The 72089-nt window shown below is 41.5% G+C and overlaps 1 long non-coding RNA gene across 1 annotated transcript; it reads right to left on the reverse strand.

The window, feature by feature from the left end:
- Positions 1 to 31453: 31453 nt before the first annotated feature.
- On the reverse strand, positions 31454 to 32783 carry LOC121066651. The gene is made up of 2 exons (XR_005817906.1): positions 32406 to 32783; positions 31454 to 31849 (listed from the first exon to the last, which is right to left on the reverse strand). It is a non-coding gene; the product is annotated as an uncharacterized LOC121066651 (long non-coding RNA).
- Positions 32784 to 72089: the final 39306 nt, after the last annotated feature.

Raw genomic sequence — 72089 nt, forward strand, 5'->3', positions numbered from 1 at the left:
CTCCTTTCCCTTGTGCTTTCTGTGTGGACAGGTATGTCTTACAGATCTGTCTTCCATCTGATCTTTAAACCACCTACTATGCCACTGAAACTCCAGTAGTATAAAAGAGACTAAGGCTGGCTTAGTAGGCTTGTGAGGGCTATCACCCCGTAGCCACTAGCACAGTAAAGAATTTGGCAAGAGTAGTGCAGTCAAAATGCTGAGCCCTCTTCTCCTGTTGTGCATCCAAAGTTGAAGAAGGAGTCATTAGCTGAGAGCACAATCCCACATCTCTCTCTTCAATATGTATGTCCCAAAGTATCACAGAAAATATGTCCCCCTGCTACCTGTAAAGCCAAGAATAAATGTCTGTATTTTGTGTTACAGAGCTCTGCAAAGAACACAGCATCCAGTTAGGATATGGGGCCAGGACCGAAGCAGAACTTCCTGGGTGCTGTTATTGCTTCCTTGGTCATGGCTGCTACTTCTTCTTCGCTCTGAATTAACAGTTGCATGGAAGGTGGCAAATAGAGGTGCAAAGAGCTCTTGGATGAGCTTTGCCCCGTGCCTCTGCATTTGGAACCACGAGTGCCTGATTGTCCATCTTTCAGTCCTCCTACTTTAATTCTGAAATAAATAAATAAGTGAAAAGCGACCTCCATTTGTCCCTGCTTGTCCACTATTCAAACAAATGAGCTTAACAATTACAGAACATCTTGTTATAGCTACCAAAATGTTCCTGAATGATATAGCCCACACACCCAAGTGGAAGACTGCCAAGCATATCATAGGTATTTTTCTCCTTAAGTATATAAAGCTGAAGGTCATATTCAAGTTAGTTGCTGGATTTGTGCATTTGGGGCACTTTCTTTAGGTCATGTGAAAAGCAAAGGAAACCTTTTCCTGACTTATAGCTGCAAAGAGTGGAACAGAGGCTTAAGGTGAACTTGTGAGTTTGAGATGCTGTTTGCTGGCATGGGAAGGTGGTGTCGTGATGTGATAAAGGAGATTAATTTTAGAGGAAGTCCAACTTTCTACATGGACTTGGAGCTCTTGGACTGTATTTAAAGCCTGATTACTGAGTTTCTGTGTGACCAGTTTGTCTGTGGACCAGCTATCTACTGGGAATAACATTTTACAACCTGCTTTGGAAGTCTCTTAAAAGTTTTTACCTCCAAATCTAAAACTGCAAAGAGTTTTTTATGATCATTAATAAAATGCTGAAAACTGCATTATTTTGAGATTTTCCTGTTAATATAAACCCAGAACAGACCCACATTTTACTGGCCATTTGCCAGTCTGAAACAACCTTTTTCAGAAACACTGATGAACCTTTGGCAGAAAAACAGTTTTCTTGCTGTATAATCCCTGCATACACTATAGGATATAGATTACTGCAGCTCTTTTCTTGCATAAATAAACAGCTGTGGGCAAAATATTACACAGAAATTGATGAAATTCACAGAAGCTATAAGCACACATTACGACTAATGGTGGCTTTTCCCGAGGAAAGGCAACAGAAGTATCATACTGGCAAATCTATCACATCATTGGACTATGAAAGTTGTAAGACATATTCGAGGATACACCAATATATTAAAAGAGGAGGCCTGTGGCAATTGTAGAGACTACAAGAGCTTGTAGCCTAAGGCTTACTCTGATTGCAAGGAAAAATGATCTTGTCTTCAATTTCTCAAGATACAAACCAAATGTCTTACAAATTGGTCACATTTCATTTAACTCATATTAATCTACATCATGTTGCCTGGGGGGTCAAAAGCATGTTTTTTGTTGTATTTTTCTTTTTCCCTCTAGACTAGATCTCTTCTTTTGGCTGTAAAATATGCTGAAAGTTGTACAAGAGACATTTCGAAACATGCTTTTCATTACCAGTGTACTGTGTACAGTAATGCCTATACAATCATGCTAATGTAGTTTGCTTCAAGTTCATGTAAATCAGGCTTGTGGCTTAGCACATTTCAGCTGTACTAGCACTGTAAGAGCTTTGGTCTAGAGAAGAGATGATATTGGACATGCTGGCATTGCTTTTTCTCACTCAAAAGGTATAAAGATCCCTTAAATATAACAACCAACTCAATAAATGCCATGCTTATCAGGAATTTCCAGGCATCCTAATGCAGATCATGCACAGTACTGTAATTCAGCCTCCAAGGAACAGCTGTTAGGACTGGAAGGTAACCACTTTTACTCTAACTAGTTTCCCTGTGAAGCACTGCAAAACATTCACTGAAAGCTGAATTAGATGTTGCAGACTGATAAAAAAGGGTTTACACCATTTTAGGATTAAATTGTCCATATTTTGTATGGTTGGGGAAAAAAAAACTTGCTCTACTTCACGCCATGAAAAATAGAGAGAACCTCCTAAATTTCTCTTTTGACCTCTAAATATTTGAGAGAAAGAGATCACTTCCTTATGCCTGTACTGAGGAAAAATGTATGGATTCAGCACACCTTCGCCCTCTTTTGCAAATGCCAGCTTGACCAAGTCCTTGGCCAGCTCCCTACTCACTGGAGCAGGGTGGGGGAGAACAGGGCTCGGCCCCCTGATGTGACAAGGCGTATTTGCCTTTAACCCAGGCAAAGGTTTCACCTGCTCCCACTGCTTCTTGATAAAACAGTCAGCGCATGAAACCATCATCACCACAGATACGAACAGATGCGGAGAGTAAAACGGGAACAACAGCAAACATTATGTTCCTCCCAGAGCGGTGCTCCTGTCACTGCCCGTGCCACATCTGTGTTTTTGAAGGGAAATGTCATAACACTGCTAATCAATAAGGAGAGTGACAGGACCATTTGTCACGAGCAAGCCCAGCACTGCAGCTGTTGTTGTAGCCATCCCCTCGCTGGGCTGTGCAATGAGGGGCTGAGGGAAGGACCCGATTATTTGCACCCAGCGCACGCGGGCTGGAGGGCAGCTCCAGCCAGCTTGCCAATGCGCTGCCCGAGCCGTGCAGCAGTTGGGCTGAAGGCACGGGCAAAAAGCCCTAGCAGGAAGTATAGGGTTTTGAACAATGGGATGTAAAAGACACCAGACACCCTGCGAGGGAGAGAGGGTCCTGGGTGTTGGAGGAGCCCGTTGACCTTTAATCCCCAGGGCGCTCTTGCATATGCATCATGTTTGAACTGCAGATGTTCCCTCGCTGCTCCGACGGCCAGGCCAGGGAGACAAGCTGCTGATCTTATGGAGGAGGAGGCAGGGCTCGGGGAGAAATTAATGAAGACTTTAAGCCATGGGTTGCAATTAAAATGGCCCGGCGGTGTGAGCGTGGGGGGAGGAGGGGTTGCTAAGCTGCTGCAGCTGCTCTGCCTGCAGTAATGGCTGAGAGCTAATGTCCTCCACAAAGAGGGCAGTCGTGCATGCCGGGGGGCTCCTGGCAGGGGTGACAAAACTGAGCTGCCCTTTCCCACCCCATCAAAATAATTCTTAAATTAGGAAATTTATCTTAATCTGATGGCCTATCTGGAGGTCGCATTGCCACAGATAATGCCTCACCACTTTCCCCTAGCCTGCTGACCAGTAAATCAAAAATGAATAAATATCGATGTGGCCAGGCACAGGGAAACATCCCTTCTTTTGCAGACCACGACCTGCTTTTTCACAGGCAGTTTGGCCCTCAGAGTGGTCCCCACAAGGAAAGAAAACTGCATCCAGCAAAACAGAGATCTGCCTCTCCGTACCTTAAAACAGCCAATTAAAATAAAATCCACACATCGCTTACGGCATTTGTATCCAACTGACAGAATGCCTGCAGTCTTAAAATGATATCGGTTCAAGCTTGGATTAGACTTCTGAAATACCTCCACCGAGACACAAATATAATATTGATTTCTTGAGAGGCTCTTGAGTTCAACAGCAAGTTGTCGCTTCGTTAATTAACTGCGAGGACCAGGATCCTCGCCCGGTGTCACCTTAGCTGCACTCGATCCCACCTGAATGCCGTGTCCTGAAAGTCAGGTTCAGATCCTATTGCTCAAGCTCAGCAAAGTACAGCCATGCTCTATTTTGCAACCTAGGTTTCTTCTCAGTGAAAAGTGACTTTTTTCTCTTATTAACCATGTTTTAAAAAAAAAAAAAAAAAAAAAAAAAAGAATTGTCAGTTCTGGCAGTATTTCATTTCCAGAACTTCTTGTCCCAAAACAAAGCATTCCCATAAGGTTGAAGTGGCCCACATGAGTATTTCTGGAATGGAATATTTTCAGTTTTCATTTAGAAATGACTTTTCCCACATGCAATTCATTGTTATTATTTTCACACAAAAGCACATCAACAAGTTTTCAAAGGGCAAACTTGGACCAAAATGCTTTGATTTCATAACAGCAGAAAGTTTTGACTGACCCAAAGTAACATTTTATCGAACCTCCATCTTCCACAGAATTTCACTTGCACACAAATGTTTCCACTTTTTTCAGGAACTGGAAAAACATTTTCCCCCATGGAAAGGTCTGGTTTGCCTTGATCTTATGAGTCCACCCCCAGAGGTGATTCTCCACCTTGCAGACAAGGCTCCAGCACTGCCCACCTCTACAGCCTTCACCTGACTGCGAAACCTTCACCCCTGCAAAACCATGGGTACTGGGTTGCTGGGCCTCACACACCACCACCAAGGTTAAATCCATTAATAGTGGGAGGTCTAATCAGAATGCATGATGTGCTACACAAATGGCCAGGCTTGAATAATTTGTCAACGTATTTGTCATTTCTCGTCTTTTTAAACACGCTGCAGATTCAGGCATTTGAGTTCTAGCCTGGTGGTCCAAGAAGTGGTCATATATAAGAGATGAAATTTTGAAGAAAAGAGGTAGGTCAAGAAGGTTGAATTCATTTTAAGGAATAATATAGTTTCCACAACAATATATCTCCTGTAATTTACTGTCTCGATTCCCATAATGCTCCCGTATCCCTTTTTCTTTCTGCGGTTCCAGTTCACTGAAGAATTCAAACACATGCTTTGATTGACAGCACAAATGGTAATATTTTTTTGCCTTCATTGTAAACCTATTATTTAATTTATCTGTTAGAGTTTTATTCTTTTTTTTTAACAGAGTACTAGTGACTATAAAGTTTAATTGACCTTTTCGCCAATAAATACATCATTGCTGGTTTCAGTGGGGATTCTACTTTTATCTGCCAATAAAAATCTGAAGGAAACCTTTTAACTACACTCCTTCCTCTTCCCTTTCCTCATCTCTTAAACCTCTCCTCATGAACCAGGATCCTGGAAGAAAAAAAACCATCCAGAGCTGGAATGAGCTCTTCTATGAGTGTGTAAATCAGGGTTTACATCAGGGAAAAAAAATGGGATTACATTGGTTTAAATTAGCCACGTGGTAAGTTCTGCCTTTCAAAGTAGTGATGTAAGTGGAATTTTGGAATTTTATCCTTGGGCTTGGTTGCCATCTCAATTGCACCGGGCTTTGAAACTTCAGGGACTTTGATGGCATGCTCATGCTTCAAGCAGTTGGAGAAGACAGCAGAATCAGGCTGAATATCTTTGAAAATGGGAAACGTAAATCAAAAAAACATCAATCATGAAAAATCAATGATTTTCATGATCATCAATTGATCTTTTTATTGAAATGATAAAAAGAGAGTATGCTTTGCAGATTTACTTTTTTTCTTTTTTTTTTTTTTTTTAAACTAGGGATACATGATTAACACAGACATTAGAGTCCAGCAGAGTATTAGTGAGATTTTCGAAGGGCCAGCCAGCTGCACTTAACCAGAACAGGCTGATGTGGCTCCTGACTGTTTTTGGACAGCTTGTGTCCTCTTTGCTTTCTTGCCTCCCTGATTTAAGACTATCACCTGGCAGATTTTTATTTTCCCTCCAAGCACTTGAGGCCAAAACCATTAGAGAGCAAGAAAACAAAACTTGGTTTGGATATCTCAGCTTTTCTGTTTATCTGGCTCTGGAAGTAACTCCCTCTGACCAGAGAAAAAGATAAGTCTCTTTTTCAAGCCCAGGAGTTTGTTAAGGAAACTCACATGCAAGAAAGTTGGTGAAGCTGAACTATATGTAAATTTTGCTGTCTGAGAAAGATTTTCTTATGCAGTCATAAATATCTACAGCTAAGACACTGGATTTTCATTTGAGTTTCTTTTTTCTTTTTTTAATTTTATTTTTTGTTTTATCTGACTTAACTAGCCCACTCAGGTTTTCTAAGGGCTTGTATTCAGGAAAGGAAATTTGTGTGGTAACTGAGTAGGTAGGAGAAGTAACCAACAGCCTCTGAACAGGCATACACAGTATGTGTCATGCCACCATAAAATCGTGTGCCCTTCTGGGTAGAATTCATAAGCGTTTTGCTCTGCCATGTGTCTGGCATAGTTCTGATTGCTTGATAAGCAGCAAACTAACATATATATTACATTATATATTACATATGCAGACCAAATGCATGAGAAAAGCCAAACTGGACAGTGGATTTTCCCTTCTTTTTGGCAATGGTTGCCATTCCAAACAAGCATGGAGTAGAACCATCACTTCCCCTTTTCTTCTTTAATTTTTTCTTTCTTTAATTGCTTCTTGTGAGTAGAAGCAATGAAAATAAAGAGCAACTTGCCTGAAGGTGAACCTGGTGGTGGGCTGACCTCAATGAAGGGCGCCTAGTCTGGTTATTAATAAACTTCTGTGTACAGTAATCAGAACAACACATCTTTTATGCACCGTGGAATTGTTACCCCATGTGAGATGGGCTTCTTCTAAAGTGGTGTTTTGGGGAGCTGGAATAGAGTTCCCAATGCTCCAAACCTTGGCTGTAACAGTGACTGCTTGTTCAGAAACCCCTGGCTTTTCACCAGCCAGCCAGAGAATACTCCTTAACAGTACAGTCCCAAAGAGAGACATGTTAATATGACAAGCCCTTCCAGAGCAGAGGACAGAGGTAATAACTGTTTTGCACTGGAGCTGTGATGCAGTTTCAGAGAGTGCTGGTATCAGCCTCAGGCAAACAGGCAGGCATTGTAGATACACTGGTTTTACTGGAGAAGCCCAGCTGCAATGGGCACTGTGGAGACAGGGAGGATGGACACATAACCCACTTAGACCTGCACAAAGTGACTCTGCTCCTGTGACGGATTTCATGCCATGTTTTACCGTCAAGTTAATGGTGTAGTGGAAATCAAACATGGGCAGTAATGAACTGACTGCCTGGGGATGGGTTAGAGTCTCTTTTCATCTAAGGGAAAATACAGTAGTATATCTTCAAAATGCTTTTCTGTGTTATTGCAATATTTTTTCTCCATCTTTCCTATGGGCTGGGAATAATTAATCCTAAATGTGTCTATAATCTAATTAAGCAGGCTTGCGTAAGTATGGGAACCCCTTTCCTGTATGTTGTACTGCAGAGTAAGTAACCAATCTTAGCCTATTTGTGGAAAATTTTATATGCCCTTTTCCCTTGTCTACAAACTTAAGTGATACCAGTCTGGTTTCTTTTCTGTTGATCTGGCAGGCCTCTTGCTCTTGCAAACCAAAAATAATAAATTTTTTTCTCTTCCAGAAGTGACTCATTGACTAATGTGCCTTAACACAGACATGTTATATTCTTTTACAGCTAGAGTCCGGGTGGAGGTGGCTGTGGCTCTCTTCAGATTAAGCCTGTCTCCTTTCATCATATTAGCTTTAATGCACTGAGGTGTTCCTAGGACAACTTGTCTCTTCTTTAGCATCATATTAGCCATGAAAAGAAGCTCTGCTAAGCAGTGATGACAACCTATGAGAGCTTTTTCTGATGCTAGGGGAGCCAAATTAGAGGAGGAAACTGCTTCAAGATCGTTCAGCAAGGTGTGGGACTCTCTGGCCTTGATCCACAAAGGCAGAAGTGCAATTGCTTTAACTTCAAGCACACAAGCATTTGATTTCAGTAGGATTATACAGGCCTGTAACATATATGAGTATGTGAAGATTTTCTGGTTCTCACAACTTGTTAAAAAAAAGAAATCCTCAGTGATTTCCTTTTCTTTCAGGCTACCTACCAAAATCTCAGTTCATTAAACAACTCCTTGCTGTTCTGGCGAGTGATATGATGTACAGCTTGAGCCCCAGAGTCTTGAATCTGTGTCTGACTTGGAAGTATTTCTATTTTCATGCTCAGCTCCAGTTCACCTCCGGAGATTCATTCTTTTTGTTTCCTTTTTTTTTTTTTTTCTTTTGGTTCTGTGCTTCTCCTTTTTTAGAAGCAGCTCTGAGACTTGCAGCAACAATGCACAAAACCAGTGGAGTTCCTGTAAAATTCAGGTGTTCCACTTTTCCATAGCAGAGCATTTTGTAAAATAGGCTACAAAAAATATATATATTAAAGCTTTTGATTTTATTTTACAGTAATAGGAAGGAGGGATAAAGACATTCAAAGACCAAGCAGCTTCTAGGAGCAGCCTATTCTGACAAGTCTGCTGGTTTGGAAGTAATGTGACTGGTGACCTCGTGCCATTAACTTCATTGAGATTGTGCCTGAATCTACCACTTCATCTCATTAATGTTGCACTAAAATGCACGCAACATTTTACCATCCTCATATCTGCCTTTCACAGATTAGTATAACTGTTTTACATGTCTGAGGAGCAGCTCGGTATCTTGCTGCCACAAGATGGCAAATATTGCTCTGGATAAACAGAGATGGCCAGAGGATAATTGCAAAAACTTCCATTTGTCCCACTGATGTGACTGGACAATCTTTAGGACAACACTGATTTTCTTTCTGTGTTCAGAACCTTACCTTGTGAAGCTTTCCTATGTCAACTAGAATTACTTGAAAACAATACAACATCTTTTCCAGTTTTCTCTGAATAGTGGTGGCAGCCAGTCTCTGTAGGCAAGTTGTGGCTTTGTGCCTGTCTCCCAAATGTTTCTGCACCAGGCAGGCATGTAGTGAGCTACTGGAGTGCTTATGAAATGCTTATGTCAGCGCGGGCTTTCTGTGGGATGGTAATGTTGTGGACAAGTTACTCGAAGAAGAGGACTGAGATAATTGCATTTAAAATTAAACACACGCGAAAACATGAGCCACAGTATTTTCAGTCTTGTTACAGAGGGAATAAAGCCTTAAATCAGAACTATGGGGATTCATGAGCACCAGTGCAGGACACTTCCTGTGGGTGTGAACTCTGGTTTCTGAGCTCTTTAATGCTCACTTACTGCTTAATCTGTGCCAGCTGAAACAGGGAAATCTCTAGTGACAGACACAGTGAACACATTAGTACCTGCCACCTGCGGTCCTTCCACTATTACCCTGCTTGGCAGGGATGCCTTCTCCTGTCTTGCAGTGAGCCCTGCAGTGAGCTCATCTTCTGCCTCTTCAGACAGTCTCAGAGAGATGCTAACTCTGCATCTACACATGTGCAAGTAGAAGAGTAGAGAAAGATGCAGTAAGTAAAAATATTCACAGCAAATAGAAATATCAAAGTATTTCTTTGATGTTGGTAACTCTTTCCATGACCTCCGATGCACGTAACTCTCAACAACTGAAGTGACAAGATGCTTGACAGTTAATGTAGGCAAATTCAAGGCTAAATTTAACGGGTATTATCAGTCTATCACAGAGGAAAATGGACAGTGGTACCAGCCCATAGTCACAGAGCACATTACCTGGCATCTATCTACTCTATCTTGCCATTCTTGGTACTTTTAACAGAAGTAAGTGGTTGAAAGAAGAATAGAAGAATAAAAGAATTTTGCAGCAGTTTGCTAACTTTAGCTACCAGCAGGATTTGCCATATCTGTATCCCTTTCATAATCTAGATATTTACATCTCTGTCATTTACTAGGCAGCATCTAGGAGTGAAGTCTACTCAAGGACAGGCCCTCTGGGTATTCAAAGCCTGGAGCTGTGGATACCCACAAGAGCCTAAGACATCCAGATGGGTGAGGGGAGCTCCTCGGCCCACCCTACAGGGAAATAGGGTGCTCCCAAGGGCAGCATACTCTCCCATCTCTCTGGAAGAGTAACTGATGTGCCTTGATGTTACTTCATCCTTTGGCAGATGCTGCTGAAGAAAGCTGCAGGGGCCAAACGAGGCTGTGAGGACTGGGAAAAACATCCCTAGGATCAGAGAAGGGCTGCCAGGGGACAGGTTGAATTGTAGGCACACAGGGACCCCTTGCAGTCATGGCAGCGGGCATTGGCATCTCCATAACAATATTCCTCATCATAGTATAATCTAACAACTGAGATCAGGCCCACCATTTTGGCATTTTTTTGACAAGCTGCTTCCGATTAACTTTCTTGCCCTCCCTCTCTAGAAGATCTCTCAGACGAAACAGCCTAATATTCTCAGTTAACATGAGAGCAACTTTTTCAGTTTCTCTACACTCCTAAGAGCACTATAATATTGCTACAAAGCTCAGAAAAATATCCCTCAAGGTTTCTGAAGTGGATTTCAGGATAAATAATTTGCTCAAACTGTCTTCCCCTTTTTCTGGCAGACTCAGCTCAACCATGAGTCCAAACAGAGATATTAGACTAATCACCAGCTCCTGGGAACAGAAACTTTCTCCCTCTTCCAAATACACCAATCCCTATTTGCCTACCAGCCCTTTTCCTTACATAGGAATCTCAGCTGGAAATAATTGGCAGCCTGCACAGCTTCTGCTTGCTGCAGCTTTTAACCCTCAGCTTTCCTGATCAGACTTTGGGAAGTATTCTCACTCTCATTCCAAGTAGTGTTTAAAATCAGCAAATGAATGCTTTAATTCCAGAGAAAGGCAAGGGTTTGGGTTCTAGATTTTTATTTTTCTGCTGTAGATCCTTCTGCATGTTCAGAGTTATGTGAAGCCAGGATGACCTGATCATGAGCTTCTTTAGGAGAGATATTAGAAGCCTGAGGCTCCAGCAGGCTTTGATCAATACACTTTACAAAGGACTAATCCAATCAGGCACCACAGTAGAGAACATGCAGGAATATATACTGTCAGTGAACAGGACAGAAAGACTGTAACATTCATCCTGGTAGTAGAAGTATTGCCAACGTTGCTGATAGGGAAGAAAATCAATATAGGATAATGCATGGGCACTATATTACTCCTGCTTTACGTAGTAGCTGTGTCACTGAGTTATCTCTTCCCCATGAGGAGTGAATGTTAAAAGGGCAAGGAGGGAAGGAGAGAAACATGTTAGGAGGACTTGAGTGTGTCTGTCTTCTGCTTGCTATGTTTGCAGGTCTACTCTCACCAGACCCAGCCTATGCTGGTATAGTCATAGGCACCTTGCTGATAATCCGGCTTTTGGCGCAAGTTTTTCGAGTCTAGAGAAACAGGTTCAGTTATTCCACTCCACCATACTATCTCAAGCTGGGCTTTCAGCTAATGAATTATTTCTTCTTTGAATGTAAACGTCTCAAGGTTGTACTCTATTTGGCTTGTAAATGATCACTGAAGGTACAAATTCATAAACTAATAACAGTGTTTTGTCCTCTGTCTTGATATTTCTCCTTATACTTGCACATCAGCATGTATGGCTAATAGTCCACATTGGATTGATGAGGTGAGTATCATATTAAGATATATTTGACTTTTCAACTTGACTAACTAGGTGCCTCTTTAGAGCTGGATCAAGTGGGAGTGACTGCCAAGAGAAGCCCTAAGCAAATCTCAAGTTGGTATGTCTGCAACTATAGCAAAATATCTCTGTCACCTTATGCCCCAAAGATTAAAGTAAATAGGAAATTTGGATTGTACAAAACACCCAGCCCAAAACTTCTTGTGACTCACCTACCTCTACGAATGCCCAGATCTCCTGTGTAACCATTTGGTTTCAGAGTTTGCCCTGGCAGTAACTATTTGCACAGAAATGTTCCAGAATCAAGTACTCTACAGATACATAGAAAACCAACAGATAGTAAAAGGGAGACAGGTTTATGAGGTTATCTGTCTATACATAAAGACCTGTTTTGCAGAGCGCTCCTGTGCTAACAGTCACCCAGCAGAAATGGGGCCAGATGCTGCTGTTTTAGAGTAATTAACATTACCATGGGGCCTTGCAGCACTAGTTGCATTTCTTGCTTTTTTGACATTGCAGGCAGCTCATATGCAGGACTTATATGCTATCCTTACACCTTCCTATGGCTTGGACCCAAAGGTGGGGCAGGTACTAGCTCAGAGGTTCAGGGAGGTGAGGTTTACTCTAGCATCAGGCGAGGGGGCTCAGGGTGTATATGCCTTTAGGGAGAGACACCTGGGAGGCAGGTTGCACCAAGAGTCCTGGGGTTTAGCCACAATCACGTCTATCTGTTGGAACAGCTAAGAGCAGTGCCTCCCAGTGTAGCACTGCCTCCGTACAACCTAGGAGACAAGAACCACAGACTTCTACTGGTGGGCACTTATGGACAGGACCATCCCATCCCGCTGTTCAGGCTTGTTCTCATCCCACTCATGAAATCACAGAGACACCCATGGCAATGCAAGGACCTCATCAGTGAGCCCCTGGTTTTGACTTCAGGGGAATTTGGAGCACTAGCCAGAAGAGAACAATTTCCTATCGCATTCTGGCAATGAAATTTACTCATCATTTTGTGCCCTTCTGCTAATTAAAAGTCAACTGTATGCACTTTCATTTATATTTTCAGAAGTTTTCCTGTTAGAGACCTGATGTATTTAGTTTGCCTCATCATTATCATCACTGCTATTATTCTTATAGCCCTGAGTTGCTAATGGAAACAGCCCTTTCCCCCTTGTATTCTCACACCTGAGTTGTTTAGGGAAACAAAACCTTATGTTTGAAAATAGGCTGTGCACTTCTGAAATGTAGTGGTATAATTAATCCAAAAATTAAAGAAAAAAAAGTGATAAAACAGTAGTAAGTCAAAAAGTCTGCAGAGCAGAGATAGTGCTATCACTTACTTAAATTAGAAAAGAATTCCTTAGGTCCAATAGGAAAAAAATAGTAGACGAAAAAAAGCTTCAAGTTTTTACATATGTATTTCACAAATTGTGCTTTCGTTCCTAAATTTTCTCACTAAAGTTTGAGAGCACAGCTCTGATGAACTGCTTTATGTTCCCACAAGGCAGATTTTTTTTCCCTTTAGGACAAAAAGTCAACAGAAGACACTATTGAACCATTAGATCAGTGCCCACATCTAGCCAGGCTTTGAAAAAGGAAAGTATGCAGCAACACTAGCCTTTAAAAACCCATGCTTAAAAATTTCAGATATAACAGGGTAAGGAGAAAGGTAATCGTCTGAAAGTATTTCAATAGAGAGAAAAGACTTAAAATGTCTGATAACAAAATGCTGATGAAAATAATCACAGAAAGGTGATTAGGATACTGCAAAAAAAAGTGACACGGCATTTTGAAAAGGAAAAGCAATTCTAATTCTATTAGATCAGGCTTTTACAATATTTCACTGCTAGATTTGCAGAAATATACAGCAGTACACTGCTGGTATGCATTGTCTTCAGTGCTTGATAAAAATTGAAAATACTATATAGACCTAAGAATAGGGTTGATTGCATGTCATTTCCTATTTTTTGTTTCACTTTATGTTGGTGAATTGTATAATCAGGATATTTCATCTAATTATTTTGTCCCAGTCTGTACAATACGTACATTTCAAACCAAGTTTGGTATTCACTTCCTGATTTTTTTTGGAGGTCATTCAAAGACAATATCTACATTGTCATCTCATTTCATTCTTTGAGGAGAATCTATTTTGTTTGTGCCAGCAGAGATCTCCCACTAAGGTACAATAGAGAAGAACATTGTCCTACTGTGATTAAAGCTGTATTCGGGGCAGCAGTTCCATTTGGCAAAGGATTTTGAGACTTTGACCTTTGTCTTCCGCTCAGATTGCAATTGCCTCCTCCCCCGCCCCCAAATGCGTGAGTTGTCTTTGAAATAAGAGAAAAGCAAAACAAAACAATGTTTTCAGGCAGGTCAATAATCTTTTTTCCTTTTTTTTTCCCCTTTTTTTTTTCTTTTTTTTTTTTTTTTCTTTTAAACAGCCTTGAAACAGTTAATGCTAGATGAGATATTTGTGGAGCGGACAAATGTTCATAAGGAAAAAACTCAACGTGAAGATGCTCGGTGAAAGCAAGCTATTTCCCAGACAGGTGTCACTGGGAGAGGACCTCTGCTATGGGCTGGTTTCCCACCAGTTTGTTGGCTTGGCTGACAGGACACTGAAGCTTCAGAGAACTGCACAGTTTCTGCAATATACATCTCCTTTCAAAGCAGGACAGGAACCCTGAGGGGGTTTGTGCTCCTTGGAAGCCCTGGGAGTTTTAGAAACCCCTGGGAAGTTTGGTTCAGCCCTGCAGCTGAGTGTCTGGACACTGTTAAGTCCTTGGCTTGTGCTAGAGTTATCAGGGCTCCCAGGGTCTCTGCATGAAAGTTTCCTCTAGACAGAGGTGAGAGGGAACCAGGCGCCTGCAAGCCCTGGGAGTGAGTGAGTGAATCAGCTGCCTCTGGGAATACACTCTCTGGAGTGTATGCACTCTGAATATGTGTGACAAAATGATTAAATTATATCTAAATGAGACCCTGTCTGACTCTCCCTACTAAATTGAATGACTGTATCCTTCATGCTGAAAGAGATTCCCTTCTCACCCCGAAGTGGCTGTATTTATCATGGATCAGACGTCCTGAATTTTGAATAGTGATACTTACAAAATTCATATTGAAAAGAAAACTTTTTTTTTTTTCAAATTGAGACATCAAAAACTCATGTAAAATGTTGAAAACGTAGTATAAAAAATATTTCCTGTTTCTCTTCCAAAACCTTATTTTTGCCAACTCAGATGAGTTTTATGAAACATTTCATATTTGATGAAATTGCATATCTTGAGGGAGTGATAGCCTGCCAAAGTTTTGGGGTCCAGCTCTAACTGCATCTCTGTCAGCTACAGCCATGCTGGGACTTAAGAAGGGCTTAGCTGGGCAAAATGCCATGGTTGGAAAATCCCATAGATTTCTGTTTCTTCCATGGGATTCATCTGGCTGGTGAGAGGAAAATGGAGCTCACTTTGTATCCAAGCCTGGAGGTTTGATTTACCTCTGCAGAACCCTTGCAAATATATTTGGTGCCGTGTGGGTTTAAGTCAGTCTGGCAAGACACACCTCGTGCTGGCCCTTGCCCAGGAAAGTATTTAAGCACATGCTTTAAGGAAAGCATGCGATTAGTCCCATTGAGGGCAGCTGGATGGGACATTTCTGCAGCGCCTGGTCCTGGGGCGCACATCTGGGGAACACATTCGGCCGCGTGAGCTGTTACAAGCGGCGCAGGTAGGGCGGCCGAGCAGTCTCAGTTGGGGTTATCTCTAATGATGTACATGTATATCATCTAGCATAATGGGGCCACGACCTAGCCTAATAGCTACACACGCACATACGGAGCAGGCATAAGAAGAACGTTGTTTGAGCCACGGTGCAGAAGTGCGCAGGGATGACTGGTGGTGCACCCGAGCTGAAGTTACTTAATCCCCTGCCAGAGGGCAGAGGACATGCAGTGTAATGGGGTAATTTATCTTTAGCCAGGGCAAATGAGGCGCTAATACTGGGAGTCAGCCCGCCTTGAGGAAGCTGAGCAAGGGTTTTCTTTGCCCTTTTATCCTAAGTGAGCGAGAACATTAAGCCATTTGTGAATTACGCCACGTTTTGTCCAGAAGAATGTCAAATAAGTGAATGTATTACATAATATGCTCTATTTACTGTACCACTTATAGGCTTTTTCAACCTCAGATTACTAGGTAGACACAGACTGCAGCTGGCAATGTCCCTTTCTCTTTGAAATTCTGGTCTTTTAACAATAAAACTGCAGCGTTACTTTATCCCCAGCAGCAGCACATGGGCAACACAGATACAACCAAAGATCAAGTCAGTTATATTCAGACCTAAAATTACTGAACACCAACTTCACAACTCTTTCTTCATCCAAAGATTCTTTGGAATGAAAGTTTATTTTAATGTCACAGTGATATCCCTCGTGTCCCTGAAGCACCAAGAACTCAGTCATGGTCCCACGGGTCCTCCTTGCTCTGAACTGTCAGACGGGCCAATGCACATGCACGTGCAGAGAGGAAGGGTCTGGTGTCTGCAGTGCTCTTGCAGCAAGTACCCTCTGCACCTCTTTGGATGCAAAAGAGAGCTTGGAGGAAGCCAGAGAGGAGGGCTTAGAAAGCTTTTCCTAACCATGCCTGAGGAGGTAGCCTCTAGAGAAAGTGTGCTGTCCTTGAAACACGCACTTACCCAGTGCACCTGTGGTAAAAACCAAACGCAGGTAGCTGCTCTCAGCAGTCAATGTGTGGCACAGGCACCTCACAGGCTGCAGGTCTCAGTCCAGGTGAATCTCACTGAGACTTCCTCTCTCCACAAAATCCCCCCTTGGGAAAACTGCTCTTCCAGTTCAGCCCCAGCTAACTACTTGTAATATGGCAAGATGAATTTTGATGAAAGTGCTTGTCTGAAAAATGAATGATTATCCAGTAGGTACTAATGCCAGGAGCTGACTGGAAGCACGTGATGACTTGTGGATGCCAATCCAAAATATGGCCACAACCTGCTTAGGTAGGAGAGTCATCTGATTCATAAAACCCAAACAATCAAATAATGCTAGTTATCTTTCAGAGATGCCCTCACTGTTCATAAATATATACAGCCCAACCCTTCAACCCCTCACACTGTGTAGAGTCTTCTGTTTGGTACAAAAAAGCAACCTGAAATGTCACTAAACCAGAATGACATGTCATGCTTCTTGCAGTGTTATAAGGGCATTGCAATGTATGGGCATGGTCATCCAGCATGACTTTTTACAGAGAATGGAGACCTCTTAAACAGCTACAGTGACAAAAATTGCACTCTCAGCACATACAGCTGTTAAGCAACAACCTGGAGCCTCCTTAGTAGTAAAGCTGTGATGTTGGAAACAGCATAAAAGTGATAACATGATAACAGGATTAAATATTTGGTACTTCTTCATGGCTTGACTTCAACAGGAGACACGTGCCCCCTCACTCTCCCAGGATGCAGCCCATTTTGTTTTAGTATTCAGTATAAGGCTTGTTGAGTTAGGGATGTCATATTGGCTGTTAAAAAGAAATGTCAACAGAGTCTGTGAGAAATGCCATGTTAGCTCACTGTGTCCCAGACCCAGCTGCTTGGAATTGGCTGGAGACATCTCTAGCTTTTGAAATTAATAATTTGAAAATGATGCTCTGCCTGGTGGTAATGACTCCATTCTGTCTTCAGAAGTAAAAGAAACTGTTCAAAACAGCAGTTGCTACATCAAAGTAGGTCTCATTATGTGATATTGTAATGCACAAGCATAGGTACTAGTGTCACGGATGCTATTTTATAACTGCTTAACTGCAGAAGTAATGATACAACAGAAGGTGGGAGTGAACATTAGCAGTGATCTTTATTCTGCTTGATGTTCTCAGGGTATATCAAATTTTGTCTTTCTTTTACATATGCTGCAACATGCTATATTAAATCTCAAGAGCAAAAATTAAGAGCAGCTATTCTCACATGCATAAAACGTGGAATAGATTTTTTTTTTTTTTTTGACAAGGACAGGTTTCTGAAAAGAATGTTATGCCATACCTATGAAAATCTTGCAAACTCTCAAACCAGATTCAAACCAATTTCTTCAGTAAAGCCTTTGTTCAGGGAAAGACTAGAGGTGGCTGTGGGGTGTTTTGTTTGTTTGTTTATTTTGTTTTTAATTGCCTTAAATTAGGAGGTAGTGTTGAAAAGTGTTTCACATTTAACTTTTATTTTTCTGCAGATACAGTAAATCCTTACCAATGCACTGTATTAAAGACATCATTTTATAAAGAGATGTGTGCAAGAGAAGAAGCAAAGGGAAAGATATTCACAGAGGTTATGGGAAGAAGACCTGAAAGACTCACATGGAATTTCAGATCCACATCAAACACTGCGAGCAATAGAAAGTCCTCTATGCATATTTCCCCAACAGCCAGTAGCTCCAGTTTTCCAGCGCCCTGGGTTACATTTTAATCCAAAGGCATAACACTCTCACTGTTTAAATAGATGATCAATCAGAAAGGCCATTCTTGGGTTCACTTACACTCCACATAGCCATGGTCAACCATTCAGTACCTTTGACCTGACCTTTGAACAGAAAAATGCGAAGACAGCAGCAGCCGGGTTTAGAAAGAAAAGCACCTAACAAAAAGGCAATGAAACATTTTCATAACAATAGGAACTGTTTCATAAAATGCTGACTCCAAGCTAGACGTAGAAATCTGCCTGCTATAAGATGAAACTGCTCACAGGGTTAGTCAAATTCAAGGAAAGTTTTAATACGTAGCAGCTGCTGAAAGCAAAATCTTGCAGGGGTTAACTTACAACCATGAAAAAATTATGAGGTTAATGACTCTGGCATGTAATAGAAACTGTCTTTCTGCTGTGATTATGCTAGGATATTGCCTTTGCCATTTTTAAACGCAATGCTCCTGATCTGAAATTGAAAATCCTACGTACAGGCAGCACAGAAATATGGTGGTAATTCAGTCGGTCACATACAGGCCAGCTTTTCTTAAATCAGTGCTTTGAAATGAATGTGTCCTTCAGATCTGGCATGTGTTTGTTATTTGTGGGGGTTTCTAGAGGTATTGTGATTAAAATACCTATTTGCCAATTGCCTCATTTGTCTTGGTTTATCAGATTACAAGATTAAATTACAGTCTTCCCAGCTTTAAGGGAGTTTAGATGTAATTCACTTTTTTCCTCTCCCTCTCTCTCACTGAGATTACATTAATTTCTAATTCTGTGAATAAACTTTAAATTTATTTCATGGAAAAGTAACCAAAGTGCTGTCCTCATATGAAGTATATAGGAAATTTTACAGTGGATCTTTTCAGTCATGTGGCTCTGAATTTAGAAATAAGTGTATTTTTATGTATTTATTAATTCTACAAACAACTAAACTAACATTTTTTATTATTTTTTTTAAACTAGGGTCCAAAATTGCATCTATACTGTAAGAAGGAAATTTGGCAAAAAGTTCAATAGAACACATTGCTTGCAATGCTGAAACATTCATTCGTATTTCTTAACCCAATTCCTGTGAAACACATGATGGTACACTTGTGACTATATGTAAGTGGCTTGTACAGCCGGAACCTCCGCCCAAAAAGGAAACGGAGTGAAAAACACACAAATGCTGCACGTAGTAATTTAAGATTTAATGCTATGGCATTTAAAGACCATGGTGAAAAAAGTAGCTTAAGATAAATCTTCCGAAAGTCATCTTCAGTGAGCACTCAGCTGTGTGTTTTACATATTGTTGCATTTTGGAAGGGATTATTTACTTCTTGCAACATATGGACTCTACTTTTATCTCTAACAGAATTGTTATATGTATGGATATCTATGCTTTACAAACTATATTCTGGGAACTAATCTGCACTTTCTTCAGTTTACACCCATAATGAGATATCGCAGTCATTTTACCATCAGCCTCCCTGGGGCGAGTCCATTGGTAAATACAAGTTCATGCAAATACACGTGCCTATGCACATGTGGTGGGGCAATCACCTCTAGAAGCCACTTCTGAATATTCATTCCTTTCCCTTGAATAAGCAGATAAATCAGCAGCAGAGATGCAATATATTTTAACTCCTCTCTGTCTGCTCAGTTTTCTTCCTGCCTGCATCTTGGCTCAGCCTTTGGCCCCTCTCTGGGTGCCATAGGGGCAGCAAGGTGGCAGGGAGCTGCTGCATCACTGGTGCCTCGTGCACAGGGACATTTTCCTGGGTATCCTGATGAGGACAGAGTGGGGATAGAGACATGCAACCCACGTCCCCGTTCACTTCACTCTCTAGCACCCTGTTGAGGATGTGGCTGGCCAGAGGAACTCCCCAGGTGGTGGCCTGCTGCAGTGCCTCTTTATAAGGCTGCACGGCTTGACAGCTCCAATTTTACAGCTGCTTCCCCGCAGCCAACATACAGGGCATGTTTCAAAGTGCTGAGTGGCCCGAGTGCTTCCTCCCAGGGGGGAGGAAGCCAGTTTTCCCCATCAGCTCCCCTTTCCCCAGGCTGTCCCTCACCCCTTCCTGTGCCATCAGGAGCTGCCAGTGTGGGGGTGACAAATGGCCCAGGCACCTGAGCATCCCTGGGAGCACACCGCGAGGCACAGGGTGCCAGCCTGGGCACAGGACCAGGAGCAATACCCTGGCACCCCCGGCGAGCAACATGACAGCACGCCTTTGCTTCATGGCCTGCGTGCTCGCAAAGTCTCTGACAGTCCTGTCCAAACAATCCCGTTGGACAAAAATGCAAACAACTTTACACACAGGAGGTCTTCTTAAAAATGCCTTTCATTTCTAGAAGGGGAGAGATTTGGGGTCTGGGCTGCGGTGAATTAACATGCTGACCTTTTATCTTGAGAGGCCACTGATGTTTGAAGACAGCCCAGTTCTTGAATGAAATTGCTTTGGGTGGTCTTGGTCTGCTTAGGAAAGACATTTTTTGTTGTGCTGAAAATAAGGGCATAAGAGTACACAGGCATAAACAGTGAATTCAATCTCTCCGCAAAGCAGGGGAGGGGGCCTTAGGCCAAAACAGAGGTGCATTAACGAGCTTACATCAACCAAAAGAAATGACTAAGTACCTGTGAGTTATATTGGTATTAACTGCAATTGTCATGTATGGCTCTATTGATTTAATGTAATAGAAAATGCACAGTGTGATAAAATAAGGTATTAATATCCTTTTATCAGCCAAAAGTAATTTTCAAGCATGAATATATTGTGAGTGTATGAAATTGAAACTCACTGACGAATTCTGAGAGAATTACTCTCATTATCGGCAATTTCAAGTAAAAACAGGAATAATGATGTGGTTTATGTCTATGTTTGCACAGCTCTCCCACCCCCTAAAAACTTTTTCATATCACATGTTTGTACCAGGTAGAAAACAGAGAAACTCCATAGAAAATCTATGGCCTTCCTTTTCTCATAGCCAGCTCTACAGAAAAGAAAAAAAAAAAAAAAAAAAAAAAGCATTTAGGAAATAGGAACTTTTGGTACATGGTGCAGATCTCTGCATGACCCAGACTCTCTTTCCCTATTGCCAGGTTTTGGGGATCTTTGTGTTTCTGTGCCCCCTCTTGCCATGATGTATATGCAGAGCAGTATCTGCTGATCACATTACTTTCTGTTACCATATGCCACTCGAAAAACAAATTTTAGAAATCCTGAGCAGTACAGCAAGCCTGCTGGCTTCCCAACCTGCCTTGACATATGCAGGAGAAGATTTAAAGCTGTCAGGTTGTTGGATGGTTGCCATGGGATTTCAAAAGGGGAGAGAGAAATCCCCCAGCAAGGCGCAGATGGACAGCTTGCTGCAGTGGCTGGCCTGACCTTTTTCTCCGGGTACCCCTCTGAGAAAGCACCCCTGAAGATCTTGGTTAATATTATTACCTTTAAGCCTGATTCACCTTGACATTTTGGGCAACCTAGATGGGGAACTCAGCATATGATATTAGTCTAAGTCAATGCACAGACAAACACCTGAACTGCTGTCTGAACTCTCCGACTGACCAGGGCAAGTACAACTTATTACCCTGGGGTAAATATACAATGCAATCCACATGGGAACTGTACATACGTGCCCTTGCCATGTCTGCTTTCTATTTGGCTAAGCACACATGAAGCTGTCACCGGTGCTCCCGCTTTGGTTGACCTCTGTGCTATTTGAACTATTTGTCTTGCCGGTTGGAAATTTTCTGAGCAAAATAGCCTAATTGGCCTTGATTAACAAGCATCTGGTGCGAGTACAAATGGTTATTTGAGCAATAATGAGAAAGAACATGGGGAAGCAAGTTGGCGGCCTAATTTCTGGCAATTGATTCATTCCCCATCCCCAGCTGCTGAATTCCTTTTTCTGGCAAGTTGGGGGAGGCGTTTCCCTCCCAGCAGCCAGGAATCCTGCCTTTTCAAACCAAGCCCCTGCCATTCCTTCCCACTGCTTTGCCATGCGAGCAGGGGTCTCCAGCCCAGCCCTTTACGTGATGTGCAGTGTGAGGGCGTGTAAAACTGGACTGCATCGTTTGTAGCCACACTCATCAAAGAAAATGCAAAATATTACAAAAGCAGCAATAGTTTTCCCCTTATCTTTGTACCTGATTTTAAGTCTGTGAAATGCCTGTTCTTAAATAATGCCTAAAACACATGTGCCTTGGATGATTCAAGCTTGGGATTTAGGACTATATAAGTAAATAAGCTTTCTGAAACTCCCAGCTAGTTTCTGAAACTCAGCATAGGTTCAAAAATATATTTCTTATTTTCTTTAGCTGGGTGGGCTATTTCACATTCTCTCTGAGGGGAAATAGCTCTCCTTTCTCGTGTATGCCTATATACACAGAAGATACTTTCTGACTTTTCCAGTGGTGCGACTGTAAATGAAAGCCGTATAAGTTTTTTGGAACGTGTGGGAAGAAAAGCCTCTGCTTGTATCAAATTATAAGCAGGTATGACATGGCAGGAGTGCAACATATTCATATTAAATATGGTATATGTATCCAGCTAGTATATGTGTATGAAACTGGTCACCTTTGCCACAAAATGTGGTCATGGGATGAGGGTTCCTACTGAGAGATATAGTAGAATAGCAGTATGGCCATATAGGTGTTAGGTAGCTGCTTTTTCCCTGCTCTCAATAATGGAGACATGGAAAGATAAACTTGAGAAATGTCTGGTATTTTGTCCAGTGGAGCACTCAAAAACCTGAGGTCTTTTTCAGAAATGCTGGCCTTAAAAAAAAAATAATAGGACAATGATTTGATTTCTTGATGAAAGCTAAAATTGAAAACTTTAAAACTTGGCACTCATGAGGAAAAATGAAATTTTTCTAAACTGTCAGCATTTCAGAGCTGAAGCACATCTCCCTGAGCAGCACTGATCTCAACATTCTCCCCCTCATGGGCTCATACCTCTCATTATGGGCCAACAGACCCATTATGGGTCTAAATTACATTTTTTGTAGCTGCACAGGTTTGCTTTTTAAGTCTGTTTTTCATCTAGTCCAGGCTTTTGCTATGTGCATTTGCAATACTGTTAATAAACACATTTTGCATTTCTATTTGGTTTACTTAAAAATATAGATGAGAAGTCAGCTATAGGTGCTACATGGAAGATATTGCTTCAAGGGAGAAATGGCAAAGTCCAGCCTTCAGTAAGTACTGTATATCACTCTCACAGTACTAATAAAATATTGATTTTATCATAATCACTTTGAAAATGAAAAAAATATATATCTCCAAAACAAGGCATTCTTCAAATATCCAATGAACCTTGTGTTAAAAAGTTCAGGCTTAGCAAATGGGCTATAAGGTTACACTGAGGATCAAGTTTACACACTGTAGTGCCCACTGGCATATATTTCTTTAAGTACACATTTTAAAAAGCATGTGCAGAAATTGCTCTGTATAAAATTCCAGTGACTGGAACTGAGAGCAGATTTTCATCCCATTCCTAAATTTTGCAAAATTAATGCATACTCAGCTACATGGAATAAACATCGATGTATGTTACTCCTACAGATGGTAACACTCAGTGCATATCTTTGTTGAAGGATTTTTCTAATTGCTGCTTTGCATGAGTGAGGAATGGTGACTAGTTTCTCTTAAAAAGCAGGTAAATGCAGAGGTTACCAGTATTTCTGCCAGCGCTGAATAACATCTGATGCAGCATGCACTTGCACAAAGCACCCCATCTGCAACATCTGCTGTGGCACAGGGCAGCAGTTGCTCTGTGTTGGTAAGCCAACCTGAGGTGAGCTTTTTAATGAGTGCTAATTTAATGTCGAGTTACAGGCTCTTGTTTTCTATACTATAGCATTATAAATCTCTCTGCCTTACTGCCGCTCCTGTGCTCTATGGAAGAAACTGACAAGTAGCAGCTACAGTGCTGCGCGATGATAACCTCAAGTATAAAATTGCCACGATAACATTTAGTCATGGTAGACCTACAAGAGACAGAAATGTGCTTCTGTGTTTGGGAGATTGCCAGCTGGGGAAGGCAGAACTGTCAAGATAAAATATCTAAGGAATGAGGTGTTTAAAAGAGAGTATGGGATATCCATCTTTCACTAAGATACATTAGGAAGCCATTAAGGAGAGGTAAAGAAGTTTATAGTAGAATTTGCTGGAGACAAAAATGTGTAAGCCCTACCATTTAAGCCTGATAATTGACAGAGCAGCACATCTGCAGCAGCTGAAAGATGCCTTTCTAAACAGCAATTCGCTAAAGGGATGGAGTGGCTGGGAACTGAACTAAATGGTTCACTTCAGGAGCCGGCATTTTGGGCCCTTTCATTCACTCTGCTTCTTACCAACGAAAAAGGAACATTAAAGCTCTTCAAAGAGAAAACTGTGTCTCTTGAAATTCTTTCTCAAAAGGCCTGAGGGGAAATCTGGAGGGTATTTTGCAGTGAGTTCAAAAACTAAAGGAGATCATCACTTTGAATTTTTAGCTACCTAAAGGCTGAAATAGGCCCTAAAGTTTTCTCTAATAAAAAGGAATACAATAGCAATGTATGTATTAAAGCCTTACTCTGGTCATCGTCTTTGTATTTTGTCACTATATAACTGAAAAACTCAATATCACTTAATCACCTGAGCTATCCATTCTCTCCCATTATTAAAAGTAATGGTTCACAAGACTAAAATGCAGGGAATTATTTGTAATAGAGGTTGTCTGAGACAAAGAAACCAGAATCAGGGCTTACAGAGTTGACCTTGTTTATCCATGCCTGAAATACAATGAAATCTAACTGACAGCAGGCTGAAATTTATTTTTATATTCATGTATTCTTGGAGTTAATTTCCAGCATTAACTTCCTATCACATTACTTTTTCTTTTGGCATCAGCTGGAGCTGTGATTAAGAAAATATTCTTATCTATAAATATCCTTTCTAATTACAGGGAAATGACACATTATTTTTATTCTTGACCTTGTGATTTTCATTTCATTCTAGATTTTTAAGAGATTCAGCTATTCAACTATGAACAGCAAACTGTTCATCCCTCCAATTCTGTGCTAAAATATCACTATGCTGATGATTTTCTGTCCATTTAATTCTATATTTCACCTTCAAGATGCTTGCTAGGACAATTTGTCTTGCAAAGGCTCTCCAACAGCTGCTCACTGCGGCATGTCCAGGCTTTCCAAACTGGTGTTACTGTCCCCTCCTTCTCCTCCCTGCTGATAATGACCTCTCAGTTAAACCCATTTGCTCCACTCACTGCTTTGGACAAAGGTGAACACAAATACAGTCTCTGAAAGTGTTTCATGGGGGATCTGAGGCAGGGTCCTTGATGTTTGTTGGCTTTGAGGAAGGATCTCTTAAAATTTGAACCCCAGCTTACCTCCGCACATCAAAAGGACTGAGATGTGCTACATGGCCTACAAAATAACTGTGTGGTCTTAGGCAGAAGAAGCCTTGGCCAATGCTCTTTAGGAAAACTATATTTACAGTCTGAAGAGCAAGGCCAGGTTTGAGTGCAGCCAGGGTAAGCAGCTGCACGGCTCAGGGAGGAAACGAGCTCACATCCTGCTCCCCCCTGGCCTTTGCCAGAGGGCCGGAGGCTGGGCTGGTGGCCCTGCCAGGAGCGGGTTTGGAATGTGTGAGGGGGCAGCCACTGCTGGCATGGAGGAATGGAGGCAGGGAGCCGAGCACCTCCTGGCATACCAACATTGTCCCCCCGCGCCTCCTGTCCCAGCTGGAGGCAGCACCAGGAAGCCTCCTCCTGCAAGGCCAATGCTGGGCACCCGGCCTGGGTGTGTTTGTACCTTTCCCCTTCCTTCTCCACTGGCAGTGGTGGCCCACGCTGAGGCCTCGCATGGCTGAGAACTCTTGAATGTGTTCTGCAGTCAACTTGGCTGACACCTGGCACGTTCTTCTGACCTCTGGAGGTGTCAGCTCTTGTGTGATGAAGAGCAGCCCACGTGGCATGCCACGCTGCTCAGGTGAACTCTTGTGGAGAGGCTATGCCGACCTACCGTCCTGCAGCAACAAATTGAGACAAAATTATTTTGGGGAGCAAAGACTTGCTGTTCCTCCTGCTAAGGCCAGGTGTGCACTTGAGTAACTGCACAGGTTTCGTCTGGAAGACACTCAATTTGCACCACTCTAAATTACAGCAGAACCAAGTGGAAAAGGTCAGTTCACCAGCCAGTAGCAACCAAAAAAGCTCAGCTGAAATCAGTCTAATCCAAGTGCACGGTGAGCTCTAAGTGAGTGGGATGAGCTACCACTGTGTTTCACACTGAACTGCAAAGCCACATTTCTTGAAAATGTCGCTGACTTTCCACTCCCAGTCTTAACGTATGGGCATGACTCCCACACAGTAAAAACCAGCAACTTGTTGCCTAGTTTGGGACAATCATCGGGAAACAAATACCCAGGTTATTTTATTGGAGAACCTTCATATCCTGTGAGCAAAAAAAAGCCAACAATGAGCGATCTTAAAGTGAACCACTGCACACACAAATTGTGCAAAGGAGCCCTTGTCTTCGGGGCTCCACTTCAACAGGAAGGGATCAGTATAATTTGGATGGCTTCCACCTCAGCAGCAGCAGCAGCAATCTTCCCAGTGCAGTCTGCTTAACCTGGACAAGGGAGCACTAAATTAAGAACAAAAGGGGAGAACAAGAAGATGGGACAAATGAACATTCATTTAGAACAAAAATTAATATGTCAAGAACAAAATTAATCAAGACACCTAAGGACATTAAGAGAATAAATTCTTGAATTGCTTGTACACTAATGCCAGGGGTCTAGGTAATAACATAAGAAACTGGAAATGATCTTTTACGAGCATATATTCAACTTCAAGTTGGCCTTAATGAAACTAGGGAGAAAATTTTACTTGATCAGAATGTTAAAATCACCAGTTACAATCTGTTTAGGAAGGGTCAGGTTGTGGAAAGTAGCATTACACATTCTGAATCACTGACAACTCAGCAGCGAAAGAATTTCTATATCTATGGATCAGTCTCTTGAGACACAAAATGAGAAATGAAATATAAATTGCAGTCTATTACTGACCATGATATAACACTAGAAAACAGGGAGACTAACTCCAAAGGTTTTCATGGCTAGCATGCTCTGAGGAAAAACACTATTATAACAGGAGACATCACTCTGAAACAGGCTGAAAATTGCTCACAATGTTATGGTGGTCTTAGAATTTATAAAAATTGATATACAAAAATCTCAGGTCAAACAGTCTTTCCTCTTGCATGGGAGAATTCTATTTTACATGTAGATCTGAGAAAAGAAGTGGAATTGATCGCAGAAATGGTGTGGAATTCATTTAAATTTTATATTTAAAAATAGCATGTAATCTACGTGTGTTTTATCTAAAATAGACATCTCAGCTTCTTTTGCAATCAATGGATGGAGCTATGTATCTCCAGGAGATGATTTATCCCATCCTGAGAGAGGTATGTAACCTATAAGGGGTGAATTCCCTCTGGAATGACCAACTCTCTTAAAAAAACTATTAGCAGAGCCTTCCATCTAGCTGGGGACACCTAGCCTTCAGAAATCAAAATCTGGAGGAAGTGAATCCCATTCAAACAGACCCCAGTACCTGGATGTGCCTATTTCTAGTGGGACTTTGTCAAGATTTTGTTTAAATCCTGCTATTCTGATAGCAGGATTTAACTCAAACGGTGGAACAGTCCCACTGAGTAGGAGAGATTGCCTGGTGGCACATCTCTCTAAGAGAACCTTCGGATCTTCTCTCTCCTTACTGGTGATATCTCAGAGCAAAGTGAGAAGGACTAAGGTGTTTCTACCCCATGACACCATTTAGACACTATTTTGCCCCTTTTTTCCAAGCCAGTTAGCAACAGGATAACAGGCCCTCATGCAGGACAGACGAGCTGCCCAGGGCTGTGGGAAAAGCAGGGGAGCTCTAAGATGATTATAATGCATTTATATACCTTCTCAATGGTCCAGATGAGGGGCTCTGGCCTAAGGGAACAGCTGACATTCAGTCAGAGCAGACTATCAAATGGATGCTTAATTTTCCACTCTCTTTCATCTTCACATGTTTAATTATGTGCCATTCCATGAGTCTGCTTTATTTTTGCTTTCTTTAGGAGAAACAGGAAACAAACATAAAAGGGCATATGTAATTGGTACAAGGGGAAAAAACGGTATTCAGCTCCCATAAACTTTAGTTTGTTTTGAACACTGAAATAACAGGGACATTTTATAGATTGGGCAACAGATCTGCATGTCCTCAGAACCTCACCCCCCAAAAAAGAATGGAGATTTTATTTTTGTGATGAGGGAAAATTCAAACACGCACCTGGTTCCACACTTATCTGATGAGCCAAACCAAGGCACACTTGTCTTTCCATCTGGACTTTCATCTCGACTCTCATCTGGACATTTCAATTTCCCTTTGAAGTTGAGGCTGTGTCTTTTGATTTGTAGTGTTTGAACGGGAATGCCACTGTTGTATCAAATGATTTCAGGGAGGGAACAGCACAGCGCTTGGGCTTACCATCAGTTCAATAATAGCAACATCACTCACATATAACTTTGTTTCGCTGGCTGATATTAAGAAAAATGGTTGCTTGCAGAATGATGCACAGGTCTGTCAAATATACACATACATGCCCTTTGGACTGAAAATGATTTTGTTTTATAGCACCAATTCGATGATACAAAGTTCATAAATTTGTATTAGGAATGTGATTGCATCATTCTGATCCTGTGGTGTGAAATCACAAGAGAAAAGAACCCAATTACTGCAAAAAACACTGGAAGTTTTGCGTAAAAATCAATGGCAGGATATGACCCATAGTTTGAAAACTTTAAGCATGTAAAAAGGACTTAAATCTTTATGATGAAGATTATGGTTCTGGCCTCTAAAATAATAGCAAATATTAACTGCACCATCTCAACAGTTTTACGAGACAATAATCTGGTTCTGAAGTGGATAAACTATGAGGCTGAAGACTGGGTAGTTTATCTCAATGAGAGATCTGGAATACTGCCCACTAAAACAGAAGGATCGGTAGCATTATCAGCTGACTGAAATAAGTAAAATATATTAAACTAAAATTTAAGTAATTCAACAGCACTGGCCATAGGAAAAGTAGCTATAATTGGAGAAGCCAGAAGGGCAGGTTTCTGGTTTTGGATTCAAGGCTGGAAGAACATTAAATTTGTAAATATCGAGTAGGCAAGAGGCCACACTAGAAAGCTGATTGATTTGTGTCTGTTATAATGCCCCAAGTTTGTCTTAGCCTGCAGAAAATATTGGGGGGCATGGGATGGATATACTTCATGTAAATAGAAGATTAGAGGCCATGAAAGGAAGCAAGTAAATGATACCTATGTGACTAATTTTCTTTGTCATGCTGTAGACAACATGCTGCTTTTTTTTTTTTTCCCTCTGGGTAACACCCCCCCTTGTGTCCTGGAGCAGGCCAGATTCAATCACTGAAATGAGTTCAACAAAAATTCCCAAGGAAAGGGAAACCTTAAAAATGAGTTTGAGGTAGCAAGTGGTTATGCTGTGTGTGATAACTCTCTTAGAACATTTCTCTTTTGTGGCTTGAAAATATAGCAGGTATTAAAAAAAAAAAAAAAAAAAGAGAGAGAAAAAAAAAGGACTGACTGTGGAAGTGGTGAACAAAAATTCTTGAATGTGAACTTCATGTGACTTTTTACTTCCTGCTAGGTTTTGTCTTTGTGTTTATTTGTCTGCAGACATGGTCTTTACATAAGGAATGTAGTAAAAACAAGTTTAATGAAAAGGAATTCCTGAGAATGCTGTATGTACAGCTATAATCAGATACAATGAAACCACAAAAACTTCTGAAGGTGTGAGGAGAGCTGTGATTTTTCTCTCCAGGATATTGAAGTAAACCAGTTCTATTTTATCACAGGAAGAGAATAACATCTCAAATGGATTAATGTTGTTCTTCAATTTAAACAAAATTATGAGACACTGAAACAAAGGGGGACAAGACCTGGTTCTGCACATGCTGCACCGCTCTTGTGCTGTAGAGTTGGTTCTTGGTTCTGTCTAATGGCAGAAAAGGTTTTCACTGTGTCCTTTGGTGAAGTTAATAACTTTGCATCAGCGTAATGAATAGCACGGGATCAGGATCCCACCCTCTACCTCCAGCATGCTCTGGAAAAGCTGCTGTGCCATCAGGGGTCATGGGCCCAGTCCTGCAGAACTCACATTTCCTTCCTCTGAAAAAAAATGGAATGAAACCTGCTCTTTTATTGCCTGTTATACAAAGCTGGGCACCGAGAAGTGTTCTGAGCAAGCTGCTTTCCCTCTGAGCAGGGAAGTGCAGCCGTATTCTAGTGGCCACAGCTCGCGCTGGGAAAGCAGGTACACAGCAGCAGTGGTGGTGGTGCCCCCGAGCAAAATGGGACACTGGCTTCCAGTATTAATGGCATCATTCATGTGCAAGCAGGAGAAACAAGGCATGGAGCAGCAGTACAGCTCTCTTCAGCCTTGCCTACTAATTAGCTCCAGTGGTGGATTAAATGTTTATCATTAAAAAGAAAAAAAGGACCTTGCTACTTTCTGTGATGGTTCATTTCAGGTAACCTATTATCAGGAGCACCCGCTGGCATAGCCATTCCTTGGCTTGAATACGGATAATTAAGCCTAATACCAGCCTGCCTCGTTATGAGTTTGTTAGGGTATTTATTATTTTCTCCATTAATATGGGTGGGAGTCCCATCTGCACATGGAGAGAAGAATAGACCTCTGCTTGAGTCTGCTGCTTGGCAAGCCTCCAATTAAGTTAAACTTCAGAATTTGTCTTCAGGCTGATACGCGACAACACGTACGATAATGACCAGTTTCAGCTTCAGAGTGAAGCTGAAGTTGTACAGCTGCATTCCTGGCATCCAAAGAGCAGCTCACATGTGCAAAATATATTAGCTGCAATAATAGGAGCTACTTACATTAAAGCATCCTGAAAGCCTTATAGGAAACCCTTCCTCTAATGTTAGCAAGATGATTTATATATGTATCTGCAACGTGTCCCTAAGTTCTCTTTTCAGGAATCAAAGTGTACTAAAGTTTCACATTCCCAAGCTCCTTTTATTTCAACATGAAAGTGATTAAAGATGTTTATCTGAGCTGGAGAACCTTAAGACTGTACTGCTTTCATTGTAGGAACGATTAAATCGATCCCAGAGGGACTTCAGTCACATAAGAGAAGTATTTGAGAACTCTCCATTAACCCATTTGCCATTTTCTTAACAAGAGCCCCTAATGCATAAACAAATACCGTAAGTGTGACAGGAAAAACAACTGAAAGAACAAGATTTGCTAGAGGGAATGCTTTCCTGATATTAGTGACTGTATGGGACTTTGTAAGGAAGTTTTTTTTCCCCCTTTTTATCATGAAAAGGTATTCAGATTATTTGCTTTGATACAAAACATGATTTGGTAGAATGTAAAGACACTGGTTTGGCACACAGAAGAAATGTATCTGCAGCTAAATTATTTATTGCACATATTATATTTCAAGAACTGAAAACGCTAATCTTGGCCATAATAGTTAAAAGGCCAAATCTTACCCACTGACCAGAGTTTTGGAGAAATGCCATAGCAACACTTCACAGAAGGAATCAAAGCTTTATGTTCTGGCCTTATGAAGAAAATTTGTATTAACCAAGAAAAGGATAGAATTACAAGTGCTAAGCTTCATTGTAGAAATCTGCATGCTGAAGACCCCTCTTCATGGCACAATAGCGATCTTAGGACGTGCCACTGTGGTCTACTAGAGCCAACAGTGTAATTGCCTGCTGCTGCTTTCTTCTCTTGTTTGCAGGATTTATGGAGGAATGAAGGAGAGAGGCCAACCACCAAGCTGAAACCCATGTACTGTTCTAAAATGGACAGAAGAAAGAGACTTTCAATGAGCTGGCAAGCAAAGAACCAGCAGAGGATGTATTGCTGAGAGAGAGCAGCAGCCCTGGGACTGCTGCAGCCCAAAGGCTCGATTTGTAATCACTCCACTGCCTGAGTGTCAAAACCATTTGGCCCTCCAGGGTTTATAGAGTGATAAACAACTCTGTTTTGTCATTTCATGCCAAATTCATTGTATTTCTGCAGTGGAGGCTATAACTAATATGTAGTTAAAGGAGATGGAGACGCTCTCTGGTTTCTTGAGTTGGCAGGAGGAGTGATTTGGAGAGCAGTAGCTCAGCTGGGTGGGAGGGTGCACTGTGACCTCCCAGCTGCAAAGGGAGCAGTGCTAATGGGCTCCCTGGGAAGCCCTCTGGTTATGAGATTTCACCTGGAAACTAGAGCTGCACAGAGGATGAAACTTAGTTGGATCTAAGAAAAAAATATCAAAGCTCTCTCTTCATCGCATAGCCATTGGCAGAAACCTGCAAAACAAGAAATCAAAGGAGAAGAAATGTTTGGACAATATGGGCTTACCTGGAAGCTCTTTGAAGAGGTGCAATAAAGTGAAAGTTACTGCACCAGGCTGGAAGTCAAGGCCCTGCTTGCAAAGGTTGCCAAAATTAGAGATGAGGCAAGCATCAGGTAGTTGAACCATCTGCAGTGGTCACTACAAGACAGCTCAGCTGGCAAAAGGTTTCCATGGCTCAGCTTCTTGAAGGTGCATCAGTATTTACTGGCTGAACAGTCACTGGGGCTGATGTTCGTGCTATGAGATTTTACCAAATTGCCTGAACAGGATGAGTGCCTAATTTCCAACAACTTTAAACTCAATCTCCTTTCAGAGGGGTTGGAGGCCTGTCTTACACGGGTATTTCTGTAAATTCCACCAGTGACTCATCTGCATAGTGGAAAGGCAATTTGCAAGTCTGCCTTGCTTTGATAAGCTCCAGCATGGTGACTGGTCCTGGGAAGCTGGCCCCATGCAACCATCTCTCTGGCACCACTGAGTAACAATGCCTGGTAAGGGGAAGTGCTTTTGACCTCTGGGTCCCAGCCACTGCTTGCCCACAGATTTTTATCAAGGTCTTGCCAGGCTCATGAGCTTGGAAGTTTCTATTTTTGCACGTAGGAATGTGTTTCATTCATCAGGTTTCTCAAAAGCTCTTACAGCTGAAATTTTTTTGCTAACTCTAATCTTACAGCCGTGTCTGTAATGTTATGTTTGGAAAATGACGACACAGGACTCATCTATTATTGCATTGTTCTTAATTACTTTGTGTGGAAGATGTTGAGTGCTTTTCATCACAGGATAAGAAATTTTGTTGCTGCAGAGTGTAGCCTGATACTAGTCCTTACTGACTGGGGGGAAGGAGTAATTCCTGTATTCACTGGACGTTCATTTAGACTCCTTTTTATAAAGCATTACAACAAATTGGTCAGTAGGCTAAACTCCAAAAGGGCCACAGGCCCTGACCAAGTGTAATTCACTTGCATTTCAGGGATTGTAAGATTTGCCCTAACGTGACTAGCAGCAAATGAAATCAGCTCCCCATCCAACCCATTCGCTACATTGGTAATAAAGACAAATACATTTGATCAGATTCTCAGCTGGATCAATAGCAATTTGAGCAGCTGGGAGATCTCACCCACCTTGTTACTGTGAGCCAAATTTCCATGGGGATTACAGTCCAGCTTCCCTCAAGCCTGTACAGGTTTGTGTGCCCAAAGTCTGCTTCTTCACATGTGCAGGTGGAAAAACTACATGCTCAAAAATGAATCACTGAAAAGTTATCTGGATTATTTAAGCCAGATCTTCACAAGAACTAAGCAGATGCAATTCCCTGCAAATCAGTGTGGGTACAGCCATTCAAACCACTTCAAGTGAAATAGCTACTGACCTGTGAGGAAAGAGTATCTCTGTACCAGTACGTTAGCTTGCAATGCAAATTCAGGCTGGGGCCCCAAATCCCTGGTTATCCACACTGCCTGAAGGCTGGTAATTACCCTTCCTCTAGCCACAACTGAATGCATTAGCTTCCTGGCAGGAAAAGACCAGCACTGGGGAAAATGGGTTCACCTTTGAACCTTGCCTTTACAGGCAGAATGACCACAATTGTCTCGATTGCAAATTTGAGCACAACTTCCCAGAGAAATGTGGACATGAACTCTGGGTCCGAAATTAGGCTTACTAACAGCTCTGTGTTCCTAGCCTCCTCTACACACCAGAAACCCTTCCAATTAACTTTAGTATCAGTGGTGGGTAAAATAAAAGAAAAACAAACACAAGCAACCCAAAGCCCTGTATCATTGGTTTAGCTGGGGGTGGGGGTGAGGGAAGGAATCTCAGGAAAATGTACAGAACAGACTACTTTCTGATCTAGATCAACAAATTCACCAAATCAAAATATCAGAAAAGTTATTTCAAGAACTTGAAATTTTGTGATTCACAAGGTGAAACATATTAAGGAAAAACAAACAAACAAACAAACAAAAAAAAAACAGGAATTCAGAATACCGGTCAGATGTGTACTACTTACTCCTCTCCTGTATCAGCTAGGTCTACTTTGATTTAGCTGGCATGATATGAAATGAAGAAATGACTTTAAAATCCTATAAAATATCTGTAATCAGCTTGGCATGAGGAGTGTCATTTAACATGTCTGTGTCTATCAGATAACAGAAAGGAGCACAATCCTGACTGGAGCCTATTAAGATGCAAATAAGTATTAACAATCGATAGTAATTTCAGCATCCTCCTGCCAGACAGCCTTGCGCCCAGAAAATATCTCTGAGCCACTTCTCATGGCTTGGACTAGATTTTTTTCCAGCTTTAAGTCTGACTTTCAAGCACGAGGCTTTATGTTTTCTAAACTTTTCTGGATGCGCAAGTGTCCCTGCTGTGGGGCTGTGTATCCAGCTTAGGCTGTTTCGTGACAGCCCATTGGCAACAGAAACACTGGATGAAAGTCTGTTTCCCATTTTGATCCAGGAGTTCAGACATAACCACAGCAGTGCTGTCTTTTTAACATGGGAACAATGAGCCCCAAACATTACCATGATTGCTGTTCTCTTCCCAAATGCTCTCTCCCTTTGCCAAAATAAAATTCACCAGAGTTCTTGTGAATTGAGGATTTGCTTTCCTGTCCTGGCAGATGCCAGGTCTAAGCAGGCAGAGTCACAGCCTTAAAAAGAAAACCTATCTTGCACTTCAGACACTGATGGCTCAACATCCAGAAATGCTGTATGATTATACAAGTGATCTGTGAAGGGACCCTGACAATGTGTAAGACATTGTTCATTTCTATTTACCTCTGCCTTGGGGCTTGCATGGTTTTCAGCTTTGATACCAGCAAGTATGCTATAGCTTTTGCCCTCATATACGATAAGTATAAAAAGTTATTTGGCTGATGAGCCAAAGAAGTAGAGATGTGTGGATTTTCATAAAGGAGACTTCAAAAAGAAGAAATGGAGGCCATCGAGAATCACTGGAAAGCAAGTTCCTGGTGAGGGCATTGCCTGAGTGCTACAGCTCTTTACCCATAAAACAACTTCACTGACCTTTGAAGTCTTCAAGGTGTCTTTGAGAGCATCAGCATCTGTACTCCCAGATGACATTAGCTATCAAAGAGGGAAAACAGACTGATTCTGTGTCTAAGAAGTTGTGCTGGCTCATTCCTGATGTTAGTATTGTGTGAGTTGTCTTGCCTTTGGCTCCTCACGATGTAGCACGGAAGCTTCATTTTGGCTTCTGCTTTTCTCTTTCTGCATGTGTACTGCTAGTGCACAGAGCTATTTGAAAACTAGGGACAATGTCTTATGAAAACTTGGCACTTCAAAGATGTTCCCAAATATCTACCAAAGTGCTAATTCTCCGGGGTTTCAACTGACTGCTGTTTTTATTATTTTTTTTTTTCTACAGAATCAACAGAATGTCAACATTAAAGTAAGTTTTCAGGAAATATTTTTATTATTTTTTTTAATCAGCTTGCTGGAGAGGGAGACCAAGGGATTTGTGCTGTCATCTACAGGTCACAGTACAAATAGAAAATATTTGTGTTTTCTCCAGATGTTTTTGTTGCCTGCCCTTCTTTGCATTCCCCAAGCAATTGCTTTGCTTTCCAGCTGGATATTTTGAAGACTGTCATCGACTGTTAATCTAAAAAGCTAGAATAACCTGCCCCTGTCACCATCACTGTCACTGGCATTTTGATGTGTCAATATTGTGTGCTGCAGAAGAGTGTCCTTAAGAGACAGTTGTAGTTTTACTGTACGCTGCATGCAAGCTACTCCAAGGACATCCTTACAAAATGGCGCTTAGCTGAAATTGTTCCCAAGTGATGCCCCGTCTAGAACACAAACACCTTTAAAGACTTTCTTTGAAACTTTTCCAGATTCCAGCTTTTCCCAAGCTTCCTATTAAAATCTTTACCTGAAAGGGATGAATTGCTCAGCCTATGTTCTGGCTGATATAGTATACAGATCAGTGTTTACACTCTCTCCTTGCACTGGGTCTAATTTATAATTTAACACTGTTGAGACCAGCCTGACAATGTAAACATGGTATATTGATGACCTGCAAAAAAGAGAAGCTGTCTTCTATGCCAAGTGCCTGTGGCTCTGTTTATGTTGGAAATGCATTATTAAAGAATGTGTGTGGTCAAGCTATAACCTTTCTAGTACTGAAGTATTCATTTTACTCTGGGTCATTTCTTTGTTTCTCCTCACATAGTCTCCTAATCCAACAACCGATCGAGTTTCAGCCTTTCACTTCAAACGCCCCCCACCCCCCAATTAAGATAGCACGATACACAGTGTGACAGCTTTTTCAGTCTCCATGAACCATGTGTGGTGTGTCTTGTACTCAAAAACTGAATTAGACTAATTCTGGGAGCAAATATGCTATCCAGATAGCCTGAAGAAATTTATTTCCAAAGCAGCAATTTATTGTCATCCCAGCCTCTGCAAAATAAAAAGCCTGGATCATTTATAATTCATTAAAACTGACATGACAACTGGCTGAGGGCATAATGTCCGTCACACTTGGACTTCTAGGTAGAGGTTGGAGATGGGGACAACAAAGACAGTACCACAGTCTTGGCCAGTTTATCCACTTCTCTGTACTTGGTCCTGGGCTGTCTGATTTTCTGAGAAGCTGTGTCAATCAGTGGGCTCCCTAAGCTATGAAGTTCTGTAGAAGTACTCCCTCCCACAGCCTGGGAGAAAGCTGTAGCAGTCTTTGTCCATTAAATATACACAGGGGACTTCCTAAATAAGCCTTTATTTTACTGTCTTCAGAAGATATGCGTATGGTGTGATGACCCACAAGAACCGTTCAGGAAAAAAGAGATGCTGTGGTACTAGCACTAAAAAAATGAACTCTGAATGTGAGGAACAACAACCTAAAAGCCTTTGGCAGCATTGTTCTGTAACTAAACTGGTGCAGAAGTGTCATTCATTCTGCCTTGGGAAACCCGTGCAATGAACTTCCCTGCAAAACGAGCATAACACCCTCTGCTTCTGAAAATGCTTGAAATGTCCCATTTGACCTTTCTCTTTTGTCCTGTATCTGTGGCACCCAGAAGGTCTTCCTCTCTTTAAGGGGTTGACAGCTCTACAGTACTGATGGATCATGATGGTTGTTCCTGTCCTATATCCAGCATTATGTAATTCAATATTTTGATGCACATATTTTATTGTATAAGGACTTTTTTTTTTTTTTCCCAAAGGAAGCTCAAGGTATGCCAAGAGATGTGGTGTGATGAGTGCCCTGAGACACATAAGCAGAGCCATGTTTCATTTGTCCATCTCCAGCATTGCACATGCTCCATCTTGATCAGTTATACAACAAACAGACTTTAGTTAATAACTCTGACCCAGAGAAATTAAACATATTTTTATGCTTCTCTACATTTTAAGAAATATCTGCACATTAACAAATTTGCCCTGTGATATGAATAAGATTACAAGGAGAGGAATGATCATTGCAAGTTTTGCAATGGTGTTTGTAAGAAATTATAGAAATGTAGGCAACTAATGCAAAAGCCCTTTTTCTTGTGTGCACGAACACATATATTTAACAAATATATTAAATATATTTAGCAAATATATTTAACTCTTCTGACAAAAAGATAGCAAAGCAACAATGAACTAACCTTAGTAGTATATATTTGGGTTTCTAGGTATCTAAATTAGTAGCAACCCCTTCAGCAGTAAGCGTATCTTTTTGGCGAGGTTGCAATGTTAACTGTGTCCTAGTTTTGTTGTTGTTTACTTTGTGTGACATCTATTGACTCAAATGAGCCATTTTTTATTCCTTTGTAGACACAAGAGTGAATTTAGCACAGTGTGTTATCACAGAGCTCCTCACAGACAGTGCTGACAAATAGCTGTGTGGACAACCCATTCAGGCTGTAGTACTATCTATCAGCAATGACAGTAGCTGGCAAACCAGTGCTGTTTATATCAATTTGTTATTTTCTAGGAAGTTACCCAGCTTCATTATTATTGGGGGAGATAAAACTAAGATGAGAGGCCAAGACCCTCATTTGGTTCTTAATGCACTCCCATTGCTTTGATGTATTGCAGAGAACAAAATTGACCGATGTGGTAGCTCATTACACAGGGAAAAAACATACACTGAAATAACATATTTTCTCTAGCATCAGTTTAGTGACAGCTCACAGGGCTCTAGGAAGGATCTTGGGCCAGATATTTAAAATATACCCTCCCTACTTGGTCCTGCAGAATTAACCGGGATTCACGATGCACACCAGTCTGTAGGTGCAGAAAACTCCGTAAGATTCATTGTCTTAAAGAACAAGTGTATCACTTTATGTGCCCTGTCTACCAAAACATTTCACTGGTTTTTGCACAGCATTACACAATACCACTACCATGGCACTTCTTTAGGACATTATTCCAGGCTCTCTGTGATACCCTGAGCAACAAATCCTTCCCATCTCTTGCACAGTAGGTAAAAACCATAATTGTTATACCACAGATGGGGAACATGAGTCCCAGAGAGGCTCAGTAACTTTTCTGGGGACCCATGAGACCAACATAAGTATCTGGAAAACTCAGGTTACACTCTGGCTTTAGGGGGGGTTGCAACTCAGGGCAAAATTTACTTGGTTTTAATATTTATTATCTCTCACACAGTAATATCTAGGCCAAAAAGGCTGCAACAAGAAATAGAACCCAAGAAGATGGGGATGCAGCTGTGTAGGAGAAGGAGAGGCAACTGGGGATTCCAGAGGATGTTCAGAGCGCTGAAATCATTGACTGTGGCCATGGCAGAAGTGCCCAGGGATGCATCTATGGCCCGTTTACACTGTACATAACATGTACATTTATCTTATATTACATGTATATTATATTACATTATATGTACATTATCTTGCCTAAAAAAGGAATTGAGAAACTCAGTGTGACATCTTGTTTGCCCCAGGCAATTAAAACTAAAGGTAAAAGCAGTCTAAATACGTTAGCGCATTTCACAGCCCTTTGAGATTTAGCCCTCAACAGCCATGTTGTGTCCATTATGTACACCTGTTGTAAGACTGCTGGTATTACTCTCTTCCAGCCATGATGGATAATAGGATAAAAAAACAAACATGGTATCTGGTCCTCTGGGAGTCCATGGTATCTGGTCCTCTGGGAGTTTCCTGGTATATTTGTGGACTTGTCCAAAGCCTACATCACCTCAGAAGTGAAAGGCACTCCTCACTCACTCAATCTCAGCTTTGCAGGTTTGCTAGTATTGTCATCCTTCCTGAAATGTGAGGGGGAAGCTCATATGTATACAGGAAGGTTATTTCCTTGTGCAAACAGCCGTGTTGGAATAAGAAACGTTCCTCTCCAAATGAAATACTGGTCCATAGAAAATGATACTTTTGCACTGAGCGCCCATGAAAAAAAAAAAGGAAAAAAAAAAAAAGATTATTTCCCCAGAATTTATTTAGGAGGGGCAAATGGCGACTGGTTAAAGCTGATGCTCAGCACTTTATAGACAGGACACAGCAACAGTAAAACACTGATGACCATAACAGTAAGGCTATCAGTGCATGAGACTTGCTAGTCAGATGTTGATTTTCCTGTGTTGGAGTACTGGACTTAGAGTCCTTGCAGACAGGATTCATCTTAGCTAACTTTAGACATGGAAAGAACTGGGGCAATATTCAGAAATGTAGGGTATGTTTTTTCTGTTCTGTTTTAAATGTCCACTGTAGGATGCATTTAGTCTGATGAATACCAGCCCATCTCATTTTACCTGCAGTCAAGCCTGGAATGTTACCTATCTTATTTTATCTGTATTCAAGCCAGTAAAGTTACCTATCTTGCCATTTGGGAGTCAGACCCAGGATTCAGCTTCACTGGTATTGTAAACAATGTCTCATTGTCACTAATGACGAAAAATACACGGAGCCTTGAGTTTGTCTCTGATCCCAAAGTGACCCTCCCTGGCAGAGGAAAGTCCTAAAACTCTTGATTCACTACTGACTCCGAGCAGGGAGAGCTGCCTATTAAATCACAAACAACACTCCCTCATGGCTTGGATGTTTCTCGAACCCTTATGTTTGTACTGGGACTTGCTGTACCTGCTTATTTGTATGAGACAAGAAGCTTAGAGTACAAGGTTAGATAGCAGCAAACATGCACAGGTGCTGCTGCTTTTCTCAGATGTAATTAGGCAGCTCTCCTAATGCAGGGACGGAGCCATCCTTCGAGCTGTAAAATATTTGTCTTTCATTATCTGTCACCCTCTGACTTTTAGTTAAAGCAATGCTCCTTTTCCTGGAACATGCACATAGTTAGGATCAATATCATAATCCTGTCTGACAGCTACTCGAAGGCTCCTTTGTGTTGATTAGGTTTTGGCAGCTGAACTGAGCTGCCACTGCACTTTCTTTTAATACTGACTAAGTGATAGGCTCGACAAGAAGTAAAAAAAAGGAAGTAAAATTCTCTTAAAACAAAAAACAATTAGCCCTTTTGTTACTCCAGTGAAGTGGAACAGATACTTCAGCTGCTGGTGGTGGTACAAGCAGAAACCTGCTCCCCATCCCCTGCTACACTCCAAGGACAGATGGATGAATGGTAGCGGTTGGCTTAAAGATGTCTTCATCTGTTCTGTTAGGAAGGAAAACAGGGCTTTGGCACCAGCGTTTAAAGAAAATAGAAGGTGCTAAATTCACTAAACTTTATTGGTTCGAGTGTATAATAATGATAGTTTAATGGCAGGGAAGAGGCAGATAATTAGAAGTGAGCAGCTCTGATTGCCCTTGTAGCTGCTCCAGATAGCTTCTCAACACTTCTGAATCCTTGTTTGCTTTGTCTGAAGCTGAAATCCCACAAGGTCTGGATGTTACCAGCTGTCTAGCTAACTAACTGCCAGCACTTTCCCTGAATGCAAGCTATCAGCTTCCACAACATCAGCCTCCTCCCCTGAGCTCTTCCTCGCTGTCTCTCCCCGTGTGATTGCTTTTATCTATTGCTTGCAGGAGCTTCTTCTAATCATATTGCTTCTTGCCTCCGAGGGTCAAACACAAGACCATTGCTACCTACACAAATGGGGAAAACTGTCACCTCCGCTAGACTGATAAGCATTTGGCAGGCAGGACACTGTGAAGTAGAAGAGCAAACAGCCAGCAATCTGCAAACACCATAAATATGTTACAATCTCAGCAGGAAGATGGGCACTATATGTACCAAGAGGCCTTTGTTTAATGAGCTGTCAGAAAGCAGGCATGAAATTATGTTTGAAAACATGTGCAAGCTGCAGAGACAGAGCTGGGGCATTAAAAAACCTCTCTGCCTTTTCTGTGGATGTTTGGAACGTCTTATCAGTTTGAGAACTGTCATGTGATGAGAGCTATCATTAGCAAGGTAATAGCGTTTGAAAGCTACTGATTTTTCTCTCTCAGCTCCATTTTGTGATCTAAATGAGTGAGAGAAAAACTTAACACTTCTTTTTGCAGATTTTTTTTTTTTTTGTCCTGAAAACATAACTGGAAACACCAAAGTGAGCATAAAGGGAGGTATGTCAAAATCATTGTAAATTGTAACCGTGGAAGCAAAGAATATTGTTGTTAATCCTGCAGAGATTGCATTCGTATTACCCCAGTTCACCTCCCACCACTCGTTGATTTCAATCATGCACACAAACAGCTTTGTGGTACAGGTGAGCACTGCATGTGACAGCAGTACGAGGGTGACACAGGGTTGGGGCAGCAGCCTGCAATTCAGTGGTCGTCAATAGCTGTAAAACTCTGTGAAGAATATGATTGCTGCAGTATATTAAGAGTGCTGGGTCACTTTAGGTAGGTGTAATAGGGTGTGCAGCAAAAGCAAGCTTCCGTTGCTGTTAAATCATGCAGAACAAGTTGCTAAAGGTTTAAAACAAATCCTCAAGTATCCTTCGGGGTCACAAAGCTCTTTCTTTCTAAGACAAATGGAAATTTTCTCCATGCCCAAGCATCTGTGTGTTTTCTTTGTTTTTAAAACTTTTTGCTATTCTTTTGCTGCTTGAGCATTTATGGTACACCCCCATGCTGAAATGGGACTGGGAACATTGGACTGGATCACCATAAATCAGGGAGGTACTCATTCACAAAGGTGGCTTCTTTTTCTTTCCTCTGTTGTTTTATGAAGGGCATGGATTGAAATCCAAAGCTTCTTGGTTGGATCAAGTGGACTCCAGATCAAATATGTTCCTGTTCTTCTGAAACCCAGGAGGAACTAAGTTTTGGGAAAGCAAACAAATAAATCAAGAAACAAAGGATCAACTTTACATGGATCCTATCAGTTTTTGCCACAGCATGAAGTGATCAGATCACAAGCAGTGTAGTTTTACCAATGTTAAAAAAATAAATGTTAAAAAACACATGATGTGGGGAGAAAAGCAGGGCTTGTAAAACTACACGTTTAAGAATTTTGCAATGGAAAATGTGATGTACAAGCAGACAGAATATTTCACAAAAGGGACTGTCTCTCTTTGAATTTTGCCTATTTATTAAAACAAAACAAACAAAAAAATCAAGCAAGGAAAGAAATGTTTCTGCCATGAAATACTTCTCAGCATTGTCACACTATTTGTGGTTTGGTGAGATCCTTGTATGGGGGCAGCATTTAACTACTTATCTGTTTGTCCCATGATCTTCCCACCCCCCCTCACTGAGCATCCCCATTGCACCACAGAGGACATGGTCTAGCAGGGAAGCATGTTCTTAGAGGGTAATACAGATGTAACCCCCCTGTATTTCACATATCATCACCCTGAGTATTTCCAGATAGGAAGATTCAAGCCATAAATCTCTGGTTTGGGATTTTTCCCTTAACAGTCAAATATTTCTGTGGGGAAATTTTTAATGTTTTTCAAACTGCTTTTTCAGTGTTAATGTTTTGCCGGTGTAAAGCAGATGAGGACAATAGAAGCAACAGATAAACCTTGTTTCCTCTGCTTTCCATTTGCTGATCTGAAATAGGTCAATTTCTGCAAACGTGTTTCATTTTATCCTCACTAATATGCTTCAGTGCGTAAACCTACTAAAGCAGTGTTTGATTATATTAAGATCATAAAGCATGGATACTATAGAAACCAAAAATATCCTGTTAATTCATACAAGAAACTGTTTTGTCTGACCTTGAATAGATTATATGCTACATGCAGGAAATACTTTGATACTGTGGTCTTCTCAATGATGCTAGCTTTCATAAAAGACAGCATTTCTTTCCTTTTCCTGAGAGAGTGTCTAGTTTCCAAAGAGGTTATGCACTATTTGAAACAGAGGTTGATGCTGAACTGCAGGGAGATGGGCAAACAACTCTCAAGAGAAGAGAAAACTGAAAACCTTTCCATTCCATAATTTCTGAAATTGAACCATTTTACACAGGTTCATGAGGTGCTCTTTTTCTACTGCATTTTCTCTCCTCTCTGTGCTGGCTTTGCTACTGTGTTCAATATAATATACACATAGAATTTTACTTAGTTTTGACATTTTTTTCTACCTTTCAAAACTCATTTTGCAGGGTGTTAAAAGGAAAAATGAAACTGTAGTCTGCCATAGGTATGGATAAAGATATTGAAATATCCTTTATTTTTGAAAATGCCTAATACCAAAAAAAAAAAAAAATACTTAGCAAAATAAGGAAATAAGAATCCTCAGGCAAACCAACCATCACCTCCACAAAGAACAGAAGGGGAAATGCTAGGGACTGATGGAGAAGAAAGAAGGAAAATAACAAATAGAAAAAGGAAAAAGAATTGTCATTCACAAAGCAGTGTTTGCTTTCCCACCTCCCCTCCCAGATGCTGTGGCAGATAGGAACAGTATTTAAAGCAGGAACAAGAAGAAGATAGTGAACTTAAATGTTCAGTCTCTGAATGAGATAAAAAGTGATTGTATTTAGTTAGGCTGGTGTAACCGGAATTGGATTAATACTTCAAAGATGGATTTAGAGAAAAGATTTTGCAAGACTGGAACATTAAGGAGAAATAGCCTAAAAGAGCTTATGCAAAGAATGAAGAAAATATTTTGGTGAAAGGCTTGAGAAGCTCAGTCTGCAGTGTCTCTCTGAAACAAGACTGAAAAAATGATTTGATTATATCCAATGGAGAGTAAATGACTAATAAAAAAAAAAAAAAAGAGAGAGAGAAAGAGAGAAAGAAAAAAGAAAAAAGGCCTTATGATACAAGGAAAGAAAGTGCAATGGCAAACTGTAGCTGGAAACAGAAGGCAAAGAGATTCAGAGGAGAAGCACTGGGACTTGCTCTGTCTCAGTGCTGCAGAAGCAGTTCTGACAGACATCCATATTCCTTGTGTATCTCCTCAATGATAGTCATAGTCTCTGAATAATGGAGAATAACTAACTAACTCATCAGAAATCTGCCCACTTGGGATCAGTTGTATACAGAAAGTGTTTCAACAAGCTGAACCTTAGCTGATGGGTCATACATCCTGACTACTTGGAGATAACCCATAGTGGGTGAGTAAAAAAGGAGCTGTTACTATCATTTTTAAAACCACGTGCACAAGGAGGTAATCCATGTTTTCATCATGCAGCAGCCCTTTGCAGGCCAATGACACAACACCTCTTTCTTCATGCTTTCTATCTAGCTTTCATAATTCAGAGGATAGCAAAAGGGGAGAAACAGGGACTTCTGTGCTTTCTTTGAGTGCAATACGTGGGCAAAGACAAGCAAATTCCCACAGACTAATCTGAGCTTCTTCATTTGTAAAGAATACAACTGCCCAGACTGATCACATCTATCCCATGGGTTGGCCAAAGGGTTATCACCAGCTGGAGACAATTAAGGCTTGCTGAAGTTGTAGCACTGCTGAGGCTGATGCAATTCCCTTCTGCCCCTCACAGGGAGATGGCTCCAAGTTGTGCATTTTCCACGCTATCCTACTGTTCACTTCTTTGCATATCCAAGTCCCTGCAAGGCTGGGAGTGAGAAGCCTGGCCATGAACAAAACAGAGAAAGAAAGAGGGAAAAGATCAAGATTTTAAGGGATCATACAATGTAGTATGGCAGAGATTAGCAATTGCGTTTTAGCCTGCTTTAGGTGCTGCAGGATGGATCTCACTGAAGATTGGAGATTGTCTTTTGTCTTCTCTTCTGTCTTTTTTTGGCCCATAACCTCACCTGACTGACACAAAAATGGTCAGGAGGGACCTGTTCAATCTCTAACTTCTCCCACCAGAGAAGGAAAGCCACAATGAAGGGGCTTCAGCCAATGGAAAAACATGCATCCCCATGAAAGCACAGAGCTGTACTCTTAACACTTGAAATTTCACTTAAGCCTACTTGCTTAGTCAGTGGAAAGGTAGGGTGCCTTTGAAGGCTTCTGAAGAGCAATTCAAGAACCTGAAAAAAGTGATGAGTGGGGAGCCAGGAGCGCAGGGACTTCAGCTGGAGCTTTCCAGCCTGGCTCAGTGTGAGGCTTTAACCACCTCTGCCCGGAGCAGAGCCAGGCTGCGGCTCCTGCCTGTGTCAGCAAGGCAGGGCATGGCTCTGCAGAACAGACGGTGCGGTAGAAAAGACTGCTGTGAGCCTCAGTCAGGAGGGACTGAGCATTTTTCCCATCCTGCTTTGGCAGAATTGGCCAGGGTTTGAGGCATCTTTCATTTCCCAGCTCTGTTTTTGCTGCAGAAGACACAGCTTCTTTCTATTTTCCTAGACTGGCTGATCCCAGCATGCTCCAAATCCATGAAGGGAAATAGGAAATGATTTTCTTAGTCCCTGAATTGACCCGTGGGTCTGACGATCCTGCTAGACTCGGCAGTTTCTCTGCTGGCTTGAGGAGAGCATGTTTATGCACCTGGGATCATGCAGCTTGAATTATTCTTTTAAACATTTTCATAGAGAGTGGCAGTGTAACAGAAATCACTAAACAAAATGTACATTGTGTGTGACAGTTAGCAACGGGCCGGTTCACAGATTGTTAAGGGCTATTGAAAGTCACGCTTATGTTTTTCTTCTTTAACATTTTTCAAGGACAATTTGATTGCATTTCCCAGAAAGGTTAATATAAACAATCTGCTCCCCTCATTTTTATGAGAAGCATTTAAAAGTAAAACGTCCTGCTGTTATTTCACTATTGCCTATGTTATTGATGGCTGAGGGTTCCCGAATAGGTTCTGAATTTTTGCAGCTTAGCACATTTCTGGGAGAATTGCTCGAAAGTCCACCATCTCTTTCTCCATCCGGGCAGCCCTGAGAAAGATACAAATTTCTTCAATATCTCTTTTAGCCCAGAGGGCAGGATTCATCCCTTGAACTTTAAAGCCACAGGAAGGGTAGGCATCTACTCAGAACCAGTCATTCAATGCCCTCTGCAACCACCAGAGAGGAAGAGAAGAAACTCTAGGCATCAGCGTTGCTCATCTCTCTTAGGTGCCAATCTTTGACATAATTGACTTGTCTTTTGGACATGACTTTCTTTCTCCACCAAAAATAAAGTCATTCAAAAGAGCTTGCTCGGGCTGTGCCATCCCTGACCTGCCCTGGTATGCTTCCTGGCTCTGCCTCACAGATCGTGTTGGTAGGACCCCCTCTCTATCACTGTCTTCCAGGGTCACTACCTGGCTCCAGTGCTTACTCATATACTCTGCAGTTACTTAAAAATGTGGAAATATCCCCTTCAGAGAATAACTTCTGAATGCTTGTTATGACTATTTTTGGGACAAATCTGAAATTCTGCTGTAAGTCTAGAACCACAGGTAGGTTTTCCACATTATCTCTGGTTGACCTTTCAGGTTAATATTTATTTGCAGTTTATTTGGATGCTTTGAGCAGGGAGGGGTTGGACTAGGTTATCTCTAGAGGTCCTTTCCACCCTAAACTTCCCTGTGGTCGTAGCTATGATTTTCACATAACCAACATATTACCCACCAGTCATTCAACATGTTCATCCTATGCCCAAGGAGGTGGATGTTATATTGATTTTTTAATATTTATTTGCACGCTTCCTCCCCCTCTTGGGGCAGGCTGGGTCCCGGTTGTGCTCTCAGACCTGCACGTGCATTTCCCATTTCCTCCCCTTCGACAGCTGCACGGCTGCTCTTTGTAGGGCTGACAACACAAAAACAGGGCTTTTTGAGCAACTTGCTCTTACGTGAGCAAATCTCTGCCTCCTGCCAGCCAGGTCTGCCCAGAAGGCTGCTTTCTCCTTGTGCATTTTCCGTATTATACTACTGTTTGTTTCTCTGAGTACCAAGCCTCTGCAGATGTATTACTGCTGCAAAACCTGTCCTTTACACTCACACAGATTTGTAGAGCACTTTCATTCAGATTTGCTGGAGCGTGTTTGATCTCAGTGCTGTGGTCACTGGTGCATAAAAAATATTTTGCCATTTTTCATTAGACACTCGCTGGCTGCAGACACTCAAATGTGATTGATCACTTTATATTAAAAATTAAAGTGTGAGCAAGAATTCAGGTGTGCACGTAAGTGGAAGGAGGCATGTATTTAAAAGTGATCTTATTTTAAGAAAGAATAATGATTGAAAATAAAATAAATAAGTGAAATCAAAACCCACCTACTTGCTACCACGGAGTTAAAGCAGAGTTTACTACGTGTCTCCAAAAACACATAAAGAAAATGTGATTTAAATTCAACTCCCCAAAATCCAGGGTGCTAAACTATGTAGGCTGGTGGCAGCCAGCAGGGCTCCCTGAGCACAGGAAGGTGGATGGTGCCACGCCACACAACCCTCATCCCATGGGGCCCGTGGCGATGCTGCGGTCCAACACCAGTACGGCAACAGGGGTGTGTGTTTGTGCCAAACCCAGCTCAGAGAAAGTTCCCATTAAAGCCTTTCTGTAAAGGACATGCCAGTCATTCAAGCCCTAAAATTTTTGAAGTGACTAATGGTTTCTGATGCCTCCAGTGTTTTGGCATGTGGGTTGGGATGCACTGTAAGGAACTAATTTTCTGAAGAGAAGAGTGGGTGCTCTCTAATAAATGAACTTCTAGAAGAGTCAAACCCAAAATTAACAGTCATTTTCCAACATTTCCAGCATTTATGTAGCCTTTGAGCAGAGAAATGTGAGATCTTACTTTACGGTGAAAAGATTATAAGCCCCCATACTGGTGAGAAACTCAAATACATCTTGGTAAACATTCCCTATATAAGCAACATTTTCCAGAATCTTTCACTCACTGTATAAAAGCCCACTACAAGACAGCTAACATATCTAAAATATACTCCCAACTCTCCAAGACTTACTCACAAATCATCTGGTTTAAAAGAGCACTCTCTAAGTGTACTTCACAAACTTTTCCATTTTGCCCTCCCAGGCAGCCTAGCAACATCACTGGCAATAAATAATGCTGCAAAGGAAATTCTGTGTCAACTAGGAGGGTAAAAAAAAAAAAACTGAAGAAAATGTACAAAAAGTATAATTTATTGCCCCCTAGCATCTGCTTTTATCTGCCTCCTTTTGAGAGCAAATTAACAAGTCTTGCATATCTCCATACGTTTCTTTCTGTGGAGCATCATGGCTGTGAAGGTACGTTTGCTTTGTCCATAAAAACAAACATGTATGTTTGCTATACATTAGAGAATGTGAGGCTTAAATGTTGATGATACATTTATAAGATGATAAATCACTGCAAGAAAAAAAAAATCAAAGCCATAAGGATTTTTTTTTTTTGTCTACAGAAAGCAGCCCAAATCTCAGCTTTTTATGTATACTCTTCAGTTCATAAAAACAGATGCTTTCAAAATGCAGATGAACCCCATATGCTTAATAAAATCACCCTTCAAAGGTCAGTAATGAATTTACATTATTTTTTAACAATTGTAAAGTTATTTTTTAGTGTGACAAACGGAATGAAAGTGACTTTTGTTTTTAGTTTTATTTTTTTGGTTTTGCTTAGCTATAGCCTGTGTATGTATGTATGTGTATAAAAGATTTAGGCAGTTCAGCTGTAAATCCACTCAAATCTTTGAACTGAGTTCTCAATAAATATAGGTAGTATTACAATCTGATCTGTGTTATGTGTGCATAAAACAGTACTGAAAAAAATATATTTCCCCCTAAACTAATGGTGAATAAATTTAAGCCAAAGAAAATTCCCAGTGCGGTTATTTTTTTTCCAAAAATATATTTACCCTAACTTTAAAATCTAATACTAATATAATTCCTAGACTAACAATATTAATATGCCTAATCAGCATTTTACATTCAATTCAATTGCCCTAATGTCATGATTGAAGTATCATTGAAACATAGCTATAAATTACAATTATGGCAGAAAGAAAACATGGATCTGTATTTAAAAATGAGGGCTAGATGTGCTCAGAGCTCAGAGTAGCTGGGGAAGTCACCGGGGTTGTTTCAGATCACGCCAGGTAGGGAGCTACATCTGAACCCAGAGTGTCAGGGGATGGTTTACTCAAGGCACACACCAGTGACAATTGCAGAGATAACATTAGTCCATTTGCAAGAGGGCTTGTAATCAACTGAGCCCTGCTTACGATGCTTTGTTAATAACCATTCCTTGTGTTTGGTGTATTTAGGCACATCAGTGTTTTTCTATATAACCATTAACACATGAAAATAATATACAGTGGTAATGCCAATCCAAATCAACCAGAAATCAATATTAAGACTTCCAAATGTATGGGACAGCTTTAAAAATGAGATTGGATCCACACACAGATCTCAAATTCTTTTAATTTTCTTCTAGTTTCTGGGATTTAACATGATATTCAACTTTTCTATCTTTCTTTCTGTAACAATAGGGCTTGGAAATGGTGATGTGTGGGGGTTCATTGTTTTTTTTTCCATAATGACATCTGCCATTCTCAAATGGTCATGTGCTTCCAAGAGCATTATAATTAAGAGGAAAAGTAGCAAGTATTGACAATAATTGCTTGTAGATACCCAGAGTCAGTTTGATCAACTTCTACAACAAGGTTGTTGAATATGAAATAATAGCCAGCAAATTATATTTCTTATGGAGAAGGAAATCATCCATGCTCACAGACAGAATCCTAAGTGTTAAGTGAAGTTTCATCCTTTGCTTGTTGGAAACCACAGCAAAGTCCCCTGTCTTTAATGACTCAAAATCAATAATTACTTTAGCAGCTCTAGGAATTATGTACCTCAAGCCTTAAGCCACATGTGAGACTTTCATTAAAACAGATGAGTTAGGAATGCTATTAGAAAATTAGCCTGCTACTCGGTACTTTAACTTCCTAAAACATGAGGCTTTGAACTAAATTGTATCAGTTTGGAGCAGCTGAAATTTTCTACTCTGGATTTATATCTCAGTGTTTTGTGGTGTTTTTTTTTTTTTTTTTTTTTTTTTTTTTTTCAGAAGTCTCATCTAAATGGTCCAGATGTCTACAAGAGAGAGGCTAATAGAAAATATAACTTTTGCCTACATTAAAAAAGCAAACCTTTCAGCCAGTCAGCCGAGGAGTTTCAGCAGGATGACAGCCTGGCACATGTGGCTGAAGTCTGTCCCCACCTCACAGACAGACATTTTGTACTAACCTTCCCCAAATCTGCCCCATTTATCAAGCCTTTGAAAAACCTTGCTGGGCACATATTGGGTGCAGACTTGTGAGGTTTGGCTCCGTCTGCGCCCAGCCCAGGCCAGTAGCCAGGATGCTGCACATTGCTGCCTACTCCAGCTGGATCCCTGCTTGCTGCGGTTGCCACAGGCTTCCTCCTCCCCAGGAACATGCTAGGAGCTGGGGTCCTTGCATTTGAGTAACCTGATAGGGACTGAAGGGGTCTTGGGGCTCTCCTCAACCTGCCACAGGCTTGCTCAGCAGCTGTGTTCCACAGGCCCCCTGGCTTGCTGCCCCCAAGGTTTCTCCTTGCGCCCTAAGGCTGCCAGTCTCCCCCCTCTATTCCCTTCCCTGCTGCAAGGAGAGATAAATGAATCCTTGTGGTGTTCTAAAGGGAAATAAAGTAAATCCAGGGGTTTTCTATGTAATCTCCACATAAACATCTGGAGGTGGATGTTTAAGATCCCTTAAAAATGGACATGCATGGCAGAAGGAAGAGGGTATCTGGGATCCTGCATGTGTGTGTCCAGAGACAGACAGAGGCTTGTGTCCGTGTCTCCCTGTCCATGCTGGTGGCTGAGCTGGGATGGCCAGGGAGGAGACAGGTTAGAGAGGTGGAAGCAGCTCCTTCCAGGGTGTCCTCAGCATCAGGCAGCCTGGAAAAAAAACACACCACACGGTAGCCCAGAACAGAGGCAAGATTTCTTAGAAGGGGGAATATCTATGTTAGCACCAAAAAAAAAAAAAAAAAAACCTGCCAAATGAAAACAAACCAAGAAAACCATCAGGCTTACAAGTGTTTTTGCATGTCTGACAGAAAGGCAACAGACTTTCAGTACAGATTGGAAGGAGTTTTGCTAACTTGATTATTTTAATAATCAAACTATCAATAAGATAGTATGAGAGAAAAGAGCCTGACTCTCTTTTTTACAGAACCATGACTACAACATGACATATAACAAACTATGCATTTAAAATACATTTATATGAGGTTCCCCCAGGATACAGAAGCATCAAGCATCAGGGAATGGGAAGTTTTTACACACATTTATGTGGCATCAGAAGGCTTGGGGGCACTGACAACACCTGAGCATATGTGTAGGTATGTGGTTTTCACACAGGCATTGTCCTGCAAAAGGAGACATCCCACACAGAATCATATAAGGGAGTTTCCAGCCATGGCGTCCCTTTTCCCCCACTCTTTTTTCTCCTTGTGATATTGAGACACCCAGGGCAGCAATAGACTCTTTACACCCAGCCGACTTCAAAACAGTTTCTATCTCAGATTACCAGAGTCTGCAGAATTCAGCTGTTTTGAGAGCAGTCAGAGGTCACTGCAAATCAGCACTCTTTGAAAAGTAACCTGTCAAGGCATCCACTTCTCATGGCTTACCACATCTATCTAAACATATCTATACACAAAATGGATGACGTCTCCTGCTGCCCTTTCGAATGGTTTAGTGTAAGACCTCTCTGTTTTCTCAGCCTTTGTACTTCTCTGATACACAGGGCCAGCCAGCAGCTCCAATTAAAAGAGCAGGGAAAAAAGAGCGGGTAGATCTTCTTCCAGATGGCTTTGAAGAGGCATCAATCTGCTACAGAGATTCGCAAGACCCCAGACAAATAGTTAGATAAGCCAAGACTTATACATTAAGGCTAAAATCACAGCACTGCATCAACCCACATGTTTTTTCAATATATTAATTACCACAGCAGTTTGGTTAACTGGAAAAGGTGAAAGTGTAAACTTAAACGAAAGAAAAACAAGGACAATACTAGTAAGTTTTCCTACTTTCCCATTATTCCTGTTCTACGCTAGTGCATCTAATCTTCGTTACTCCCTACCACTATCCAGCAAGACTGCACCAGTACACCCATCAACTTGAACCAAGCCAATTGACTGATCCTATCCCACACCATCTTTTCATATGGCTGTTCTCATTACAGCCACAGATAGCCTTGACTGAAGGTCTTTAAATTCCCCAGCGCAAGGGGAAGTGATTTCTTATGCTGCTGAGAGGCCACTTTGCCTGTTGGGATGAGGTGGTGCCAGGGCTGCCTCACCTTATGACACCTCAGTGGCTTCAGGACAGCACCGCATGGGTAACCCCACCCAAGCATCACATTTCCCACATGCAGTTACACCATCAGGAGGAATCCTTCAGGTCACCAACAGCACAGACATTTTGTGACTGCCAGCACCAGCCAGTGCAAACATGAGCAGAAACCATCAGGGTGGAAGGGAGGGATTTGCAGAGCTCAGCGCTTCCCGAGCGCTGGCTGCACCTGGCTGGGGCAGAGCATCAGCAGCCACATGAGCAGTGGGAGCCCAAGAGGCCGTGCCTGCCCCCAGGTTGCCCTCGGGGAGCTCAGGGACACAGGAGGCTGATGCCATGCTCCCCCCACAGTGAGATGATTTCCCCCATGTGTGCAGGCTGCTCCAGCCACCGGGGAGTTCCTGCTCCAGCGGTGAGGGCAAGGGGTAAAGGGGGCCGGTTGCTTTTGCAAACACGGTTAACAAAATGTTGATATTATGCTTAGCTGTTGTCTCCTTGTCACTCACAGTTATAGGTCCGGATGTTAAAAATGCCATAATGAGAAGGAGCTGGTGAACTCTGGTGTTAGGGTCTTTTTCATTTTCAGTGTGCTTTCTGGGTTTGTGGGGCTGTGGTTGAGTGTCTAGAGAAGGACAGGGACAGCTTTAGGTTTCATACAGAGTGGGTTCAGTTCATTGCATAAATACAGGCAACTTGTTTCATTTGAGACACGCCAGGGCAGCCAGACTATCTTGGAGAAGATCACAGGTCTCCTACAGGTCCTGTGCTGTATCTGCCAGCTCTGTGTGGGTTGGATATCTTAGTTACCACTGAACATTTCAAATAGCACCCAGCATCTGTGCTTCAGCAAATTAGCCAAGCTCACCATGTCCTCCTCTTGTCAAACAGCAGTGAAGATATTGCATGGGCACAGGATAACTCACAGGGAAAAACTTAATGATTTAACTGAAAATTAGAAATGGAAAGGGTGTGATTCCCCTGGGAAGTTTGCCATTTTATCACCTTGGTTTATAGCTTGCAAATGAACTGTGGGAAAGGTTGTCCACTACAGGTGAGGAAAGTTGTCCAGGATCAACACATTGATAGATGGGCATCTCCCTCAGGGTGTTCTGGCTTAGAATCCAGATTATAAGAATGAGAACAGAAGGCCTTGTTTCAGACAAGAATAGAGAGTACAAACTGTTTATTGCAGAGTAATTTTAAACCACTGCAAGGGAAATTATTAAAACTCAGAATCCACTAAGGAGAAAATATTTTCCCTGTACCCAAATTAGACCTAAAATAAAATCCTTATTTTTGACCCTTCAGGAAGTGCCCTATATCTCTCATGAAAGCCAATTTCATTTCTTTAAGAAAAATCAATTGGAGGAAATGTGTAAACTGATAAATACAAATGCCTTAAGGAAAGAAATGGCCATGTTTAAAAATTAAGTAATCTGGATTTTATGACTTTATCTAAGGGGTGAAGGACTCCAGATGAAGTCTTACCAAAGACAATTATTTCTTGGAAAGAACAACAGCATTAAATTTTCCTGATAAGGATGGAGCTACATCATGAGATGAAAAAGACAATCTTCAATCGGATCCAACTCCTCTTATTGCACATCAGACTGGATCCACAAGTCCTTTAGTTCCTCTTTGGTCTGGATAGGCTTGAAGTGTCCCTAAAGAGCTAGAATGCTTGCTCCTTGGCACTTGAGTCATTTGTTCATAGTTCCACTCTTCAGACACCCATGGCCACTGAAGAGACTGAGGCACAGTCATCCAAAGGACATCCGTAGCAATCAATGTTTGACCTAAATGACACCAAATATAAGGAACTATACAAATATTACACTCAATAAATTAAATTGTTTGATATAAATAGCAATGAAAATCCATTCATGGGATGTATACAGCTCCCCTAAATTATCACCAGCTATATCTCAGGTCCTGTTCGCAGGCTAGGGAAGAATTCACACCCAGGGGAGGCTGCCTCCAAAACACTGACACTGACAGCTGTGTTGACATTTCAACATTGTGAGGGTTTTGATACTCTCTGGGCAGGCCATTTTCATCCCAGAACAAGAGTGTCTATATGTGAATTAGAGACCTGCCTGGACTTACCAGGTGTGCTGCTCCACTGGACTTTGGGGCTGATATATAAGGGGACCAGTAAGTGTAAACAAGCTCCTGCATCAAGGTACGCAAAAGACTGCAGCTATTTTGTATCTTTGAAGCCTCGATCCACTTCCCTTTGTTTTTCCATCTTCCTGCTTAATCATACGGCTGTGAGAAGGGAGATATTATGAAGATACAAGTAACAGGATGAAAGTTATGTACTGTGTTATTCAAGACGTCAGACTCAGTGATCTAGTGGCCCCTGCTGGCTCTGCAATCTGGAGTCTTTTCTGACTGACACCATCAATTCACTTGCTGGAGAAGCCTGAAGGGCCCAGGCAATTGGCTCATCTTTCACACTATCTTGCACTAATTGGCAGTAATGAAGGTATGTGTCAGTCTCTGCTGGATCATGTGTTTTAGGACAACTTTAGAGTAATCCTAGCTGTATGGATGCCACCAGACCACTGTCTCAGTCAAAACTGGAATGAGAGACTGACTTCACACCACTCTGCCTCATTGTCAGTAGTAGCTACTAATTTTCTGGCTGAAAATTTCCTTCTTCCATAACAAGTTGAAGGTACAAATGCTTATATGTGCCTATCCATGGTTCAGCCCAATGAAAGCCATGATGTACTCTGATGGCTTATCATCAATCCAAAATTATGGATATCAATTTTTGCAGGTATTATTTGATGCTAAATGGAAAACACAGGCTAAGAAACAGAATATCAGCTTGTCCTTGCTCACCCAGATTTCTCCATTGCCATATTTACTCCACTCCACCGTGAGTAACTTTTCTCAGGGAAATATATGCCACATAGGCAATCTGCTTAACAGGTAGAGAGTGTGAGTAATGGCCAAACTTGCCGCCTCATAAGCCTTCATGTAAGGTCCCTTGTCACCAAACATCATCAGGACAGGGCTTTTTGGCTACTTTTTTGCTTCACACAGGGGATATGGAGAGCATGAAGTTAAATCACAGTAACCTACAGGCTGCCCTCCAACTCGTGTGGATGGTTGGTCTTCTAGCCAGAATCAGAATAACAGAAAACACAAGAGTGATATAAGCAGAGAAGTAATACTAATCAGCCAATGAATTTCGTTACAAAGTGTGTACAACACTTCCTCACCGCCACATATGCTTTCAATACTCTAAAGGAAAGGCCAAAAGGGGAGTAATAAAAACACCCTCGGGTACTAAGAAATTGGCTCATAAAATAACTACAATAACAGTGTCAATTATTAGGTTTACAGTACAAGATAAATATAAATGGACTATATCCCCAAACTAGCAAAATATGGGGAATCAATCTCAATAAAAAGAACTGTTAGGGTAAGCTATTCGGGAAGCAGATACAAGCCTTTCCTGGCTTAGAAACATTAGCCTGCCCTTCTCGGTCGTGATTAATGTCTTCTGCTGCCAGATGACACTGAACTTCGCAGCGAGTGAGGCTTGGAGGGAGGTATTTGGAGTGCCTGTCTGTAAACTCCAGAAGCGTTATGACTTCTGTGGAGGATAAATGCACAAATCTCTGTATTTCTGCTCAAAGAGACACTCTGCTAACACAGAAATTAAACATATTTACAAGACAGGGAGTTATGATAGAAACCTGACCAGGCATTTCTCAAAGCAGTTGGCATCGTATTCTACCAATAGTGCTATGATCTGAAAGCTGATCTCGAAGCCCATGCCATGTTGTGGGGGGCAAAGATGTTATCACAGCATGAAAGTGTGAGAATTCTGTGGGTTTTGGTTGTTTTTTGTTTGTTTGTTTGTTTTTCCTAATCTTGTTTTCTTTTGGGAAATTAAAAGGGCTTAGTCGTTGCTGTTCTTTTCCTTTGGGATGAGGCTAATGGGAATATTTTTGAAAGGGAAGGCAATCGTGGAGTTATACTTAGTTTCACTACAGGTCTGCAGGTTAATTCATCCCTGATCTGTGCTTGCTTGGGCTGCTATGGCACCTCACAAGACTGATACAAATGTGTCATCCCATTAATCACCTCCCTGGCCAGACTTGCTCCCACGTTCTGGCTGTAATCCTCTTTCTGCATAACCTGTTGTGGAGCTGCTTGAAAGACGACTAACCAGAGTGCAGCACAGGACACAAATACCAGCTAGGAGACAGGCTGCAGGATGACATGAGTCACCTCATCTCTTGTTTGTTATGACACAGTGAAAAGTCCATAAGCTTCTGCTTGAGTTCACATCCCGGTTATAATTTTCTAATCACTTCAGGGTGATGTCATGGGTAAAAAATGCACGAGTGACTGAAATTAAATTGAAAGCTAGGCTGTTCCTTGTAGCATTACTACATTACTAGAGAGTGAGAGGGGACACAGGGAGTTTTTTTCTTATTGCTTGTGGCATCCTTATTTCTCAAGACAGGGAGGACAACTTTTCCACAGCACCTTGCTGTGCTGCTTTCTTTCAAGGCATTCAAATGCATCCAGCAGTGCACCCCCTGGGCATGTCTGGTGAGATCTTACCTGGCTTCTGAGGTCCTTGGAACAGAGGTTCATTAGCCAGCGTGCCAGCACTCCATAGAAATGGTCACCACAGGCTCAACTCAAATAGTTCATTGCCCAGTGCAGCTATTAAAAACCAATTTGTTAAACTGTGTGACCAGAAAAATGCTTAAACATGTCAGTTGTTCTAATTTTTCAGGGGGGAAGTGGGGATACATTTTAAAGAATGTAGCACAGCACATAAGAAGGTCTGATTTTAACCAGATGGCCTTTCAGTCTCAGGTAATTATGATGATCAAGACAGTATGTTTCTGAGGCACCTCAAGGACAATTTCTGTTCAAACCACAATGAAATTATGTAGAAACAGAAGGCACTATTTGTGGCAGGTGAGATTCACAACTCTTGTATCATTACCGAGATCACTAAATGTAATATTATGCTGACTTAAGAAAACTGTAACAATTACAATTATGATTTAAGAACATAACCCTAATTACATTAAAATAAAATAATAATAATATCATTAACAAAGAGCCACTTCTGAAGAGCAATTTTCATTCAGAACCAATTTTAATGTTCTGGGCAAACGTCCATCCTAATCACATTGAGAGTCAATACATTACTGTTTGACTTGAGGCAAAGGCACATCAATTCTTGACAGCTTCTGCAGATGCTCTGTCCTTTTGCAAAAATGCCCTTCGGTGTTTGGACAGGGTGGTTTGCAAAATGGTTTCATATCACAGCTATTAGGTAAAGTATAAATTCCCCCAGTGGGAAACACAGTCGTCCTCTACAGCAATGTAGCCCCCCTTTTTATGGATGAAATGTATTGCTAAATTGATCCGAAACATTCAATGGCTTGAGGGAGTGCTCTGTATGTGGCATAAGTTTCCCAGCTTCTGTGTTGCATTTTTCAAGCTCTGCAGACAATTTACCATGGGGCTCTGGCACATCGTGTGGGTTTGTGGCTTCGCTGGGTTTGTTATTCTAGCCACTTACAGCAAGGCTGAACAAAGTCATTAGTGTCTCCCCTTAAGAAGAAAATTCTGATCGAGCCCACACTGCCATATGCAATTTTCCTGAACTAACAATCCAGAAGAAGCAGCTACAGTTGAAAAACAAAATTTTAGCTTGGTTACAACTGGCGACCCCAGCAGACTGTGGGGTGCAACTCTCTGGAGGACCATGGTTTGCCTGCCCTGTCTTCACATGTGGTTCTTGGCCACCAGATGAGGTGGACTTTGGTGCATCCTTGCAACCACTCCTATGTCCTGATGGGGATTAAATTTATTCAAAGCACACCAGTAAGGACTGGCACATGCTGGTCACAGTGTGCCTGTACATTTCTGCTCCAGAGGTCACACAAACGAAAAAGGTTGAGAGCTTTCTGGAAGGGTTTCTCCTCTCTCTCTCTCTCTCTAGTTTTGTATCATTTTCCTTCATTTTCCTTTTTTTTCCCCATGCATTAATGTCTCAGGCTACGCTTCTATGAGTAAAACAATGGGAATAGCATAGGTAGTCTTCTGTTCAGATCTGTGACTGTTTGCTCTACTATTTTGAACCTCACGTACCATAATCAGTAAAAACTTCAGCACATATTCATAGCACCCATCCTACAAACCAACTTTTTGTTAAAAAAGAAAAAGTTATCTTTGAAAAGAACACTTTTGGAAGATATGAGAGTTAATGTCAAGATGAGGCTGTAGCATGGTTTCATTTCTTGTGTTGTATAGTCAATAAATTATTCTTTCTAGTTTTGGAACAAAGATCTATTTGCTAAATATCTTCATATCCATTCAAGTCACACACCACCCCAAGGCTCTTAAACATAACAAATATTTACAATTTAAGTCACATCCCACAAGCTAGATTATATTGTTTTTATGCCTAGGCATGAACTAAAAGAGACCAATATGCTCTGACCAGAGAAAAGTTTAAAGGATGCAATGAGGATTCTAAATTCATGTGATAATGTTTCAAAAAATAAAATAAAATAAAATAAAATAGAGAGAAAAATGGCTCAAAGTGGAAAAACATCTTGTCAATATAGTAGCCAAGTTAAACCAGATGCCGCGAGGGTAACTTACCATTAGAAATCCCAGAGGTGGTTCTATTTACCAGGGAAGGGATGGAAGGGGTAAGTTAAATTAATATTAATTGCGTTTATTTAGCTTGGCCATTGGCCACAAAGTTCAGATAAAGTGCATTTCCCAGCCAACTCTTGTACATGTAAAATTTCACCAAGTCAGATGTAACTTATTATGTTTCATCACTTCAAAAAAAAAAAAAAAAAAAAAGTAAAAAGCTGTATGGAGAACAAGTTTCCCTGCTTCTTTTGGCCATATTAGATGCCTTCATTGTGCAACCATACCTGTAAGAAACATTTTCATAACAACCCTGCCGCTGGTCATCCAAAATTGAAACTGTGAACATGGCACTCTGACTCCCCTTCTCAATAATTAAAGTAACTGAGCAATAGCAAGTCCTCCAGAAGTTTAATATAGCAGAAGCAAATTTCTTTTTACTACAGTATTGTTTTAAACTATCCACGTTTGCTGGGGGAAGAAGGTTTAAAAATGAAGTGGCATCCTGTGAGCAGGGCACTCATTGGGGCTTTTTTTGGACTCGTGAGGTGTTGCTGAGCTCGTGCACATTTCTTGAGGTTGATCAGACAAGACAAAGCTGGGCTGGCTCACATGAAACAATCTGGATTATAACAAAACTGTAGGCTAAAATCTTGATCTGCGATCAGAAGTGAATTTCAGGCATGGCAGAAGGATGGGGTGGTTCCACTGGCCTTGGGCATGCACTGCATGTAGGTCTCTGTAGCTGGCATTATTAGCCTGATGCATTAATAGCCTCTCTAATGAAAGATGGGTATTTTCTCTTCCAGTCTTGTGCAGAGCCCCAAACTACTCGCTAAGCTCTGTGCTGTCAAGAAGATACAGCTTTGGAGGAACTGCTTATTTTCACTGAAGTTTTCAGAACATACAGAGCAGTGACTCACGGTGAAACCTTCTTCCCTTCTCTTTAAATTGGTTTCTTGTCATTTTTATGGAACAGAATTTATTTGGCACTTTAAAAAAATGCAGAAATATCTCTATGCTGGTGCCCTCATTGCACAGAACTGTATATTATCTCCTGACTTAATTTTTCCATGTCTGTTCTTGAAGTGCAGTACCAGTGGGAAGCTCCGCTCATGACATAAAAGGCTTTTTAGGGGTGAAAAAGCCCCTGTGTAAGAGAACAAACTGCTGTTTGGTGTCTGAGAACACTCTTGAGAAAACCTTGGCAAGAAACTTGCTCAAAGAGCAAGAGAAGAGCAGGTCAAGCTGGAGGAACATCTGAGCAGCAGTGGAATGCAAGGAGTGAAGCTAAATTTCTGTCAAGCCAGGCTTCAGTGCAGAGCTGCAGTCCATTCCCTTGTGACAGCTTCCTTGCCTGTCACCTACTGCAGGAATCTTTTTTTTTCCTGTGCCTTTTCCTGAAAAGGAACGACCCAGCTGCCTCATTTACTCAGTGAACACATTTGGCATCTGAAGAGCTTGGATGACAAAGTTTTGCTAGCTGCATTTGCTCAGGCAAGGACATCTGGCTGTCATTCCACACACCCCCTTTGCATGGCCTTCTGCTGGTCTGTTTGTTGATCTGGCCATCCATGCTGTTATGTTTCAGATGGCTGGGACCATGACTCACAATTTCCTTTCAAGAGGGTGAAAAAATGGAAAACAAAACTCAGCAAGCTCGCTGCTCTTGTACTTGATTTGCAAGTATCAAGCTACCCTTTCCCAGGAAAGAGATATATCTTTCTTTCACAGATCTTGAGCCAGTTTTCAGTCAACAAGTGGCCACATAACATCACGGTAGCTGGCAAAGCCTGGCAGCTTTGCTGATGGCCTCAGGTATCTTCTGGCCTCAAGAGACACCCTTGGCTGAAACCAGCTGATGAGGCTGGTTTGCAAAACATTTTCCACCCAAGGCTTACCTAACAGTTTCCCAGTATGAAGCAACTGTTTTCTAAGCAGAGAGAGGGAAAGAAGAGGTCTTTCCAGGTCCATCAAGACCTGCTCAGTCCCAAGAAACCCATCTTTTACTCCAGGGATTCTGTAAGAGGAGGAGATGCTTTACTGGCCATCTACTGGAAGTGAGATGAAGGATGTGTCTAGGGGAAGGTGACAAGTTCAGGTCAAAGCAAGGATATGGAGTATAACTAAGAAAACTCCTGCTGAGGCAGGTGGCAGAGGACATGGTGGAAATCACCGCCTGTCACCGTTTGCTGTGGTGACAGGGTCTGCTGTCCCAAGGCCTTCACTGAAAGGCAGTAGTTTACAAGCAACATCCCACTGCATTGCCACTGCAACCTCATTCCTCTGCCCATCAGCTGAGTGATGCACAGACTGTACAAATACACCCATTTCACTGGTGGCACACAGAAATGCTAAAGAGAAAAGGCTATGCCCCAGTCACACAGAGTGAAGAGGCCAGGTGGGAGGCCAGGCAATCCCAGCTTCCCACCTGAAACCAACAAGGAAGGTGTGGGAAATGGGCACTCCAGTTGCTTAGCCTCCCCTGCACCCAGAGCACTGCAATCTGCTGCAGTATCAGCCTGACCTTTCACCCCTGCTGACTGCTCACATTCAGTGAGACACTTAAAACACATGCTTATTACTCAACACAGTAACTGAAACCTATTGGACTGTCCATGTGCTTCCAGTTAGGCATGATTTCCTCAAAGTATCTCGCAAAACAGTTGGTACAAACATACTCCACAATAGGGAAGAAAATGTCTAGACCAATATAAACCCAGGAGGCAAACTGCTGCACACCAATCGTAGCTTGCATGCTTCCTCTTGCCTACTGAAGAAGTTATCGAAAGCACAGGGTTCAATCATTTGTCAGTGACCCACACATTGCTCAGTATTTTAATCTGAGATTATACCCACAAAATGAGCATGGAGGGAAAAAACAAACAAACAAACAAACAAACAAACAAACAAAACAAAACAGAGAAATAAAGGAGAGGAACTCTACATCCTCCTGCATTCATCCAAATCTTTGCCATCATCTCCAAAGTGGAGAGTTGGTTAGACAGAGATTTAATCTTCTAGCAAATAGGCCTGGAGGGAAATAGGGGATCTTCTGTCCCCCCTTTGGACAATGTTCTGTAGGCTTCTGTGCTAGCGTGGAGATTTCAGGAGAACTTCCTGAGAAGTTAAAGAGGAGGAAAGCTGCAATCTATTCACTAAGCCTCCAAGTGAGTCAAAAGAAGGATTTATTACTCCACTGTATAAGTTGCTTTTAAGTAGTTCATCTTTCTCTCTCTGTCTGTTTATTTGTCTCTTTTACTGTCCCTAATGAAGAATCCCAATGCTATCAAGTCAGAATTACAGACACTTTATGTTTCTAACATTAGTTCTGCTGATCTCCCTTCTTTTCTGGTACTTTTGACTGCTGAGATGCATTTGACCTGCTGTTGGGAGGAGATACAGCTGCTAACTGCATTCTTCACTCCATCTGTTTTCACTGATTGGTATAACTCCATTAAAATCAGTGAAATAGCACTCATATCAAGCTGGCATTACACGCTTTAGAATAGGGACTATAAACTCTGGACATTTCAGAGTTTTGCAATTAATTGAAAATCCACCACCTAAGTTTTTCCATGCATGCTGCTTTTGAAATCAGCCAAAAATGTTACACATTATGTGGGCATAATTTCTCAGGCAGATGGAAAACTGCATGCAGAAGCATTTGGCACAGGTCTGCAGGCAAGCAGTACTCTTCAGTATATGGCCAGGCTTTCTGGCTCTCAAAAAACATCATCTTTGCTCCGAGAGAGAAAAAAGGTGTCAGAAGAAGCATGTTTCTGGAGCTTCTCTGGATGCTCAAACCTGACGGGAGAGTTCCTGTGACGGGATACACTTTGTGGAGCCAGCAGTAAACTATCCACAAGTTTCCTCAAAGTCAGCAGGACCCCACAAGGCAATGTCTGTCACTTCCTGGATCGTGGCTGTCTTGCATCCCTCAATTTTATGGTTTCTAATCCATTTCCATCACTTACCCTGTTTTATGGTTGTAACTGATAAGATGAATTAAGCTCTTTTTTGGAAGTGTCAGAGTTTAGAGAGCACACGGCTGTCAACTGGAGCACAGCGCTCTGTAGGCTCGTCCACTCTGTGACCTCATGCAGCATAAAACAGAAATTAAAATTATTTTAGGGCTTGAAAACACACATGCATCCCCATCAGACATTCCTTCAGGGACTCTCGTGAGATCAGAGTGATTATTTTCTGCTCACCATCCCGCCCCCCGCTGTGCTCGCTCACTGTGGCCGGTGTGCATATCGCCAGCACATGTGTATGCATGCGGAAATGCGGGAAGGGGCAGGTAATCAGCCTTTCTGGAGGGGACATGCCTTTCTCCTGAGAGCAGAACGAGAGCGGCCACAGGACTGGAGGAAAGCAGATGTGAGCTATCAAGGAGGGAAGCTCGCAGACGGGACGTGAGGGGCAGTATCTGGCCAGCCAGAGAGGCTGGTAACCATTGTATCTGAGATTCCTCCGGGCACCTGAGGAGCACAACACCAAAACACCAAAGATGGGTTAATTGAGTTTTCATTGGCAGAAAACTTTTCAGATCAGCTAGACTATTTCAAGGTCTCACAGGGACAGGATTTCTGCCATTTCTGCCATTTTGCCATTCTGCTCTGCTCTGGTAGAGTCAGCCCTCCCCAGGGTGTTTTGGCAGGGTTTGGGGTGCTTGAGTTTGAAGGGGATGAAGGTTAACTGGGTATTTCCAGGGCAAGCCAAGAGTCCAGCTCAGAGCCATTCCAAAAATGCTCAGCCCGAGCCGCAGCCTTGTCATGCAGAGATCATCCTGAATGACAGTTGGCTTTTTTTTTTTTTTCCCAAGCCTGCTCACCCATTCCTAATTAAAACGATAAGTTGAGGACAGTAGCTTTCTTTACAACATGGCCATTCCTTTCCCTTTTCCCCCACAGGTTTAGCGCTTGTGCTGACTGTTGAAAAATCAGTCATTAACAGCCAGGAAATGACTTTGCCATCAATCAGAATATTGCTCAGCCATGTTTCAGCTTTTTCCCCTTTCTCTGCGTAATTATTCTCATCCTCTGCTGATTACAGTTTATAATAGCTATAATTCTCTCAAAATCAATCATTACTTGACTTAACCACAGGGTTACCAGTAGAAACATGAATGAACACAGATATCCTGGACTGTTTTTTAATTATTATTCTTATTTAACAACACACAAGCTTTTAGGTAGATTATACGTAACCTTCCTCTTGGCAGTATTAAGCAGCAATTAATTTATTTTAATTTTGTTTTACACCACAAAGTGTTTGATTACATGGCCATTCCATCCATGCCAGGTGTTTTGATGACATGTTACTAGCACGTTATTTGGAGGTGAAATCTCAGTGGTTGTCCTAAATTAAACTGCTTTAAAAGAACAAACAGCTCTTGTTTGCCAACACAGACTCCACAATCAAAGTAAAACCCAAGTACCTGATTTTTATATTTGAATTATAGGTAAACACAGTTAAATCAAAGGCTGGCTTGCTCTCCTAAAAGGTGAATTTTGAGTACACTAAATTAAAAGCAACACTGGGATTTAAAAATCACATTTTCTCCTGAGCAGATTAGAAATTTGTAGCCTACCACACACCATCATATTCCTACTACAGCTGAACAATGGCTTTCTGTTATTTCACTTGCACCATGTGTTAGACCACTTTGGCTCTAATCATTTTCTCTTGCCCATATATTCAGTCAGTTTCCCTTACTGATTATGTAGGTCTCTTATGCAGAAAAAAGGAAATATTTAAAAATTGAAGGAAATAATTATATGAAATAGTAAGCTGTACTGAAAAGCAGGTGTAAAGCCTCAATTGACTTTCAAGTTAAAATAAAGATTTAATTTAAAATAGAACTTTTTGTTATTTGGGTGAGGGAAAGTAATTTATGACATTATAGCATTTGATGGGGAATAGGAACTAAGTGTTTTGAGCCTCCTCTTTGTAGAGGTATGTCAGAAGTACTCAAAGGAAGCCATTTTCCCCATAGAAGAGTAACAGGTTCTATGATCCTATAATTCCATGTCTATTCTTGCACAAAACCTATTCAGATATTTTTGTCAAGTATTTACATGCCAATTTCCACATGTAATGCCCATGTCACACATCTGGCTCCTCTTTATTTACCAGCTTTCAGTGAGCAGTAAATTACTGTTAATTTTGACCTGATGAACAGTTCATCTACACATTCAACTGACAAGAGCAAATCTGGGAGAAAACTCGCGGTCATTAACATACAAATATGATACACACATAGATGGTGCCCCTTACAGCTATCTGCACTAAATAAATCAACTTCACTAGTGTGTCAAAATATAGTAAATACATTACTGGAGACAGTTTGCCAGTCTCAGATCCTGAAAAACAAATTCTGATATGAAATAGCTAGCTATATTGGTACCAGTGTTCCTCTGTATTGCCTTAGACTTTTCATAAGGTTGGTAGCAGGTTTTGAACGAGTGTTAAATGAAAGAAAGTGTGAGGACTCACAGCTGAGATCCCATTTTATCCACCCTTTCTTTATAATTGTATCCTCCCGCATTTCACTAGAGCCCCTGTTTTCTCTCAGCTGCACCAGATATGAGTGCAGCAGGGAAGGGTCTGTTCAAGAGCATTTTGTCAAAAAAGACTAAAAGATCACTTTTCTTCAGCAGACAGCATGACTGCATGACTAACCTTGAGTAAAAAGTCCCTTGAACTGCATAGGCCAGCCAGAAAGCCTGGTAAAATGCCTTTTATCACTCTGGTCCAAACTCTGGTCCAGCCTATAAGGTCTCCTACCAAAGCTGGTGGCCCTCAGAGTGGGAGAGGATGATGGTGTCCTGTGAGCCCTGCTTCTCGCAAAGGAGCTCTGACACAAGTCCCGGGTCTCTCAGCCACATGAGAAATGGTCTGTAGGCTCAGGACCCCAGAGGCCATTATTTCAAAGTACTGCAGCCATCATGCAACCACACAGAGCACCTCCTGCTGTGTCTGTGCCTTTCAAGAAACAAAGCTGTGTTGTGAACTATTGGCAATGTTAATAGCTTTCTTCCCTCTAGAGATTTTCTCCTGCTTTGGCCCCAAATATTTCAAAACAGCTGAAGCTGGCAGTAAGAGCCTTGGGAAGAAAAAAGTGATGCATGTTAATTTCTGGTTTAGACATGATGAGAATTTCATTCTCTTCATTAAAATTCCCCTGTGCCAATGGGATGGTCCTCTGATTCATGGTCTATACCTTGTAATGCTCCTCTGTGAGATATCATATATGCAGTCTGAAGTCTTTAAGCAATTTTGCTGTCCTCTCCTTCCAAATACACCAGTTATTGCTCTCTTGACACAGAACATGTTCTCCTTCCAGTTAGGTGGTTGCATGTCTACTTAGGAATTTCGGGGCTTCTTTTACATTCCCTATAAAAAGACTGAAGTTATCAAAGATGGCAGCACCACGTTTATTCAAAGTTGGAATGGAGAGACACAGTGAAAGGTTTGCAGAGAAACCTACCACTGGTAAATAGAAAAATAAAATGCGAAGGCAAAGCTGGATTCAGAGTGAGTTGGGAGCAGATTTGTGGGGCACAGAGAGTAGAACAAATAATCTGATCTAGTTGTCCTGAAGAAATGCCTGAAGAGGACAGACAGAAGGGCTCTATTGCTGGGTAATCAGATGAGTAGTTAAATTCCTGTTAAAAATATCCCATCTGTGGAAAGCTATGGTGTTTTGCCACTCAAACAACAGCTATAGATGTTTGTGCTATTTTTGCTTAGACGAAAAGTGGAAAATTTGCATTTAAAATGAGTAAAAATAAAATCCTCGTAACATAGCACTGGGTTGTCTCTCCTTAACCTGCTTAATCAGTTTAGGCCATAGCAACTGCTTTCCAAACACAAAAATAAAGCCCTTACTTAACTAGCAATAGAGACAAAGGCATCAAGGATTCAGAAAAAAAAAAAAAAAGCTACAGAGATTAGTGTTCTCTCCTACCCTGTAAAGAGTATTTTTATTATTTGTCATTTCAAAAAAAATATGGTAGACAAACATGGAGTACTTTTTTTCCAACGAGGAGCCATTTCGGGAGCACTGCATTCCCTTAGCCATGAAATGCACTTCTCACAATGTGAGCAGAATGACACTGGAACAGTGTGAAACAAGAATCAGAAACATAAAAACCAGGATCAGAGCCATTCTTCAGTTAAAAGGCAGCATACTGGAAGTACAAGTAAATGACCTACTGACTATTTTTTTGACTTTAACAATCTGAAACCAAGCAGAATTCATCCATGCAAAACAAGGAGACTGGAAGCCCACTATGGTCAACTCCATGTGGAACCAACCTTTGTTGACACAAAGGTCCTGGATAGCACACCAGTGCAAGAGATGCTCTAAAATCCACCAAGAGAGTTATCGGGTCAACTGAGCAGAGAAGAAGGGTAAGTGAGAGTGCCCTAAGAACAGCTCCTAAATGTATGTGAAAGAAGTTTGAGTTTGGGTGCATACTTCCATTGTCTAACCAATTACCAAATATTTTAAAATGGATCACTAGTAGATATAGATGAGTGACCATTCGTGTGCCCATTTTGAAAGGAGCATGCTCCATAATACCAGCCCTGCTGCTGTGAGGATGATTTCATGTCCATCCTCACCAGCCTTTCCTAGGGAAAGGAGTTGGCTGAAGAAAGCATATATGTCCTCAGAAGTCACCTAGAGGCTTCCAAAGCAGCATGGAGACATATATATGGACCACAGAGTCACTGGGGAATGACCAGGCAGCTTGTGGAGCAGTGGGATGAGGTGCAATGTGTAATATTGATTAAGTTTGTGTCAGACAGAACTGGTACACATGAACTCTATTTCATTGCCAGGTTTAAAGAAGAGCAATGCCCACCAGACTGGGGGGTCTATGATTGTTCGCATCAGCATATAAGATGAGAAACAATCGCAGCATTCCTTGTAACCTCATCGATTCATGTTGCATAACCATGAACAGGTAACCAGATGCCATAGCAAGCCTTTTTCCCCTGTTTTCTGCCTTGCCAGGAGACTTTGTTCACTCTAGATGAGCATGACCTGGGTGACTTAATACAAAGAATAATCAAATACACCTCTCAGTCCACCATTCTCTTTCACCACTTCCAGTGTCACTGTATACTCTGCATTTTTAAAAATATACACATTGTGCTGAATTTTAAAGTGCCATGTTAAACCTCCCTGTGATGAACTCCATCACTGCTGGGAGAAAGCTGATGCCTTTTCAGACTGAGAAGCTGTGCTGAGAACCTGAGAAGCCAAGCCCAGGAGCCTGGTTATCAGTGTACTGAGCTGTCATCACACAGAGTGGTATCACTGAATGATAGAGCAAGCGTGTGAAAACAGATAGAGTTTCCTTAAAAACTCTACCTAACAAAAATACAAATCAGTGGTAGCAATCACACTGCATTATTCCTCAAGTCACCTATTTAAAATCACTTATTTTTTTCTAACTACCCTAGGGTGCCGCATATGTTTTCAAGTCTAGCCATAGAGTGCGGGGGTTTTTGTGCCAAGTACTACAGACCACACAGAAGAAGCTGCAATTAATGGCATTTCAGTGTTCTGCATTGCTGATCTACTTAACAATCCATTTTCGAGGACATTTTAAAAGTTGTTTAGCTGACTGCCAAAAATGAGGATCATTAAAAATAGATTCGCAGCTGTTCAGGAAAACTGAGATATAATTTTGTCTTCATTATGCCTTATTGCAGATGTTATTGATTTAGTCTCACTGCATTTCGGTGGGCACTATCAATTCATGCTGTCTTTGAGTTTGGAAACTGGGAATTCCATTTATTCTTATTTTTAGAGCTCACAGTGTAGAAGGAGGAAAAATAATCATGAAGTAAATTTGGGAGAGAGCTTCTTTGTGTGGCAGCATCATTGTGCAGGTGATTGGAGCTGATAAACTCATCAAATCATCCCAAGACAGTGAGCCTGAGATTGCAGCAGAGTTTGTACAAAACATGCCCTGAAACTAGTACATGAATCTTATATGAGAATAGCCTACAGCCTTAAAACCAATACTACAGATCACAGACAACAAAGAAAAGTGTGAATGTGATCATATGCTATCTTCATGATATTACTGCCTTTTTATTATTATTATTTCATTATATCATTGAAAGTTGGCACTGTTCAGAATAATAATTTACCACAAAATAAATTAAGTAATGTACACCTAAGTGTACATTATCATTGCCAAACACAGAAAGAAGATCATTTTCTTCTGCAAGGAACATGCATTTAGTGAGAGTTTTCACATGCAGCTGCAGAAATTGGGTCTGTGTACATATGGACGAACATATATGTTTGTGTGTATATAAATGCAGGATCAAATGCTGCTCTAGGTGGCATGGGGACAAGATTCAAGTCACACTTGACCAGCTTAACCAGGAGCAGAAGACTAAGTTCCCTGGTATTTGTTCACTAGTATAGGAAGCCTTCAAGAGTTCCTCCAAGAGAAATTGTACAAAAAAATTCCTGGAAGTTTAAATAAAATACATATGTAAAAGCCCAAGGCCAATGAGTAAAAAGAAAAAATAGTAATAATAGCATAACCACTGAATTATGTATTAAATACACCTCTCAGTCACTCATTCTCAACAGGCATTGCAAGTATACATGTTTTTGACTGCATAACACTGTTAATGTTGCCTGTCTGGATGGAGAACGATCTGCAAAGAACCTTCCTCTGTCCAGCAAGTTATTTTAAACAGTTGTGCCTCTTAACACCCTCACTCTGACTTTGGTGAGACCTTCTCACTCAGCCAGGCTTTAAAGCTTTGTAGCCATTTTCAATGGTGTGAAAGACAGCTATTTCTGCAGCCCTCTTCTTTGTTGTGCTGAAGAGGACCCACACATGACCAGTGTGTGGGTTGGGAAAGCAGCTGTGGCATTGTTAGCCAGCACTCGCTTCCCACATACAGTACTACCCCAAGATAAATGAACCCACCACAGACAATTGTCACCCACGGCATTTCTAAGTGGCTCTTTGTCCACTTCCATCACTTAACCCAGCAAACTTCCTAGTCTGCTAGAATTAACACTGTGCACGTTGCTGATTTTCACCTTAGGAGCACTCATCTCAGAAGTGGTGTGGGACAGTCTTGCTGCTTTGACTACAGATCGTTCTGCACTGGAGGAAAGGAACAGACATTTTGCAGCAACACCTGGTTTTGGTAATCCCACAACATGTCATTTTTCTCCAGGACTGCTGAGAATGCTTAACATTTTGCAACCTCATAAAGGACTGGGGACTGTAAATCCCACACTTGTATTGGCAAGCCTTCAGCTATAGTGGGTCTATGTGTGTGAGTAATTGCACACAAATATAAGTAAAGGAATTCACAGATTGTCTCTCAGTGTTTTAAAAGGAACTCAAAGCTCTTTACAGACCACAATATATCTCACACCCACAGAAGACCATCTCTACAAAGGAACTTTTCACATTGAAGCCTCAATGGGAGCATCTCAGAAGAATAGAACTGAATGAACCCTTGCAGCACTGAGTCCTGTGTTACTAAGGAGACTACTACTCCAAACCCCATGCTTTGCTAATTTAATTTCTCATCCAGCAGAGTGAAGTATAAATGCTGAATTTAAAGCATATGAACTTTGAAGAGAAGAAGGACGATTCATGTGCTTAGTTTTATGTGCTTTGCTGCTACGAGATTTGGCCAGCCAGTCTGCGTTAGGGGTATGTATGACTTCAAGTGATGCAGTGAGCTGAAATAACTCACTTTGGCCAAAACAAAATTGCATTTTTCTTTCCTCACTGTCCCCATTCTTGGCCATGTGCTCCCATCACTTGCCATGCACTGATACCAACACTCAGCAGACCAAAACCTGCATGAGAGACAGGTGGAATGACCCAGTCAGGGAAAGAAGAACAAGCAGGTACAAAATGGACAGAAATGCAGAAAGGCTCCTTCTTGTCCACAGGTGTGAATCTCTCACTGGACTTGGCTGTCCTCTGAGCTGACGCCTACATGTGACTGTCACCAGTGAGACATGGAGAGAACTGAACATCAGCATCGGGACTTCCACATTTTTTCAACTAAGTATATGAAATCTGAGAAGAAAAAAAAAAAAAAAACATTTTAACAGAAGAAACTCTTGTGTTTCAGCCAAGACATATAAATACACAAGGGAGAAGAGATGTATAGAGTTATCCCATGTTTGCAGGGGCATAAATCCTTTTGGGTAGTGCAGCCTGCTTTGCTGTACTTTGGCCAGGAACCTCAGCTGGCTCAAAGAAGTGGACGTGTTCCTTGCCTATTGGCTGACACATAAAGGATCAAACCGGAACTTAAAAACATGAGCTCTTACTGTCTTAATTCGTGGCTCTAGGCTGTAACAACATGTCTCTGCTGCAGATCAGTGGTCTACTGAGTTGTGTCCTGTTGGCCCTTGCTATGTGTCACCTTTCTAAGTCTCCACTGACAGTAGTAA

This window comes from Cygnus olor, chromosome 2 (genome assembly GCF_009769625.2).
Source record: "Cygnus olor isolate bCygOlo1 chromosome 2, bCygOlo1.pri.v2, whole genome shotgun sequence".
NCBI lineage: Eukaryota > Metazoa > Chordata > Aves > Anseriformes > Anatidae > Cygnus > Cygnus olor.